This window comes from Lontra canadensis, unplaced genomic scaffold, assembly GCF_010015895.1.
Source record: "Lontra canadensis isolate GAN:19392208 unplaced genomic scaffold, GSC_riverotter_1.0 scaffold14, whole genome shotgun sequence".
NCBI lineage: Eukaryota > Metazoa > Chordata > Mammalia > Carnivora > Mustelidae > Lontra > Lontra canadensis.
Window position 1 is genome coordinate 24,475,363 of NW_022631008.1, and position 72,089 is coordinate 24,547,451.

Genomic DNA, 72,089 nt, shown 5'->3' on the forward strand with positions numbered 1-72,089 from the left:
AGAAAGAGTTTTCCTCCTAAATTTTGGTGTTCTGCCTATTAGAGCCAGAATTGGTGTTACTCCTTTTTTATGAATAAACTAGCCCTTTAGGGACCATCATAAACAGAAAAATGTGACAAAACTGTTTTGGGAAAGAACACCAAGTTAGAAACACAATTTACAAAAATATAACTTTAAAAAATGCTTTTAAAATAAGACAACCACAAAAAAACTGAGATATAATGTGGTTTCATCATACATCTAAAAGTAGAATTACTCATTATCTTCATAATCCCTAAGAGTACCATTTTATAATTTGCCTGATGATTTGATTTTATGTCCTAGTGGCCCCAAAGGTGGTAATAAGTGATTATAAAAGCCTTGACCGGAAAGTGCAGGCTGCTGACTTTTTTCCAGACATTTTCTCAAGAAAACTAAATTGTACCCCAGGTGGGCAGTGTCACTCAATCAATCACTTGTGCTTCCTGGAGGCTTTTATGATCAGAATTTACCTTTTCCTTCTCTTTGCAATACCAATTTTTTTCTTAGCCAATGACTAGAAAATATGCTCTGAAAGAAAACTAAAAATTGTAGAATTTTTCCTTCTTAAACAGTCAAAAGACAGTAGATTACCAATGTATTTATTCTTCATTTCACGCCAAATGTTTTCTCACCTCTCTTGCTTCCTTTTAATAGAAAATTTGTGAATAATATGAGATAAACACAACTAAGAGTGGAACGGGCCTTGTCATGTGTCGTTTAAGAAGTGTTTACCTACTGGGGTGCCTGGGTAGCACAGTGGGTTAGGTGTCCAACTCTTGGTTTCAGCTCAGGGCCCTGATCTTAGGGTGTTGAGACTGAGCCCTGCATCTGGCTCGAAGCTTCCCACTGAGTCCCTTGAAAGTCTCTCTCCTTCTCCCTCTGCCCCTGCCCTCCCTCTAGCAAGCACTCACTCACTCACTCTCTCTCAAATAAATAAATAAATAAATAATCTTTAAAAAGAAGAAGAAGAAGAAGAAGTGTCCACTACCACAGTTTGAAACAAACTTTTGGTTCCTATTGATAAAATATTCATGGATTTTTCAAAAAATAAATGACCACACTAGGCCCAAATAAGAAATAGATGTTAATCCTTGAAAAAGCTTCTTTTTGACCGTCATCTACTTCTACAATCTGACAGGAGCTTCTCCTCCCTCTTGCGTGAAGGAATTCAGCAATGAAGGCTGAGAGTGTGCTAAAGGCTGGTTGGACAGGCCACACTGAGGAAGAGAAGACCCTGGGCCTGCGAGATGAACTTGCCCACACCGCCCAGCAGATTGCCTTCTGTAGGGCTATCCTTGCAAAGCAGCATAAGTGAGTGAGGGGTACTGAGCTCTGAGAGCTACCCTTGATCCTGTGGGACTTGTTCCTAGAATTGCCCAGAGAGGCCATTTTTCATCAAAGTCTGAATGATGGCTGGATTACAGAGCTGTTGTAGCTCAGAGATGGGATGTGCTGGTTATCATTTCTCTGCTTGCCTTCAAGATTCATTGAAAGGCTCCCCCTGGGCATGAGGAGCCAGTCCACCTCATTCTCCATCCTTCCCTGCCCTGCTCCGTGCCCAAGGAGATGGATCCCCTCAGATGAGAGGGTGAAAGGAGAGAGTGATAAGGCCTTATTGTCTGACCTCCCTGCTTAGGAGCCGTGTCTCTGTTGGCAGCCATGAAGTTCCACAACTATGTCTCCCCTCGGATGGCCCATCTCTCGTGCTCTAGCTCTCACCAGGCTCCAATACCATTTTCCTCCCCTTACCCCTCCCACCCTGGGGAAAATAATGGCTTCCTTCGAGTGTCAGACTCAAAATCCCTTATTCATTTCCTCAACCCTGGCTGCACCTCTCAAGGTAGCCCCTTTGTTCTAGTCTCTTCATCAAGCTATCTGGGGGTGAATTCTGTTTCCTGTGGGGAACCTGACTGATAAACCAACTGGCACTCATTTGCACAATGAAGCTGTTAAAAGAGATCTTGAGTTAATAAAACCTATTTTCTTCACAGCTTCAGAGTATTGCTTAGGAGTATGGGTTCCAAAGTCAGGCGGATCCGTTCTTATTGCGTGATTCTATTAATGCTTCCCCTTCCTAAATGTCAGTTTTCTTATCAAGAAAATGGAGATAAAACAGTAGTTAGCACATCAGATTGTTGTTAGATTGACATAATGTTTGTAAAATACTTAGCACAGTGCTTAAAACATCAAAGACTGTCAATAAGTTGGAGTTCTCCTTTTTATCTTTATTAAGTATATTTCCATTTTCAAACTATCTGAGAATGCATCTTTATCTCTCTATTAATTGCTTAGCGTTTCTTATTTATGAGATAAAGAGCCAAACACAATATAGAACACTATTATTATCTTGCCAGTTTGGACGCTGGATTCTCAAGGGATTTGTACCTGTAGATTAAGGACCAATAGCAGAGAAAGAAAGGAGTTCCAAGCCTTGTCCTTGGTTACTTTTAGGAAGTAACATTGCTCCTACCAAGTCCCCCAAAACACATACCTAGTTTTTCACTCTTTTTCACACCAGGCTACCACATATTCACCCCATCCTGGACGAGCAATATAATGCATTATCTTGTCCCTTAGTGCAAAACAGAATTTCTCTTTTCATCTGTTCACTTGAAATATACTGAATCAGTTGGTGTTGGTTTAACTGTGAATGACCCCAAACTCAGAATAATAGTAGTCTAAGCAAGATGAAAGCTTATTCTTCCTTCACATAAAATCTGAGTGGGCAGTCCTGAGGTGGTAGGGGGCCCCATGGTGTCAAGGACTCAGGCTCATTGCTCTGCTCTGCACAGCCCTTGTCCTTTCTTTCAAGATGGCACTCTAGCCATTACAGCCATATTCCAAGCAGCAGGATGGTGGGAAAGGGGAAAGATAAAGGACTTTGTGAAATAATAATAGTAAATATATATATTGGTCTCTGCTTCCCAGTTCCTGGCACAGAGCTCCTAGAACTCTTTTAATTTCCTAAGTAGTAAGAGCACTAGGAGCATCTTTTGTCCTAATGTTTGGCCTTTGACTGTAGTTCGGACACAAAATTGCTTGGAATTTCCTGGGTGTGTCTTTTGTTCTAATGAAGCAATTCTTGGTGGTCCCCAGAATAGCTTCAGGATGGGAGCCAGTCACCAGAAAGATCAAACCATAATTACAAGCTTGGAATTTTCAATCCCACCCCCTCTTCTCTGGGAAGTTTTGGGAAGGGGCTAGAGATTGAGTTAGTAATTGCTCATACCTGCGTGATGAAGCCTTCATAAAAATCTCCCAAGTACAGGGGATTCAGAGAGTTTCTGGGTTGGTAAACACACCAACATGTGGGGAGGGTGATGTACCCCAACCACACAGGCTGCACTTAAGACCCTGTACCTCTCCCATGTATCTCTTTATCTGACTGTTCATCCGTATTCTATATCATATTCTTAATTACATAATAAACTGATAAATATGTGTTTCCCTGAGTGAAGTCATTGTAGCAAATTATCAAACCCGAAAAGAAGGTTGGGAAAACCCCGGTTATATAGTCGGTCAGTCTGAAGTACAGGGAATAACACCAGACTTGTGATTGGCATCTGAAGTGAGAGATGGGGGGCAGTTTTGTGGAACAAAGTCCTTAACCTTTGAGACCTGACACTAACTCCAGGTAGTATGAAATCAAAAAGAAACCAGAAAGCTCTACTATCTCTTATTTTGCCCCACCTCAAGCTCTACTCAGATCACAACTTCCAAACCTGAGCAATCAGTGGATCTTGACTATTGAGATTCCCCGTCAAGAAGACTTTTGAGTCATATGCAAATAAGATCAGAATACAAGAGTATTAACCTGGTAATGTGTTAAGTGGTCAGGAAAGAGAGAGAAAGGAGTTGACACCCAGTGAGCAGATACTGCAGCGCTAATGACAAGTGAAGTATATAGCAGGAATGGGAAGCAGATGACAGGTTAAGATCTACTCCAAAGAACTCGGAAGTAGATTGCTTTCAGGGGACACAGTGGGAAGGGGTTTAAAGTCGGAATCTACCAATTTGTCATTCCAGGTAATTGCCTTCCAATGTTGTCTTTGTAGATACTCGTTCCTCTGCCACTCCATAGGATTTTGGCAAGGCTGCCAAGTTGCAGGACTCTGCCTTTGGAACAGATGAGCAAGGACATGAGTGTGTGCATTAGTGATCAGGGCCACCAAGCGTAGACCCTTAGGTCCAATGATAGTACTTCATTCTCTTAGGTACAGTGATTGGTCCCCAGGGATGGGCAACATGTGACCCAGTCTGGGCCAGTTTGAGCCATTTTCTGAGACTCTTCAATTTGGAGCCGGAGGAGAAGGAGTGTAACTTTTTGGAAGTATGTGAATGAGGACCACCAGCAAGCTGTTTTTTTTTTTTTTAACTTCATGGAGAGCACCTGTCTGTAGTGGGAAAGAATGATGGCAACATAGATAAGTGGACAAAGGGTGCATAGGGCAACCAGTTGAGTTCCTCAGTCCAGTCAAACTGGAAGTGACATCACTTCCTGGACTTTCCTGCTATGGAGTCCAATAAATCTCTTATGTGTAAGCTAATTTGAGTTGGGTTCTGCCACTTGTAATCAAAACGAGTGTGAAGGAAGGAAGGAAAGAAAGGAAAAAAGAAAGGAAGGAAGGAAGAAAGAAGGAAAGAAAGAAAGAAAGAGTATGCTCTTCCTATTAGAAATAGATTTAATAAACACTTAAGAGTTCACAGCAAATTCAATGAAATGAATGCTTAAGCACATTAGTGTCTAAGAAATATTTATTAGCAAACAATGGACAAATCAAAGGTGTTAGGAGAATGTCCAAGAAACCAGTTTTGGTCATTTTTGTTTTTTTCCATTCTGACACTGGTAGTTTTTGCTTTTGAAATTTTAAGAGGAAGAAAAACAGATGTGTCAGTCAAGAGAGAAGGAATTGATTGAGAGGCAGTAAAAGGAGGTATGGGAACAGAGTGATGCAAAAGGAAATGTGGAGAGATGGCACGGTGTAGCCCTGGCTATAGTTTGGGAGTCAGGGGACATGGGTCCCAGCCCTGGCTTTGCCACTATAGTTCCATCTACTTGGGTAAACCACTTTGACTAGTTGTAGTTTCTACATCTGAAAAATAAGGAAGCCTGGAATAAAGGATGATGAAGGCCCCCTGGGTTCTAACAGTTTAACATTCTAGTATAGCCCCTATTTCTGCCAGAAAAATGAAGGAAGCAGGGGAATAGGGTACTTCACTATTGGATTCACACCTGTCCAGAGAATGACCTCAGGTTTCCCAAGAAGTCCAGCTTGAATGTCAGCAACAGTCTCAGATCATCCCATGGGCAATTGAGGCTCTGGCTTTCCCTTGGAGGGGACAAAACATGGTCAACAATTATTGGGCTTGGGGTGGAAGTAGATCCAAGGCAGGGGGCCCTGTTTATAATTCATTAAATAATCCATCTAATTCCTTAGGCAGAGAGGGCAGGACCAACCTAGTCTCCCTCTTCTCTCCCCACCCTCTTCCTACCCACTGAGGAATCCTGACCCACACTAAGTCCTATCCAGAGGAGCAAACCTGGAATCCATCCAACCTAGGAAGTGCAGCCTGCTTGGCAGAGACCTGAGCAAACCAGTTTCACACAGGAAAATTCAATAGCCTGCTATTATCACAGTAAGGGAGGCAGTGGGAGGGGCTGTCCGTCCCATCTATCACAGTGGTTTGAGGGGAGAAGGAGAAATCAGAATGGGCAGAAGAGGTAAATAAGCAAACAGGGAAAGGAAGCATTATAGAAGGTGCTCCTGCCCAAAAAATTGGGGCTGAAGGGTACTCTGTGAGAAGAAAGGAGTTTTCTTCTAATTCTTTTAAACTGTTTTCTCCATCTCCACCAAAATGGTCAGGAAGATGTCTCTCGGTTCTTAGGGTTCTGAAAGGACTTGGTACACAGTAGGCGCTTAATAAATACTTACTGAGTGAAAAAAAAAATCAATGAATAGATGGACAAATCTGTTTGTCTCCATGTTCACTCTCTGCAATATGCTCCATGGAACAGAAGACATGATAAGGACAGGGGACCCTTGAAGGCTCGGTTGGGGCTGGTAGTCCCCACTGTGGATATCCAGGCAGAGTCATAATGGGTCACATCACACAGAGGGCATTTCCTCCAATCAATGAGCAATTGTTAAAAAAAAAAAAAAAATGCCCCTTTGGGCCCAGGCCCACGTAGATGCTAGTCTTGAACTTCTCCTAACCAAAGGGACAGTGTTAGCCTGTATAGAACAATGATAAGAACCATATAAATTGATAAATAGCCTTATGTAGGGAGAACTATAATTGCAATTAAATGTCAAAGAAAAGAGAGATGAGTGGGGGCTGGAACAGCCTAGAAAAACTCTATTGAAGTGGGATTTGACCTTGATGCAGAGAACAGGTGAATGTTCATTGACTTGGGAGGAACTTGGATTAACATTCTGAACTCTGATCCCATCTGAGTCATCACAGTGTTATTTTCCAGATGCACGGCCAAGCCCCCTTCCAATTTGCCTACCATAGTCTGCGTGGCAGGCGAGATTTCCATCACCATTGGAGCAGAGGGGGGCCTCACAAAGAGCAGTGCAATTTGAGTGCTGATGAGGCCAACAGGTTTGATTCTGAAGTTTATTATTGCTGCCAGCCTCTAACCTAGACATATAAATTTGCTGCTTCAAATGTTCCATCAGGAGAATCGGCTGGGGAGCACTAATCCTAAGTGAAACCATCTTGATTACAAAGGAAGAAACGACAACACCGTATCGTTTAACTGCTGAACTTTACAATGAAACACAAAGCGGCATTAAAGTTCTCTGCCTGTAATGCCATGGTTTAAGCAGTTAATCTTATTTTAGCTGAATGGCATGTTCATTACAGCAAATAAGTAGGTAATATGTGGGATTACTGAAAGGAAAGATAAATTAAGCCAGTTATGGGCATCATGTTGATTTTTTTTTAACTGTCTGGTTTAACTTGGTATTTTTCAACAGTCAGATCTAATATATACTCATCTAGCAGAGATTAAATAGATGGGACCCTTGCCCAGAAAAGGTATTATATACAACTTAAGATGCTAGTTTTAAGGGCAGCAATCCATGATACTCAGAACTGCCTCCAGCCTAGAATCTTCAGGGCTTAACCTAGAAGGTTCCTGAATGGTACAATGGCAGTTCTCTCTTCCCATTAAATATGTTTTCACCATTTATGCTTCTCCAGGGCAGCTGAAGGGGTCTCAAATATCTTTCTGGGTAGAACTGCTATGAAGACATCTTCCAACATAACGTATAGTGCAGGAATGCATTTCATCTCATTTACATGTGTTTTCCTCAAGCAAGTATTACTCTTCCCCCAAATGCCATTCACTGAACTAGGAGGACGAGAGGAAAGGGAGATATATAGTCCCGGAACTGGGGAAGATTACAATTGAGTCAGGAGAGGAGGGATAATAGTCACCAATATAAGGCCCCTAGGAAACCATGGCTCCGAGAGGGTGTTCAATTGAGTGCCAGTTGCACAGTGCCATCCATAAGGGGAAAAAACGAGTGCCGACTGAGTGATATGACGTACTGGATATTGGGCATTGGACTGTATTGGTATACTTACTCTCATTTAATTTGCACAATAATCTTGTGAGGGCAGTATTACTACCTCCCATTTTCATAGCCCTCCCAAAGTGAAGGCTCAGAGAAGAAAATTGCTTGCCCAAGTAAGGGGAAAAACAGGAGTTTAAGCCCAGGTCTGATTGATCCTAAAGCCCTTGCTTTTTCTTTCATGGTAAGCTGCTTCCTTAAGAAATATGAAGAGTCAAGAGCAGAAGAAAATCCTAAAAGATGGAATGAAAGGAATGGAATTGGATCCGAGTCAGAATGTGTCTTCAGTCCAACTTAAAAACCACAAAGTTCTTGACCAGTACCTAGTTGACAATCCATTCTACTTCCAGGAATGGCCTAAAGAAATAAACTTTTCAGATAATGCAAAGACCTTAAAACATTTTGACTCCAAAAATAATCCCCTCTTGAATTTTATGCCATTGTTCTGTTTTTATACTATTCATTCTCTCATATAGATTAATGAATATATAGAGAGCATATATAGAGAGACATCCCAAAGAATATTTTTATTGTATGCAGTCATTATTATTTAAATTTATCCATATATTTTACCCTTTACATCAATCTTATCTTCCAATACCTCTGAGTTTCCATCTAGGTTCACTTTATTTCTGTCTGAAGAACTGTTTTTAGTATTTCCTTGAATATGTAGGCCTGCTTGTGAGAATTTTCTGTTCTTATGTCCAGATGTGCCATTATTTTCCCTTTTAATTTTGAAGAACATTTTTGGCTGGGCATATAACTCTCAATTGTTAGTTACTTTCTTTTAGAACTTTGAAAATACTCTATTTGTCTTTCTGGCTTTATTTCTTTTGAGAAACAAGCAATAAGTTTAATTGTTGCTCTTTTAAGGGTAACTTACCTTTTCTCTAGCTTTTTTATAAGATTTTCTCTTTGGTTTTCATTTGCTATGAATGTGACTCGGTTTTTTTGGTTTATTTTAAATTCTGTTCAGGCTTCTTAATTTGTTACATTTTTCACCAGTTTTGAAAATTCTCAGCTATTATCTTTTCAAAAATTGCTTCCATCCCATTTTCTTTCTCCTTTGCTTCAGGGAATCTTAATCACATTTATATTAAATCTTCTTAATGCATCCCTTATACCTCTTATCCACCCCCTACCCAATCTGTATTTCCAAACTTTTCTCTAAGTTTTCTTCTGGAGAAACTCTTCTAACTTACTTTGAATTAACTTTTTAACAATGCCTTATTTGCCATAAAACCTTTCTATTAGGTTAATTTCAGCTACCATATCTTTTTATTTGGGATTTGGTTCCTTTTTATTGCTTTTATAATTGTCAATCTTGTTTTTTGTTTTACCTCTTTAACTTTTGCTTTCTTGAAGACAAAACTATTTCATTAAAAAAAAAAAAAAAGTAGGCTCTGAGAACAGAAGTTTAGTCCATTCAGGACCTCAGTGTCCTAGTGGTAATTCTGTCCTTCTCAATGATGTGGACAATGAATCTCATGCCTGACAGTGCATCCCGATGCACAGCGTTAGCATGGTTTGTGAGATGGTTTCAAACAAGTGTTCTAGATCCATGTCAGGCCCCGAGGGATTCACACATCACATACATTTATTTGGAGCAGGCGCCACTGATCACAATGTTGTCAGCCACCATGGGGCAGCAGATAAGGTCTGGAGAGCAAATGAGGCACTTCAGGTTCTTTAGGTCCAACCCAGTGATGACTGGCTCTGTGTAGTAGGGGCCAATCCATCTCTCATACAAGACATTGGCCACCATGCCCAGGGAGGTATAAGACTTGATCTGCTGACCTTCCTTCAGTTCATACAGGTTTAGCTGGAGCTTGAGGTGCTGGGCAACAGTCTGGACATTGGTGGTGAGCCTAGCCAGGCCTATGTACAGCCAATCACCTATGGGAAAGATCTTCTGGAAGTCCATGGTCACCACCTGTGATTAGATGCCAAAGCACCTTTCGGCAGCAATGACCACACAGTTCTTCCCTTTCATTGTCATGATGTCCCCTCCATTATAGGACATACTAGACATGATTGCAGTGTACTTGGACCTCCCATCGCCACAATTCCAGTCAACTGGCTAAGGCCCTCACTGCCTGTTTTACCTCTTTGGATGTATTAAACTACTGAGCAATTTGCTGTCCAGTAAAATCTTAGAGTTGACAACAAAGAAGCAATCAATGAGTTCTAGCCCTACTTATGATACAGAAAGCCTTAAGCACTGCTCCTACAAACTGTTTTGCTTTGTGCAGAGTACAGGAAGAAGAGAAGCAGCCCAAAAAAGTAAGAAGGAAAAAACTGATATGTTAACAAAAGCTTAAAGCTTAAAGACCAAGTGTGAGTTAGCATGACAACTTGGAATCTCCAGGGGCCATGGATACAAGGGAGTTTGCCCCATTTGCCAGCACTTTCCATAGTCCTCCCTGGGTGTTTGTAAGAAAGACTGGGGGGCAGATCAAAAGGATTGAAAGAGCCTTCCTTTGGTGAGATGAGCAGATGACAACCAGATATCACTAGGAGAGAGGCATACAAAGAAATTCTCCCATACAAAGAAAAAGCCATTTGCCACTAGAGGAGTGTACAAAACCTTCCTGTCCCCTGGTGCCAAGAAAAGTTTGGCTGTGGTGGAGGAGGAGTTAAAGAAAAAGCCATCAGGTGCTGAAGGAAGGCAGGAAACCCACCTGTCCCCAGGATTCTTCACTGATACAGAGCAGAGGTCTGGTGCCAGTGAGACAGGGACAGAAAACTCATTCCCATTTAAGACCTCACCCCATTACAATGCAGAGTCTAATTGCCATGGAGAGAGAGAGAGGCTCACCCTAAAACTCAAGACCCCAGGACCTGCATGAGACTGCCTGCCCCAACCATAAGCCTTGCACAAAGAAACCAGCAACAGAATTCTACAGCTGAGAGAGGGACATGACCATGGAGAGAGATCCCATTTGTTGCACATGTATGCAGTCTGCTGAAAGCTGAAGGTGAAGTAGGAACACCAAGAAAAACTCTCTGGCATTCCAGGCCACACACCAAACACAAAGTAGCAGCAGTCTACCACTGGAGGAATTTGAAGCCTATCATATACTGAAGGTAATGATATTAACCTATAAAACCTAAATCCAAATCAACTACTGGTAGGAGACATTCAGTTCACTCCATACTGAAAGTCTGATAGAAAGGTTTGCCTATGTGCAGGTATGAATACTTTTTATCTCAGTTTCTTTTTTTTTTTTAATTTTTAAAGATTTTATTTATTTGTCAGAGATAGAGGACACAAGAAGGGAGAGCTCTAAGCAGAGGGAGAAGCAGGCTCCCTACTCAGCAAGGAGACCAATATGGGACTCAATCCCAGGACCCTGGGATTATGACCTGAGCCAAAGGCAGACACTTAACTGACTGAGCCACATAGGTGTTCCTTTGTCTTAATTTTTACTGTTCTTTTCCATGCAATGTCTGGCATTTCACCAAAAATTATAAGACAAATTAAAAATCAAGAAGAAAATGACAATAATATTGTCAAGGGATAAAGTAGTCAACAGAACTAGATCCAGAGATGGCCCAGATATTGACACTATCCAACAGGAACTTTAAAATACTAAACAATCTGGGGCACCTTGGTGGCTCAGTCAGTTGAGCAGCCAGCTCTTGGTTTCAGCTCAGGTCATGATGTTAGGGTCCTGGGATCAATCCCTGCATGGGGCTCCCTGTTCAGTGGGGAGTCTGCTTGAGGATTCTCTCTCCATCTGCCCCTCCCCCCACTTGTGCTTGTGCTCTGTCTCTCAAATAAATACATCTTTAAAAACAAATAAAATACTGGGGTGCCTGTGTGCCAAATTGTCTTGGTGTCAGTTGAGCAACTGCCTCTTGACTTCAGCTCAGGTCATGATCTCAGAATCATGAAACTGAGCCCCATGTCAGGCTTCATGCTCAGCAGGGATTCTGCTTGAGATTCTTTCCCTCTCCCTCTCCTTCTGCCACTCCCCCTGTTCACTTTCTCTCTCTCTCAAATAAATAAAATCTTTAAAAAAAAAAAAAAAAGGAATGATCTAAACTGAAACGCAAAGCGAAAGTCAGAGTGAATTAACAGAAGAGTGCATCCAATAAAGCTGCGAGACAATATCACATCACCTAACAAATCTAATTGGAATCCCAGAAGGCAATGAGAGAGAGAAGAGGGCAGAAGTGTATTTGATAGTAGAATGGCTGAGAATTTTCCAAAATTAATGAAAGACAATGAAAAGATCTAAGAGGCTCAGATAATGCCAAGGAGAATACAGAGGAAAATATACCTAGACATATCATAGTAAAACTGCTAAAAATCAAAAATTAAGAGGAAATCTTGAAGGTAGCCAGAAAACAGTAAAAATATTATACATAGAAGAATAAATGTAAGAATTATAGCAGACCTCTCACTAGAAACTTTGCAGTCCTGAAGGCAGAGGACTGATTTCTTTAAAGTACTGGCAAACTTACACTTCACCACACTCCTATCAGGTCACTTGAATTTTTGCTGTTGGTGAAACTAATTGGGGCAAATAAAACTGGTGGCACTATGGAAACAAGAGTCGTTGATAGGGCTTAGATCCAAGGAGCTGGGTGGCCTTGAGAGCTAGAAGTGATACGGATATGCCTCATGAAATCAGGCCATCAATAAGCAAGGGTCCCACCCCCAAAAAGGGTTTTCCAGAGCCTGGCCAGGTCAGAGATTACATTCTCTAAATCACTTCCAGCATGGTGGGGTTGGTTACAAGAGAAATTTCTGTACCCATCCAAGCACCTATCCCTGGTGTTTCAACGACACAGAATGAGTGGTGCAGATTTGGCGACAATAGCCAACCTACAAAGGATAGTTCCTGTGACGCCATTACTGGGTATTAGGAGACAGGGGAAAAAAGGAACAGAGAATCTCCAGATGAAGAGAACATAAACCTGGGAGTAACAGCCAAAGAAGCCAAACAACCATTTCATGCTGCTGCTGAGATGTGAGTTGATGCAAGAAGTCCTCAGAGGATGGTGAACTAAGTGTGCCAAGCAGTGTAATTTCAAGCAGTTTCAGCCCTCTGTGGATATGGATATCTATCCATCCTTCATGGATATGAATGGGATACCTATTCCCACCTACTACTACCCACTGAATTTGCCATGCACATACAGTTTCAAGACAAGGGACTCCCAGTGCTCCTTTTCCATACAGCTTTCCATCCCTAGGTCCCTCCTGTATAAACATTTGAGAATCACAGGGTGAAGGTGCAAGGGGAGAGATTAAATCTGGAGAGTCTACTTGCTCACTCACACTCTTTACATCCTGTGCTGTTTGCCCACACCACAGTTATCAATTCTCCAAACCCATAGGAGAAAAGCAATGAGAGAAAGCATGTGTATATGTGTCAGGGTGGGGCAGGGAGGGTAAGGTGGGAAACGCTGGATTTGGGCTGGTAAGAGTTCCTGAGTTGTACAAAAAACACTGCCTTATTTAGTGAAGAACAGTCAAGATACGAAGAGGATTTGGATTTTAAAAGGTCAAGGTCAAGCCGTTTATATGTCAGCTCCTATTACATTACTGGCAACAGCACTTCAAATGAATGTAGAAAATGAGGTACTAATAGGAGAGAGAAAAGGGAAGCTGTAACTTCCCCTCTGGAAACAGGGATCACCGTTGTGAGTGCCTGCCTCTGAAAATAACACATTCCGGTGACCAGAAAACCTCCAAACTTCTTCTGATTACTCTTCTGCCTCAGAAGTCAAAACAGGATAAGCTAATAATTTTCAATCCTATCTACATTCTAGTTGTCTACAATTATTCCAGATAGTTGCTGAATTGTTTTTCACTTCCAACGCATTGGGCAAATCTTTTGGATACCAATTCTGGCACTTAGGTAAGACACTGGAGGATTTGCTAAAATAACTAGCTAAAATGGGCGTATCATTCCTTTTAAAGGTTTGAAATATTTTTATTGCATTTGGGTACTGGGATTTTTTTTTAATGCATTTGTTTATCACAGGAAAAGGCGATTTTAAAAATTATTATTGAAAACCTCCCTACTTTAAGCACAAGTCAGGTCATATTATCTTTTAAAAGCTCTCTTTAGTTTCAAGGAGACAAAGAAAATTTCTGGTTATTAAGTTTGTTACATGTATGACTAATATTTATTATGCCCAATGTAATAGTTTAAAACAAGCAAATTTTAGTGGAGTTGTAACTTTTATGTGCTAGATGTATAATTCAGCATAGGCTTAAGTCCTTTTTATAATCAATACAATCATTTTGGGGAATTTTTACAAGATAAGCCGAGTAGAAAAACATTTGATTAGGTATTTCAAATCTCAATTTTAAAACTATCAAACAATGGCTCAGTCATAAATAAGGAGCTCTATGATGTTCTGCTTCCTTAGTTAAGAGAGAGGAAATAAATGATACACTTTTTAGAGGGAATCCATGCAGAGGGCAGATTAGATCAAGTGATCTTTAGGGATCCATTTGGCTCTAGGAGTCTATGACCAGATGACCTCTAAGGTTTCTTCTAGCTCGGAAAACAATGTACTTGGAACGTAATTTTTTTCTATCTGCAACTGTTACAAAGGTTACTAGTGTAATTTTGCTTTCTTAATTCATTGCTGCTGATGTCTATTATTTATACAATGTCAAGTCTCTGGTCAGGAAAGCAACCCCAACTGTATATAATGTTCTGGGAAAACATTTCACTTTATAAGGAGTACGCTGCAGTAGAATTAGAGCCCATCCATGAAACATCAGAAAATGCCGTCCCATTAGAAGTAACATTTACCAACTAATCTCTGGTGTTACTGATTTAGAGTTACTTTAGGATAGCTGATGCTAGTTCAACCTCTCAAATCCAACAAAAAAATAAATAATCCACAAGCACATTTTTTATTTACAACAAAATTATTAGATGGTACTTTTAAGATTTTATTTATTTATTTGACAGACAGAGATCACAAGTAGGCAGAGAAGCAGGCAGAGGGGGAAGCAGGCTCCCTGGTGAGCAGAGAGCCTGATGCAGGGCTCGATCCCAGGACTGTGGGATCATGACCTGAGCCGAAGGCAGAGGCTTTAACCCACTGAGCCACCCACGCGCCCCTAGATGGTACTTTTAAAGTAGGCAGTTAAACTCAATGCCTGAAAAACTGAAATGTGATGTTCAGTTACATCTGAAGTTTTAAAAATGCATTTAAAAATCAAATATGGCTTGGGACGCCTGGGTGGGTCAATCAGTTAAGCATCTGAATCTTGATTTTTTGGCTCAGATCACGATCACGGGGTTGTGAGATCATGCCTTGCACTGGGTTCCATGCTGAGTGTGGAGCCTGCTTAGGATTCTCTCCCTCTTCCCTTCCCTTCCCCTCCCAACCCCCTTGCTCTCTTTCTCTCTCAAACAAAACAAAACAAAACAAAAAAACATAAAAAAAAACAAATATGGCACTGCAATTTCCTTAAATTACTTCCTTTATTTCAAAGTGTCAAAAAGCTAAAGATGATCTTATGCACACACATAAGCAATGTGTCTCAGAATTTGAAACTATGCAAAGAATTTTTCAGTATCACCTAAAAATGAAGTATCTACACACTTTAGTGTAATGCTTAATACTTACTTTTGAAATCTATTGCTGATGCTACTTCTAAAGACCAACGACTCAACCAGAAAAATAGTAAAAGTTGTTTTTTCTTTTCTAAAGTGCTTATTAGCAACCATATCCAAAAGCAATGGTTTTTAGAAACACATAACATTGAAAGGTGATCAAAGAGTCACTACTTACAGATTCAAATATGCCAGTTTGTAACTCTGCATATGTAAACTGGTTTTATCTGCATTAATGACAGATTGCTTTCAATGGCCCTCAACTCTATGCTTCAAATCAAGACAGTGCTATTAGTATCAGCAGCATGAACAGTGACAGTGGAATAAACCCCAGCACATTTTAAGTGGATCACAGCAGACTAGAAAACCTGTAACAGCTTCTGGATATGTTATATATCCAAAGATGAGCCTTCTTGCTCACTCTGCATATACAGTAAACATGAAAAAAAATTCAAAACTTTCTTACCTCATTATAGAGCAGTTATAGTATACAAAGGGATTAAAATTCTACTATTTAACCTAACTCTTACTTCTATATAGAGCAGACTTCATTCTCTCAACATTTAAAACAAAGCCTATTTTCACCAAGCAAGCAAGCAAGCAAGCAGGAATTAACAAATGAAATACCTAGCACTAAAAACCTGAGGAAAAAAGTTATGCCCAATTCTGAAATGAAGCTTAAAGAAAGCTTGATTTAAACATTCCAAAATAGAATTTGCTTTCTGACAGTGAAACATCTGACTTCATTTCCATCATGTCACATTTATCTGTTTAAATAACTTAGAAAAAAAATAAACATCTTATCCTAAATGCTTTCTGTATCAGACTCTCATCTTAACTCATGCCCTCAACATGAACCATTCAACAGTTTTATGGTGAGCGTCCCCTTAGGTCCTTCCCTATCTATTTTCTGAGCCTTAAGGTTTTTTTACCCCACCTTTCTTTCCCCTCCAAAAATCTTCATATAACCCAAGAGAAACTTAATTTAAAAAAAAAAATCACAACTTAAATATATTGTGATAATGCTACGTTTGATTTAAAGTAGTAATAAATTATAAATTGCCAAATAGCTTCATGTAATTCACAATGCAAATCCCTAGTAGAAAAAGAATCCATCTTGCCCTGAATATAATACAGCAGTCCAGTGATTTCAAATTACTTATGAAATAAAGACAAAAATAAGGCGCAAAATACTATTTATAGTAAGAACCCAGTTACCATATATCTTTTTACAAAGATAAATGTAATGTGCCTTCCTGCTTCTAAAAATTGCTAGGGAGGTTTATAATTAGTGGTTTCAAAAGTGACTTTAAGGAAACTAGAGATTGAGTCACATATTATTTATAATATATATGATATTAAATATATATGTAACAATAATACTGCAATGGTGAATTTAATCTTTGGACCGGCTACTTTTGGCAAATATATTTCTTTTTCCAAAGTCTTTGCTATAACTGATTAATTTTTAAATGTTAGTTTTCAAAAACTCTGCTACTTAAGTACTACATTTATAAGGAGATACCAGAAGTCTCAAAGAGTAATAATATGCCTACAAAATAAAATGAAGATTGTTCTTGCACCTTATGTTATTATAACAAATACACTTTAAAATAAATGACATTGCTAGGCCTGGATATTCAAAAGACCCAAACCCTTAAAAAGGGGATGGAAAAGGAAAGAAAAATGGAAAATTCTTATTTAAAAATAAATCTGAAGTTCTTGCATTTCTTAGGAACTTGACTTGTCAAAATCAGTTTATCTTCTTTCGGACCAAGCTCTATCTTCCACCATTCATCTACGGAACATGATGTTAATTCTCCGTTTTGTAGATTTCAGTTTGAATTTTCTTGAATGTTTGCAAAGCTGGTACTGGACTTGAGACGTTTGGCTAGATAAATCAGAAGTATTATATTTTAAGCATAAGTTATCCAAACATAATTATTTATTATTTTTGTGTACACTAGAGTATTCACTTATTAACTCTATGTTTGATTCAAAATAGATGATTTTCAATAGAAAATGGAATCAATTTTCTAAGAATCAAAGCCTAAGCCTATTTTCTTCTACCAACCTCAAAAAAGATAACTTTGCTTGAAGCCATATATGCCTTTGTTAGAAGCAGTATCAAATAAAACAGACATAATTTATATCGTCCTGAATATTATAATCTCAAATACATAATGCAGCTAAGAGTACTCTACTTAAAAAACTGGAAGTGCTATAAGGTACAATAATATAATGATATATTTAAAAGTCTAAGTTAGAAATTCAAGTCTAGATTTCTCTTAAAATAATTCTATAATATCAAAAAAACTGTCCAAGTAGAAAAAAATTTAAATGGCTTACGAAGAAAAGTGAGTTGTATTACACACACAGACACAGACACACAATTATATATGGCTGTTAATAAAATATATACAATCAATTTTGATTACAATGCCAATGGGACTGAGTCATTAGGGTTAGTAAAGAAAATCATGCTATTTCACTTGGTAATACTCATGCTGATAGTTAAACATCAATGTTTCTCATGTTCCAGAAATGAAAAACAACCGTGCTGGAGTAAAAGTATCTTACATTGCATAAGGAGGAATCTCTCCACTTTAGAGGTTTTTCAACATGAGAGTAGAGGTTGTGAGTTAGAAGGTCTGCAATGGGACCCAGGCACCTACTTTTTTGTTCTGCTTTAAAGCTCTGCAGACAATTCTGATATGCGCTCAAGGGTGAAAACCAGTGTTTTAGTTTCTATCACAGCCTCTGCTGGTTTTCACTCTGAGCGCAAGATGACAACATAACGTTCCGGACCAATGTATTGCTTCAGGCTAAACTAAAGGGCAACTGAACCTAAAAAACAGCCTAAGCTAGGAGTCTACTCTTAAGCGTTCTGTGGATTTGGAAGGCAAACTAAATTAAGAGGGCTTTATTTTTATTATTATTATGCTGTTTAAAACCACTAGAAGTAATCTAGCTTCCTATTAGGTACCAAATTTATTAAACGAACCAGGTGGCAATATCAATGAGTGCATAGATCTCCAACTTCCTTGTTTCCTTATTCTCTGATAAATCCCTACATCCTTCAAAATTCTATCCCAGGGGATACTAAAAACAAAACAAAACAAACAAACAAACAAACAAAAAACCAGTTCTACCCAAGAGATCGTCATCTAATGATAAGTTCCAACATCCCAAATGCAGAGTTAGTCTTATTCTCCTAGTCTTATTCCAACCACACTGCACGCCTCTGCTACATTTGTTGTAGTAACTGGATTACAGCAGTGTGTTCTTTGAGGGTATATATTGTGCCTTGTTCCTTTTTTTAATCTCTAATTTCTACCATAGGACTTGACAAATGGGGGCATAAAAAATTGTGGCATAAAGAAAAGTAAGTAACAAAGTCCATCAGGTAACAGCATAAGAACTGTTTGCTTACACTAGCATTTTCTTAAATTCATAAATCAATTCATAAACAATGCTTCCAGGAAACATTAATAGGTGTTATGCAAAAGTTCTACTGTCAAGTTTGGGGAATGTAATCTTAGAGCCTTTAATTTATATTCAGGTACATTATAAAGATCATAAAAAGGAATTTCACAGGATTAGCATTTTAAGGAACACACTCTAGGAAATGCTATCATTAAATACAATGTTCTTTTATTCGATGAATTTTTTTTAAGATTTTATTTATTTATTTGACAGAGATCACAAGTAGGCAGAGAGGCAGGCAGAGAGAAAGGAGGAAGCAGGCTCCCTGCTGAGCAGAGAGCCCGACAAGGGGCTCGATCCTAGGACACTGGGATCATGACCTGAGCTGAAGGCAGAGGCTTTAACCCACTGAGCCACCCAGGCGGCCCGCGATGAATATTTTTGGGCACCTACTATAGGCCGGGTACTTTCTAGATGCTGGTGATACAGTGATGAACAAGATAAACAAAATCCTCATTCTGATGGAGCTTACAATTGAGTCAACTGTAAGACATAAACTAAGTAGAAAATAAATGAACAAACAAATAAGGTAGAAAATAAATGAACAAGTTCATTTAAAAAGTGATTAAGTATCATTAAAGAAAGATTATAGATATAGGAGAATTAAAAGAAGGTTGTATTCTTATGAAGGTCGTAAAAGGTAACTTGAAGTAAGTAATCGCGGACCTAAGACCTGGATGTCAAGGAGTCAGTCAAGGGAAGTAGGGAGCGGCAGTACAAAAGCTTTGGGAAGCAGGCAGTGTGAATGAGTCCGGTGTTTGAGAGGAGCAGAAAGAAGGCCAAGCTACCTACACAGAGCATCATGAGCAAAGAGAGAAGTGGATACAGTGAGTTTAGAAAGTTAGATGGGAGACCAGGTCACACATAGCTTAGAAGTTAAATTTCAATTTTATTCTAGATGCAACAGAAACACATGAAGGGTTTTAAGTGGGAGAAAAGCATAGTATGATTTGTGTTTAAAAAATTACTCTAGCCACTATACGAAGAATGGATTGTAGTAGGTCAAAAAAATGGAAGCAGGGATACCAGTTAGGGGACTCCCGCATGGGTGGTTAAGAGATGGGATGACTTGGGGTAGGGTATTATCATGGAGGTACAGGAAAGATAATTTAAGAAACATTTTTGGAAGTAGGGCTATTGGTACTTGTTGATGGTAGTGAAAAGGTGTGGGAAAGAGAATATGGGAATAGGGAAATAAAAAAAGAAAAGAATTAAGAAGTTAAAGATAACAAGGCTTGTGGCTTGTACAAACAGATGGATGATAGTGCTTTAGAAAACAAACATACAAAAACCCTGATCAGAAGCAGTAAATATCTTCCACAGAGTTAAATTATTTGCAAAATAGATAAGATGCTAAACTTTAAAAGTACACCAAGTCCCCCAAAATAAAGTTTTTCAACAGTGAGTTCCCTGCAACCTTTGCTATTATTCTAAATAAGTGCTTTTAGGACTGAGTTATTACTTATTTTAGAGACTGCTAGCAATCTTTGAAAAGCTTTACTAAATACCCTCATATTAAAGACTCTTCCCTCTATTAGCTAGCTTCTCAAGAAAACAAAACATTACAAATTCAGTTAAAACTGATCTGTAAGTAACCTTTTTTTAGTTAGATATATTAGAAGTGAGGGTAAATAAACTATGAAGAACTAAGAAAGGCTAGAAAGAAATTTATTGGGGGGGGGGTGCCTGGGTGGCTCAGTCAGTTAGGGATCCCAACTCTTGATTCCAGCTAAGGCTATGATCTCATGATCTCCATGCTCAGTGCAGTCTGCTTGAGGTTCTCTCTCCCTCTGCCCCTCCCCCTGCTCGTGCCCTCTCTCTAAAACAGGTAAAGCTGGAAGGAAGGGAGGAAGAAAGAAAGGAAGGAAGGAAAGAAAGAGTAAGAGAGAAAGAGAAAGAAAGAAAGAAAAAAAAGAAAAATTTATAAAGGAAAGAATTTTTATTTCATAGGTTCCTAGACTAGAATAATTTTTAAGAGAAAAAAAGCCTAACTTTTTTCTACAAAACGCATTCTCTATTTAAAAAGTTAAAATTACTGGGGCGCCTTGGTGGCTCAGGTCATGATCTCAGGGTCCTGGGATAGAGCCCCACATCGGGCTCTCTGTTCAGCGGGGAGCCTGCTTCCCTTCCTCTCTCTCTGCCTGCCTCTCTGCCTGCTTGTGATCTCTAATAAATAAATAAATAACCTTTTAAAAAATAAATAAATAAAAACTAAGATTAAAATTACTAAGGGATAAGCCCATATCTTCATCCTGGTAATAAATAAGAAACCATGACAGTGGCTTCTAAGTGGCTTCAGCTGGATGGGATTTTCTAGTTAGTGCTTTTTCTGCTCTGCCCTATTTGATGGGGAGTATGTGTTGAGCACATGCTGTATGTCAAGTAATGATCTTGCAACTAGGATTCTAATTTGTTCATAAATCATCTGTGTTTTCACCATAGTTTCTACGTGCCTTTTTAGATGGCTTTCTAGGTGGCTCTGCCATGGCTTCAATGCGCCTAACAGCTGTCTATCTCCCTACTATGGCCATTTCAAGTCTGCAAAACCTTTGTTGCTATTCTTCTGTTGCTGCCAGCTTTATTCCATGCTTTCTCAAGTAAAACATCCGAAAGATCGTGTACTGTTGACTTTGGTTATCTGTAATTATAAACTTCTTACATATCTCTTCTATTAGTAAGTGTAACTAAAATTTGAAGTAAAAAGCTTTTTTAGCTTAATACAGTTTGAGTTTGCAGAGCATATACATCATTTCTAAAACAGGCCTAAGTGTTTAAAATACAGGTGTTAGCTAAATAAATAAACAGTTGTAAAAAGGAACTTACGTAGAATGAGTTTGCGTTTCTTTTGCTCCGAATGAAGAAAGCTACTGAGGTAAAAGACAACAGGTAGAAAGAGAATAAACACAGAAACAGCGATGACAGGCACTGTGTCACTGCAAGGGACTGAACAATTGAAAGTTCGACTCCAAAGTTTTCGGGTAATATTCATCTGGAACAGTAACAAATAAAATTATTTTATTTTACATTTGTCTTCAATTCATATAATTGTTTTATTAATCACATAACAGGCATCCAGAATTTAAATATATATCCCTAAAAAATCTACTGATAGTTGAAGACAATTTCTTCTCCCAGGGAAGTTCACAGTCATTATGTAAGTTTATATCCATATAGAAATTTCATATTCTAAATTCACAGCACCATCCAAAGAATGCCAACCTTCACAGATCGCAAACAGAGAATCTGTAACAATACGAATATGGTTAGACCATGCTTCATTCATTAAAAAAGACTGGAAAGGGTAATTATGTGAGGTGATAGGTGTGTTAATTAACTCAACTGTGCAAACCCTTTCACAATGTGCGTATATCAAATTATCACACTGTACACATTAAATATATTACAATTTTATTTGTCAATTTTACCTCAATAAAACTAGGGGGGAAGGCTTACAAAAAACAAAAAACTTTTTTCTTATGTTACATATAATCTCACTGAGCTTGCCGCATTATTTTTAGACGGAAGTAAAAATATCAACTAAATATAGCTGCTCTTCAAGAGATGATATCTATGAAATGTTTAGCATATTACCCAAGATATTATGAAAGATTCATATGGCAAGCAATTTAAGTACATAATATCTAATGAGTCATGGAAACTGTATTAGATAATATCTTATTTAGCCGCATACAGTAAAAACCGACATTTAGGGTCAGCAATACCTCATTTTCACTGAGCCCACGGTTTCTGTCAAACATGCTAAGTGATATATGGAAACTCTCAAATTTAATGTTGAAAATAAATTTAATAATGTTCTTGCCTGAATTTTGTCTGAGATTCGATTTGCAATTGGTGCTTTGTATGTTTACTGCTAGGTTTTGCTTATTATGAGAAGGATGTTCTAAAACAGGGGGTCATGTTGATGTCCTGTGTAAACCAACTTATGTCAGAGGATCGATATTCATTTTTCTTTATTTTAAAAATTATGAAATAGACTATTATTCTTAAAACATACATTTAGTGTTTATAGAGAGCCTATTGGAAGCCAGGTACTAATCCAGACATTAGAGCAGTAAAAAACCAAAAATCCCCCATGATGCACCCATTTTAAGTTTGACATTAAGTGCTTTTTACCATCTCGAATATTATTGATGGGCTATAGTTCACTCTGAGCTGTTGTTATTCACATTCATCATTCTCAACCATTAAGTTTATCAATTTGGACCTTAAGCTCTCTTTGAGCCAGTAATTTCTCTTTCCTTGGATGCCTCAAAACTCAGGCACCATAGTCCCATAAAAAGGCAGGAACGCCATCTAGTGGTGCCCCATGTGAAGGCAGCCTATACCATGGAGGAAAAGGCTCTTCTTGCCAAACAATACACATTACTAATAGGCCCACTACATGCTAGGCACTGGGCGAAATACTGAATAGCAAACAAAAAAGGACATGAGGTCCTTGTCCTCATGTGGCTAATTTTTTAGTGAGGGGTGACAGGCTATCAATAAGAAAACAAATTAAAATTTTCCGATGATAATGAAAAATAAAAGCAGTGGGATATAAATGGTTGCAGAAACACAATGATAGCAAACCAAAGACTTCTTTAATCAGCAACAAGCGCACAAGAAACTGAAATGTAAACTTATAACACCAATGCCTCTGGCAAATGAAACATATCGTCAAACTTGAAAGACCAAACAAACAAACAAACAAACACCCTTGAAAGACCAAATATACCAAATTCTCAACTCATTTATGAAGTACTTGATTAGTGTCCATTTTAGTTTGACAGATCAGGATATTCTAAAATTTTACTACTTATAACCAGTAATTCCTAGCTGAAGACCGCATATACAGATTCCAGCCTACCTCTAAAGGGGAAAATGATACGAAAGGCACAATCAACAATACCGCAAAATACACATCGTATCAGAAGTGAATTACTTACTGCGTCTTCCACATCAATGCATAAATGTGTTCCAGATTCAGCCTTATTCTCAAGTTCATTCATCTTCTGCATTTCGTTGTACAAACCACTCAGAGTTTTGTATGCTTCACGACAGTTTTTGCAAACTTCTGAATAATTCCTTAACTGCTGAAGACCGTGAATGCTCCCCTAAGACATCAAAGGCACATATAATATACATTACATCTCTTTACCACAAGCTATTTGGCCTCCTAGAGTGTAAGTACAGGAAAAATATAGCACATTGAGGTCCAGAGCTGTGATGCTAGACAGATTAGTAAATCACTGTTGAGCCTCAGTTTTACCATCTATAATATATTGCTACCACCACCTGTATTCTAGATCTCAAGGACTAGAGGGACCTGGTATGAAAGGCAAGCATAGAGCAAAAACAGGGGCGCCTGGGTGGCACAGTCAGTTAAGCATCGGACTCTTGGCTTTGACTCAGGTCATGATCGCAGGGTCCTGGGATCAAGCCCTGCCGTGGGCTCCGCACTCAGTGTGGGGTCTGCTTGAGATTTTCTCTCTCCCTCTTGGCCCTCCCACTCATGTTGTCTTTCTTTCTCTCTAAAATAAATAAAATCTAAAAGAAGGAAGGAAGGAAGGAAAGAAGGAAGTCCTTCTTATGTCAGAGGACTTATGTCCAACTTATGTCAGAGGATCGATAGTCCTTCTTATGTCAGAGGATCGAAAGAAGTCCTTCCTTCTTTCCTTCCTTCCTTCCTTCTTTTAGATTTTAGATTCTAAAAGAAGGAAGGAAGAAAACCACTGTACTAGCCACTGGTAACAGAGAACAACAGCTCAGATGCCAAATTACTAATGCCTAAATACCAAAAATTTCCTAAATCATCTGGTCATTATCTAGCTTACTCTCACAGAATAAATAAAATATGTCCTTGCCTGAGCTGACTTAACACTGAAGTCTGCCTTACTGAAACAGAGGGGACTTTATTAATGGGGAAGGAAAAGGCACCAAAACTACATCCCCACTCCACTCTCATATCCCAAGGCTTGTAATCCAGTCCTCTCTAGTCAACAAAAAGGGACTAATGCCAAAGAATTATATAACCTAACGCGAAGGTAGTGGATATAACATACAAGATATTATATTACTGAATCTCAACCTTTTCTACTTCCCGAACCGACATTTGTCTTTTCAAGAACAAGTTTGTTTAACCAGTCAGTTCACATTCCTGCTTTCTCTTCCCCTTATTCTTTACCTTAGAGCGTAAAGGAAAATGCTGGAATGAAAGAGAAGAAGAAAAATTAAAGGAATTAAACTGATGTAGCCCCCACAATGCTACCCTCACCATCTATCTGACAGAGAAACAGTCTCCTTAGTTTTGCCACAAGAAAAAGCACATGACCGGTTTTTCACAGAACCCTGGTGCATTTAGCTAAATGTGTTAGGTCAAACATAGAGCACAGAACCTTGAAGGGGGAATGTAATTTAGCCACTGATATGAAAATGTAAAACGCACATACCTTTTAACAGAATAATTTCCCTTCTAGGAATCTACCAGACAGTTAAAGTCAGAGAAATACTCCAAGTTATATGGGAAAAAAAGACATGTTTGTAATCGTAAAATACTGAACCAGATAAAAATCTCCATCAACATGGGGACTGACTGAATAAACGATGGCAGAGCCTAACGATAAAAAGCTTTGCAGTGCTTGAAAGGAATGAGGAAGTAGCGTTCTGGGAAGAGGATGACAGAGCCCAGTGCCTTGTGTCCTAACTTCCTTACTGAAGAGATTCAAGAAAAGAAAGGTATATCCAGGCACTTGAGTAACACCTAAAATAGAAAGAGGTGACATGCAATTCTCCTCACAGGAAGGTTATACTGTAAGACAAGCTACAATTCCTGCCCCAGAGGGACTCACCAGAACCAGTCCCTTGTGAACCTTGATCCTCTGTGCCCACCCACTGTCCTCTAGCGATGCAACAGGCGAGCACAGTAGCCCTAACTTGCCAGCAAATCCATCCACAAAAAACAGTCTTTCCACAGCCACCAAGACAGTACAGGTTTCCAGAGAAGCCATCTACAAACACTTAACTACCCCAGATGGATCTGGTTTGGAATTTAAACCCACATCCCAGCCCAGTCACCGAGCTTGGAGCTACTGCCACAGCCCACATCACCAGTTTCATTGCTACCCTTGAAAGAGGACTTCGTTACTTCCCTTTTGACTCAAACTTTTTAGTAGGGTTTTTCTTTCCCATTGGTCTCTTGACTCAAGTGGGAGACCCTGAGGGCAGAGCAACCCCTAATGGGAGCCAACAGTACCCCCCTGAAGCTGCAAGAACTGCCCTAGCCTGTAAGACCCCACCCGGAATGATTCCATGACAATGATCCCTTTGACCTTCAAAGACTACCTGCAGGTATCCGCCCACCTTTGCCCCACATTTTCCTTATATAAACCTGGAAGGAGTTTTGGCAGGCACTTTGGTGACAGTCTTTCAGAGGCTAGCTCAGCCCCCATCCCCCACCCCCGCCCCACTTCCCAGTGTAGGCCTCACGGAAATTCCTTTCTGGTTTCAACACCATCACCATTCATTTCTCTGCCTTTGGATTTAGTCAGCAATGAGCGGCCAAACCTGGTGTGCTGGGGACCCCCGGAGCCAGGTGCTCTTGCACCGCCTCGTCCCAGTGCACCACTCTTTAGCTGGTTCCCTTACACACACAAACACACACACACACACATACACACACACACACTACCTTTAATATCCCCAGAACTCAGTCTTTGGGGCTTCTTTATATCATATAGCTTCACTCACTCACATCCAGTCTCACGGCTTTAAATGTCATCTGTACCTGATTTGACAATTCTCAAATCTCCATCTCCAGCTCACCCATCTCCCCTGCACTCCAATTTCATTTATAACACTATTCGATATTTCAACTTAGATACTTAATAGCTATTTCATCTTAACTTGTTCAAGACAGAATCCCAATCCCTTAAAACCAGTCTTTCCTGAGGCTCCATCATCCTCTCAGCTACTCAGAGCCAAAAACCTAGGAGAACCCTGGTTCTTCTTCCTTTTCCATCAGCCTCCACCATTCTCAGGAATTACCCAATCTACCAGCAAGTCCTCTTAGATACGCTTCCAAAATATATCCTAAACTGATCTACGTTTCTCCAACACTGCAGCCAGTACCCCAGTCCACACCATCTCTCTCCTGTGACAGCCTCTTAATTAGGTTTCTTCTTTCCATTCTTGCCTAGGTTCAACTGAGTTTCTCCACAGGGCAGCCAGAATGCTGTATTAACATGCAATTCATATCATGTCACATTCCTGATTTAAATGGCTTCCCATTGTGCTTAAAATTCAATCCATATTTCTTCCTTTGTTCTGCACAGTTCTACATGATTTGGCCTCTGCCTATCTCCCCATATCACATTCACATATGCCCACTGTGCTCCAGACAAATGGGCCTTCTTCCTATTCCTGGCACATACCAAGCTTATTCTCTTTCCCAAGGCCTTTATCCTTGCTTCTAAGGAAAACATTGTTCCTGTGGCTGACTCTATCTTAAACTTTAGATCATCTCAAAATTCACCTGCTTGGAGAGGTACTCCCTGCCCATCTAATGTAGTACACTACACTCCTTTTCTGGGACTCATTACTCTTAATTACCTCATTTCTTTGTTATTAATCTTACCCCTACTAGGACATAGTTTATAAAAACAGAAATCTTACCTGTCTTGGTTACTGCTCTATCCTCAGTGCCCAAAACACTGCCTCCTGGCACATAATCAGTGCCCAATAAATATTTGTTCAAGTGAGTGCATAGAGCCTGCTTGAGGGAACTTTTGAAAGCCAAGCTACAGAAACCAAACTCTACATGGAGAGAGAGAGAGAGATTTCTTCCAGCCCTCCCAATCTGGTACAACCATCCTATTACATTACCACATAAGCACATAAGAAAGTAAGATGAGCCTAACAATGGATAGAAAAAGAAAACAAAATAAATTAAAAAAAAACAAGCAAATAAAATTATTCAAAGGGAAAATAGATTACTATGCAAGAGAGCCAATGCCTCAATGAAAAAGAATTCATTCAACAAATAGGAGGGAACTTTTATTTATTTATTTTTTTAAAGATTTTATTTATTTATTTGACACAGAGAAAAAGAAAGCGAGCACAAGCAAGGGGAACAGCAGGCAGAGGAAGAAGGAGAGGCAGGCTCCCTGCTCAGCAGGGAGCCCCACTTGGGACTTGATCCCAGGACCCTGGGATCATGACCTGAGACGGAGGCAGCCACTTAACTGACCGAAGCCACCCATGCGCCTCAGGAGAAAAACTTTTAAAAATTAATTACAACCCAATGTATGAAATAAATGTTCCTGAGCCCATATTGATATAAATAAATAAATGTGGAAGAAGTGGCAAATCCTCCTTACAGAAAGATTGCTAAATAATTTAGGTAAATGCTCCCCCCTCCAAGACTTAAAGCTTAATTTCCCCACCCCCATTCCTATTACTTCATAACTTGGTTCCAAAGAATAGAATATGGAAAGAGGAAGAAAAAGGTAACTTTCCACTGAAGAGACCTGCAAGCACTACCCTGTGCAGGTGATGAGGATAACACCGTCAGGGGTAAACCAGGTCATTTTTGTGTATCTCTGACAGGATGTGGCGAGAAGGACACTTCACTTCTGCAGTGCTCTTCCCCAAAACCCACAGTCCCAGTGTAACCAGGGGAAAAACATTAGACAAACTCAAATTGAGGGACATTCTATAAAATATTTGACCAGTATTCCTCAAAATTATCAGTCACGAGAAACAGGAAAGACTGAAAAATTGTCACAGATCCCAGGAGGCTTAAGTGTGGTAATAATGGGAAATAGAGATTTGGTCTTTGTCCTGGTTCCTGGCACACAGCTCCTAAAAACCTTTGGAGTATGCAGATAAAAAGAGTGCCTCTCGCCTGGGTGGCTCAGTGGGTTAAGCCTCTGCCTTCGGCTCAGGTGGTGATCTCAGGGTCCTGGGATCGAGCCCCGCATCGGGCTCTCTGCTCAGCGGGGAGCCTGCTTCCCCCTCTCTCTCTACTTGTGATCTCTCTCTCTCTCTCTCTGTCAAATACATAAATAAAATCTTAAAAAAAAAAAAAAGAGTGCCTCTGTATGCTAATCAGATGGCTGGTGGCTGGGAGTCCCCTTCAGCTTCGGGATGCAGGCTGTTCACCAGAAAGCATGAATGGAGGCTGGAACTTTCAGCCCTACCTCTGACCTCTAAGGAGGGAAGAGGAGCTGGAGACAGAGTTAATCACCAGTTAACCAATCATGCTTACGTAATGAAACCTTCAGGGATGCCTGGGCAGCTTAGTTGGTTAAGCATCCAGCTCCTGGTCTCGGCTCAGGTCCTGATCTCAGCTCAGGTCCTGATCGCAGGGCACTGGGATCAAGCCCCATATCAGGCTCTGCCCTCAGTGCGGAGTCTCCTTGAGATTCTCTCTCCCTCTCCCTCTGCCCCTCCTGCTTGTGCTCTCTAAAATAAATAAATCTTTTTAAAATTTTTTTAAAACATTTTTAATAATTATTAAGTCACAAAGATATCTCAATAAATTCCAAAATATAGATAGGCTACATTTACTGGTCACAATTTCAATAAAACTTGAGATGTACTAATGCAAATAAAAGAAATCATGTCACTCCTATTAAAAAACGATCTTCCAAAGAATTCTTAAGTCAAAGAACAAATCAAAATTAAAATTAGAAATTTAGAAATAAATGCAATGTAATCCCTTTATATCAGAATCTATTTTCAGAAAGGCCAAAGTTATAAACTTTACAACCTGAAAATTATTTTATTGTTGAGCAAGAAAAGCTGGAACGAAATTAACCAGTCAACTCAACAAACTAGAAAAAAGACAAAATTAGGGGTGCCTGGCTGGTTCAGTGGGTTAAAGCCTCTGCCTTTGGCTCAGGTCATGATCCCAGGGTCCTGGGATAGAGCCCTGCATCGTGCTCTCTGCTCAGCAGGGAGCCTGCTTCCCCCTCTCTCTCTGCCTGCCTCTCTGCCTACTTGTGATCTCTGCCTGTCAAATAAATAAATAAAATCTTAAAAAAAAAAAAAAAAACAAAATTAACCGAAAGATTCTAGGAGGAATAAATGCAAAAGAATAAACACATTAAGGGGAAAAAATAAACCACTCAGGACATAATAAATAAAACCAAACACAAGTTTTTGGAAAGATCAATAAAAACGAACGTACCCTTAAACCTAAAGAAAACTCAAGGGAAGAAAGAACTCACAAAAAAATAGCATTTGGAATAAGAAAGGGAATGTAGCTACATATACGATAGAAATTTTAAGGCGTGACCAGTTACTTGTTATCCTGGAATGGATCCTTAAACAGCAAAAGGACATTAGTGGGAAAAGTGGTAAAATCAGAATAAAGTCTAGCATTTAGTTAACAGCTCTGTACCAATGTTGATTTCTTAGTTTTGACAAATACACCATGGTACCACAGGCTGACATCTGGGGAAACTGGGTCAGCAATATACAGGAATTCTCTGCGTTACCTATGCAACTTTTCTGTAAATCTAAAATTATTTCAAAATAAAACATTTTAAAAGAAAGTAACCAGTGAAAATCCGTGGCGGGGGAAGAAAAGATGTCATTCACAATGGCACCAAAAGCAATAGAATACCTTGGAATAAGCATTGGAAATGTATAAAACCTACATGAAACTAAATAAATCAGTAAGATTGTGTTAGAGGACATTTAAAAAATAGAGAAAAATGGTGGTTGCTGGGAGCTAGAGGAGGAGGACATGCAGAATCACTGCTTAATGGATACAGAGCCTGAGTTTGAAAAATTTCTGGAGAGAGATGCTGGTGATAGTTGCACAATGACATGAATATACTTAATGCCACTGAACTGTCTTATATTCTATTTTACAGCAATAAAAAGATAATATACCATATTCCTAAACAGGAAAGCTCAGTATCATAAACATGTCAATTATTTCCAAATGATGGATCTAAATGTAATGTAAATTGTAATAAAATCTTAAAATGATTGAATTTTTTTTAACTTGGTTCTACGATTCATTTCATCAGGAAAAAAGGCTTGGAGCTATGCCTCACATCGTACGCCAAAATATATTTCAGATAGAGAAAAGATATTTAAATGCAGAAAATGAAACCATTAAATTACTAAAAGAAATCAAAAGAGAGGGTGCCTCTTGGGACCTGCTTATCTAACAGTTCTTCTTATTCTCAGGGAAATTCGTAATCCCGTGTCATCACATTGATTAAAGCTGAAATCATATATATCTTATACTAAACATTTTTACATCTATTTGCAGGGATTACTTACTTGTTAAGCAAATTCCAAATCTAGGATTTTATCAGAGTTCCAGTCTCACCCCTCAAAACCACCAGGAAAGTTCCAAGACCATTCAAGGGTCAGAGGTGGAGAAAACAAAAACCAGAAAGAGGTTTCTTTTTTTTTTTTTTTTTTTTAAGATTCTATTTTTTTAACTAATTTCTACAACCAACATGGGGCTTGAATTCACATTCCCGAGATCAAGAATCACATGCTCTACAGACCCAGCCAGGCACCCCAAGGGTAGGTTTCTTTCTTTTTTTTTTTTTAAGATTTTATTTATTTATTTGACAGATAGAGATCACAAGTAGGCAGAGAGGCAGGCAGACAGAGAGAGGAGGAGGCAGGCTCCCTGCTGAGCAGAGAGCCCGATACGGGGCTCGATCCCAGGACACTGGGACCATGACCTGAGCAGAAGGCAGAGGCCTTAACCCACTGAGCCACCCAGGTGCCCCCCAAGGGTAGGCTTCTTAAAGGCTACCTTTTATATTATAATTCAGCTACGTTACTAAGCAGTGCCTTTTAAAGCAGGTAAAATACAATCAAGCAAATACTAAGGCGAAGAATTAGCTGCCTGTAGACAGAATCATATACTGCATTACATAATACCTTATTGCATGAACAAAGCCAAGGTAAATTACTGTCAGAACAACATTGTGTTTTTAATTAAACAATCATATGCCTAAGTTACTGTGTTCATACTCAGTATCTCATCGGATCCTCGCTACAAAATACTTGAAGGTAGGCAGGATAGATTTTACTGTTCCCACCTTACAAATAAGAAAACTAAAGTTTTGATGATTTTCCTAAAGGCCAGTAATATTAAGAACTTAGCAAAAATCCAGGTCCACTTATTCTTCTACATTGTATGTATAACTATTGATAAATATCAACAGTTAATGCTAAAAAAAAAATTGTTGAATTATTCATTAAGCATTTGTACAAGGCAGCGTTTTAATTTCAAGTATCATACAAAAAATACCTGGAGGTTATGCTCAAAGCAGGTCAAGGTTTGATTAAATAGACTGAGGAAGTATTGTGTGCTATTTGATAATTCTTCACTTTTGTTCGTTAAACAATCTGTCAAAAAAACAGAAACGTATGTTAATGTATCTCCAGCAAAAATTATAAAATGTCATTTATCTCACAAGCAATCATCTTCTGTTTCAAACTATAGTAATTCTTTATTCAAACAAGCATTGTGTGTTGCACATAAGAGAATTTTTCAGGGTGCCTGGGTGGCTCAGTTGCTTAAGCAACTGCCTTCAGCTCAGGTCATGATCCCGGAGTCCCAGGATCTGGTCCCACATTGGGCTTCCAGCTCCATGGGGAGTGTGCTTCTCCCTCTGACATTCTCCTCTCTCATGCTCTCTCTCACTGTCTCTCTCTCAAATAAATAAATAAATAAATCATTTTTTTTAAAGGGGAGAATTTTTCAAATACATGAAGCTTAATTACCCCTTTTAGTTTCTAAAAGGTTTCTTTTTAATATCATAACCATTTTCACAAAAACCTTAAAATAATCGCATACTCTCTTTATGAAAACAATACACCAACTAAAATTTAAATTGATTTTTCATATGCGGTAGTCTTTTTTTTTTTTTAAGATTTTATTTTTATTTATTTGACAGAGAGGGAGATCACAAGTAGGCAGAGAGCCTGATGCAGGGCTCGATCCCAGGACCCTGAGATCACAACCTAAGCCGAAGGCAGTGGCCCAACCCACTGAGCCACCCACGTGCCCGTCATATGCTGTAGTCTTAATCATGAACATCAGCTATCAAATGGTGACTTAATAAAGGTACTCTTAGTGCTGTTTGGGCATCAGACTATTTATCCTACACTAATTTAACCTAAATTCATATGTTTTTTTATCCTTTTTTGTGTCAAATTTAGTAGTTGTGTGTGTCCCTTCCATCTTCACTTCTGTTGCATCTACCTTCTTCAATTTGCTCTTTTAAATCTATTGAGTTGTGAGACCAGAGAAACAAACTGGTAAGAATCTGGCCTAAAATACTGATAAAGGGGCTTTAAGTAAAGTCTGGAAATAAAACAGAATTATTTTACATGTTTTTTTAGAATTTGAAATAAATGCTATTCCTCTGCAACTTGATACTCTTGCTTAACATTAGCTCAAGTTCAGTCCTCTTGCTTTCTATTTATCTAGGATGTAGGTGCAAGTGCCTGGCTTCATATCCTGAAACTTGGGGTCAGCCATTTCAGTCTCACTCTTCTGGAGTCCTTGCCCTCCTTACATTCCACATACTCAGAAACATCTCTAATCCTGGACAACCTCCGAGTACTTTCTCTACTCCCAATTCTGTTTGCAGCACACTATTAGAGAAAATTCTAAGGTTATAATTAAGGGACTCAATTCCAATGCTAATCTCAGGGTCACAAAACAATCCTTGTAGACACCCTACCAATTATTCCACAAGGAAGTTCCAAATATTTTCTATGCCTTAGTACTTACTCCACTCTACTCTTTTTTTTTTTTTAAGAGTTTATTTATTTGACAGACAGAGATCACAAGTAGGCAGCAAAGCAGGCAGAGAGAGAGGAAGGGAAGCAGGCTCTCTGTTGAGCAGAGAGCCCGATGAGGGGCTTGATCCCAGGACCCTGGAGTCATGACCTGGGCCGAAGGCAGATGCTTTAACCCACTGAGCCACCGAGGTGCCCCTACTCCACTCTACTCTTGTCCTTAATTTCAACTGATGGCTGTGTATTATACCCACTCAGGGCTGTCTAATATGATCTCTCCCAACTGGGAGTGGAGAGGCAGGATAGGAAGCTCTTACAATTATCTGGGAGAAAGGTGGCAGTGCAAACAGAAAGAATTCAATGGGTAAGGGACAGACAGAGTAGGTAGTGAAAGGTACTAGAATATGGCCCCCTCAAAATATGCATATAGACTATCTGAGAGAGAGGGAGCAAGTGTGGGGATGAGGGGAGGGGACAGATGTAGAGGAGAGAGTCTCAAGAAGACTCCACGCTGGACTCAGGACCAGTCTCATGACCCTGACATCATGACCTGGAACAAAATCAAGAGTCGGCTGCTTAAGCGAATGAGCCACCCAGGTGCCCTGGCGTATCAACCACTGGGAACCAGCAGAAGCAGGAAAAAAGCTCTAAATCAGGGAACACCATTATGTTTCCTAAGATAAATTTACATTTTTTTAAAGATTTTATTTATTTATTTGACAGAGAGAGATCACAAGTAGGCAGAGAGGCAGGCAGAGGGGGTGGGGGGGGGTGGACGCAGGCTTCCTGCTGAGCAGAGAGCCCGATGCAGGGCTCGATCCCAGGACCCCAAGATCATGACCCGAGCAGAAGGCAAAGAGGCTTACCTCACTGAGCCACCCAGAAGCCCCCAAATTTTACATTTATAAAGGAAATTTCCATTTGTAAAGATGTCTCCTCTCATGGTGAAAGGAAGTGGACTCTAACAGCTCTAACCAACGGAAAGGCTCTAACTTAAACCTGCATAACTGACCTGACGAAACAACCCTGGTTTATCCTACTTTTCCTGGGTCACCTTCCCATAACTTGCCTCCTCCACCCAGAAGTCCCAAACCCCTTTTCTTTTGATTGGCCTAAGATGATGGGTAAGCCCAAATTCTAGCCATTCCTTTGGATTACGCCCGTCTGTCACTCCCATCACTGGGACATGTTAATAAACTTGTTTGTTTCTCTCAATCTGTTTTTGGCCAGTCTAATTTAGAGTTCCAGCCAGAGAACCTAAAACGGGTAGAGAAAAGAGGTTTTCTTTTTCCCTCCCCTACAGGAGACACTAGGCTATGACACACTGTGACATATGCACATGTTCTCATAATATTAAGAGGCAGGCATGATCATTATCCCCATTCTCTAAATAAGGAACAGAGGCTTAGAGCATTAAGGAAGTTGCCTATGGTCACAAAGCTGTTCAGTGAAAAACCTGGAATTCCTATTCTGTCTGATTCCTGAGCCTGCATTTCCAAACACTGTGAAATTAATAAAATATTCACATTTATATTCTTTTTTTTTTAAAGATTTTATTTTTAAGCAATCCCTACAACCAAAGTGGGGCTCAAACTCACCACCCCGAGATCAAGAGTTGCAGGCTCTTCCAGCTGAGCCAGCCAGGCGCCCCTCACATCTATATTCTAAACCATTAAAGTTCCATCCTGGGAATCAATAACTATATGCCACTTCTCCTCCCTCCACTACCTATAGATATCTTACCCGACACAGGGATTCAAACAGTCACTACTAACTGATCAGTATTGGCAACTGACATGAGCCTTAAACTTGGTGAGCAGGAGGGCAGCAAGCAGCACATTAAAACTCCTTTGTGCAAATTAGAAAAAGACACCCTCTCTGGGCAGAGTAATCACAAAAAGGCACTCTGCCTCCAGAAGCTGAGCTGGAATTCATTCCTATTCACCCCCTTATGCCCCAGCACAGGGCTCGGTGTGTGCCAGGTATGCATGGGGACCCCTGATGAACCTATTCCTAGAGTCTTTCCCTCCCTGAACTCTTAGACTCTGCATTCTGCACATCTTTATCTTCTCAGGAATGTGAGTCCCATTCAGAGCAATGAAGTAATACACTGAAGATCATACATCAAGTTAGCAAGGCACTGAAATACCAAAACATACTTTCAGTTAAATAGTCTCTTCCTTACACCACCTTTTCTTTACTATTGGAAAATGTTACTCCATCTGTCAGCTTTCGAAGAGTTCACACACTAAATTCTTTTTTAAAAAAAAGATAACATAAACCCCTCTTAATCCTGGTTTAATGTCACCACAAAGTAGCCTTGAATCCTTTCACGCAAGGGGCAGTACATAATATATAAAAACAAACACAACTACAAATATGCAGAATATTACTATATTGCCCGAAATGATTAAACAGGTTTTCTGGTTTTGTAGCTGACATTTTGCAGGGAGTAGTTGGAATACAATTTCATCCATAGCAATTGCACATCCATGTTAATGAGCCATGTCATGGCAACTGACACACAGTATGTGGACAGAGGAGTGGGTCCCTGTGCTCTTACAACCAGTCAGTATAAAGAACATGAATGTGAGAGAGCAGTGGCAATTTCTTCTCTACACGGTATGTAATTGAAATAATTTCTTTATAAAAAAGTAATTTATAGGATAATTATGGAAAATAAAAACAAATGAAAAAAATCATTTATAAAGGAAGCTTCCTCTGAACAAAAGAACTTAATCTCTTCTCCTTTACTGACAACCATTCCTTTTTATTTAAATTAATTTGGAAATTAATCCAAAAGCTAATATAGACTGGTCATCTTGTTAAGTACCACATTAATGCAGTACCATCAAAATTTTTTCAATGATCATTAAGAGTGGTATTATAAAGCACAAAGGAGGTCATTTATACAATAGGATTTTAAATGTCTTCATTATTAAAGAGCCCTAACTTTCTGATTTAAAATAAAGTAACTCTAGTAAAATTCCTCTTTTACACTTTTGTAGGAATTGGGAGCATAATGTTATAAGCAGTGAGAAGCTATATATTTTAGAAATTAGTAAGTTAAGGAATATTAGTAATAATAAAGCTTCCTATAAGCACTAAGTGAAGTGGTTATTATGAATTTTCCACATCTTAGATAATCAATGCAGCCTCATCAAGGACAGATTAGCATAGCTTCTTTCTCAGTGAGGGCTCAAGCATCAACTCAAGAGGCATTCTTAAAGGTGTGGAGGATTCAAGTTAAGATACATAGACCTAAATTATCATGACGGAAATTATTAGCATCTTTAGATAAAGTATTTGGCATCCATTAGGAGTTTGTATAAAGATCTCTGCTGTTTTGTAAAACTAGTTTTATAGAAAACAACAGAGACAATCACCAATTTTTGAAAAATAGTGCAAGCTTCAGAAAATATAGTATAAACTCTGAGAACTTTGTACCTGAAGAACATAATTAGGTTTAATGAGTATGAAAACAGAGACTTCTTAAATTAGAAGATACAAATAAGTGAGTCTAATGCTTAGTAAATTACCATGTAGATAAAATGAGAAAGAGGGGTTCTGCTTAACTGAACTTTTGGTTAACCATGTAGTTTTATTATTCACCTTTTTTTTTTTAAGATTTCATGTATTTATTTGAGAGAATGTAAGAGAGAGAGAGAGAGAGAGAAAGAGAGAATGAGCAGGAGGGGCAGAGGGAGAAGCAGACTCCCTGCTGATGGGGGAGCCCGATGGGGGCTCAATCCCGAGACTTTGGGATCATGACCTGAGCTGGCTTAACCAACTGAGCCACTTAATATTGACTTTTAAAGAAGACAGACACAGTAAGTGCTAAAAATATGCCCCTTTCCTTAAAGATTATTTTGAGCTAAAGTCACTTGAAAAACAGTAAATGCAGAAAGCTTTCTGTGAATTGCCCTTATCTACCTAAAAACAAATCTTCCAAAAGAAACTCAATTATCATAAATCCCTTTCCTGGCAATTCCATCAACTAGGTAAGACTGACTCTTATCACAGGAAAGGAGACCAATGGAATAGAACTGAGAGTCCAGGAATAAACCCCAGCTGAATTCATAGAAAGAGAAGGATGGTGATTGCCATGGGGCTCAAGAAAATGGGGAGATGTTGGTCAAAGGATACAAACCTCCAGTTTAAAGATCAGTCAGTCCCAGGAATCTAATGTACAGCATGGTGATTATAGTTAGTAATACTGTCTTATATACTTCTATATTTGAATGTTGCTAAGAGAGTAAATCTTAAACTTTCTCACCACAAAAAAGAAATGGTAATTATGTGACACATTACACCTCACTCCATGATGGTAATCATTTTGCAATATAGATCAAATCAATACACTGTATACCTTTTTAAACTCATATTATATGTCTATTATATTTCAATATAGTTCAAAAAAGAAAAAACAGAGAACCAAAACACTTTACCATAAAACAATCCATGGTCTCATGAAAGCTTGTGAGCCTGCTAATTATTCAACTGTCAAATGCACAGGATAACTAAGAAGTATGTCAACAAGAAGACTATCCCTATGTCAACAATACACTTTTGATAACAGCTTTAAAATTCTGTACAGGAGAAATATTAATATATTTTCTTTACTACTTAGCAGTCTCCACAAGAACTAGTTTGTGTGTTATTTATAACATGAATTGGAAGAGCTGAGCTATTAACATTTTTTTTAAGTCTCCATCAATTTCCAGAAGCTTCTTTCCTACCAAGACTAGTATCATTCAAAGACACAGGAATTCTAAAGATAAAAGAGATAGGAGTGGTACATGGATCACACTCTCCGTTCTATTGGGTTTCTAGCCTTCATTTCATCAACTAATAACTGCAGAGACAAGATGTCAACCCACAGCTAGATCAAGTAGAAAGGAAAGGTGGTTTATGGCAGTGTATTTTAATAATATCCTTTTAAACAGTATTTTAGCTTTTATATTTTTACATTTTTAATAATCCTTTTTAAGCTTTTATTTATTTATTTATTTTTAAAAGAGGGGGCAGAGGGGGACAGAGAGGGACAAATAGACTCCACACTGAGACTGGTTTCAATCTTACAACCCTGAGATCATGACCCGAGCCAAAACCAAGAGTCGGGAGCTCAACCAAATGAACCACCCAGGTGTCCTTTTAATAATCTTTTAAATTTTTTTGTATTTTTATATTTTAAGTAATATTCTTTTTAAAAAATAGTCTCAGGGTGCCTGGGTGGCTCAGTGGGTTAAAGCCTCTGCCTTCGGCTAGGGTCATGGTCTCAGGGTCCTGGGATCGAGCCCCGCATGGGGCTCTCTGCTCAGCGGGGAGCCTGCTTCCCCCTCTCTCTCTGCCTGCCTCTCTGCCTGCTTGTGATCTCTGTCAAATAAATAAGTGAAATGTTTAAAAAAAAAAAAAAAGTTCTTAAAAAAAATAAATAAATAAAATCTTTTTTAAAAATGGTCTCTTAAATTCACTTAAAAATATTTTTACCAGTATAATTATAGTTCTGCATTTGCTAGCAGAGAGGATGAAAAAAATAATCATTTTATATCAAAAGATACATTCTTACAAAATGGATACCATATTGGTTTAACTAAAAAATTAAAAATAATTTTTTAGGGGTGCCTGGGTGGCTCAGTGGGTTAAAGCCTCCACCTTCAGCTCAGGTCATGATCTTAGGATTCTGGGATGGTGCCCCACATCAGGCTCTCTGCTCAGTGGGGAGCCTGCTTACCCCTCACCCACCTAACTCTCTGTCTACTTGTGATCTCTGTCTGTCAAATAAAAACAAGTTTTCATGAAAACAAAAAAAAACACAAAAACAAAAACAAAAAACAACAACAAAAACCCAATTTTTTAAACATATCAATAGTTTTTGTTCATACTTTGTCATTTTTTCCCTTCCTATTTTATCTTTTAGGTGCTAAAATGAATGGATTCCATATTATTCATCATTAAAGATCCTTATTGTTGGCCTCACCCATCGGGGTGTATTTGCAAATTTAATTAACTAGATCATCACAAAAAGGTAATGGAGGCAAATGGGTCAGTGGCTTGAGTTTAATAATTTCACACAAATTCTGAGAAAAATGTTTTTCTTTGTATTTATATAAAAAGGCAAATAATCCAGAAAATTTTAAATTTATATCGTGATTTTCGTGTATATATTGTAAAGGAAAAATAATTTTCCCTCTAGGGGCGCCTGGGTGGCTCAGTGGTTAAAGCCTCTGCCTTCGGCTCAGGTCGTGGTCCCAGGGTCCTGGGATTGAGCCCCGCATCGGGCTCTCTGCTCAGCGGAGAGCCTGCTTCCACCTCTCTCTCTCTGCCTGCCTCTCTGCCTACTTGTGATCTCTGTCTGTCAAATAAATAAATAAAATCTTTAAAATAATAATAATAATAATAATAATTTTCCCTCTATTTTTCTAAGTTCTCAACTAGGGCTCCTGTGATAAGACAGGTAACAAGAGAAAGACAAACAGAAGTTTGTTAACTTGTATCTCGCATATATACGTGGCAGACGCACAAGAAAAATGAGTAACTCAAAGAGATGGCTTAGAATTCAGGCTTAAATGTCACCTTCAGCTAAAAACAAAGAAAGAGTATGAGGGAGGCTGGTTATGAAGAACTAACCAGGAGAAACATGGTAAACAAATGTAAGGTTAGTTATGTAGACGTATGTCCCTGCCTTTTCCATTTTTAAGATTCATTTGTGATTTAGAGTCATCTGTTTCTTGGTAACAGAGAAGGAAATACTCTTACAAATGGAGATTTTCTTTATAAATACAAATTTCCCTTATAAAATGGTTACTTCTACTCTGTCTTCACAGCTTCTCCTGTGTCTGATGTTTATCAAAGTAATCAGCTCAAAATTATCCTCATAACAAAGAGGAATTTTTTGGGGTGGCATATTCTGGTGTTCTATAGTCATATTTTGGAGTAGTAGTTACTAGTTTCCTATAGTACAAATATCTTCTACATATTTCAATGATTTAAAAAACAATGAATAGGTAGGAAATAGATTTTCTTCTAAGTGCACAAGTAAATGGAAACCTTTATCATCATTCATTAAGAAAATTAAAGTCAGGGCACCTGGGTGGCTCAGTTGGTTAAGCATCCAACTCTTGGTTTCTACTCAGTTTGTAATCTCAGGGTCCTGAGTTCAAGCCCTGCATCTGGCTCTGTACTCAGCATGGAGAGAATTAAGATTCTCTCTCCCTCTCCTTTTGCCCCACCTCATCTCAAATAAATAAATCTTTTAAAAAAGAAAAAAAGAGTAAGAATCCCATATAAAATTAGTGTTTAATAGATCTGGTTGCTAGAGATGCAATTTAATGAGAACCTGATGCCAGATCACTGCTGAGCATTTACATTTTCCTAGAAAATGCACAACTCTATTAAAAATTTTTTTCACATTTAGTTTTATGTACTATTAATTGCTCTTTAGAAAAAGAGAGTATTTTACATTTATATTTTTAGTAAAGATTAGGCTTTCCATAATATCAAGCATGTAAATAGCATAAATGCACCTGGCTTCTTTCACCTGACCACATGTCTTGACCAAGTTAATTTTAATTAGAAGTAAGCATTTCATTTGATCTTCAAAAGAAGTTCAATCAAGGAATATTTTCAAGATAGGATGGCTCACAGAAAAACAAAGTTAACCTGAGAATTCATTCTAAAGAGTTTTATAACTATCATATTAAGTAAATATGCAGCAAAATGTTTTCTTTCTTTTTGAACTAACTTGAAAAGAAAGCTACTTTGAATTAGTGAAGTCTTTGTCACAAAACATCTTTTAAAGAAAAGATGTTTTACCTCTCAAATATAAAAATTAAATCACACAAGTCAAAAGAAGTGAACCCCAATATATATCCATTTATCCTAATTTTAAATTGTTTATAATTAACATATTTTTCTATATTAATGGAAATAAGGGTTTAAGAATACTTAAAAATAGCTCTCCCATACAGGTTAAGTAACTGTTCCATCGTATTTTACTAGAAACTTTCTTTTTAAATATTTTATTTGACAGACAGAGATCACAAGTAGGCAGAGAGGCAGGCAGAGAGAGAGGGGGAGAAGCAGACTCCCCACTGAGCAGAGAGCCTGATGTGGGGCTCAATCCCAGGACTCCGAGACCATGGCCGAGCCGAAGGCAGAGGCTTAACCCACTGAGCCACCCAGGCGCCCCTACTAGAAACTTTTACACCAAAGGAGTAAAACTTTTGCTCTTACAAAAAAAAAAAAAAAAAAAAAGTAACTGTCAGCCAAAACTCTGTTCAAATTACCAGAAAATCTCAATTAATAGAGACAAAACTAAAAAGAGTCAATAACTGATATACCGCAACGTACTACAAAGAAAAGAAACTTAGCAGGGTTCTTTTTGCCATTTAGTTTTTCTCATATGAACTAAACAAAAAGACAAGTCCTTAGAAAAGTTAAACTCATTAACGACTTACAGGCACACAGATTTTTTTAATCCAGTCGATTTCTCCTGCCCATGCCTTACTTTGTTTTCTTTGCATCTTGCCTAAACTATTTTGTAATAACTTCCTCACTGGTCTCTCTCTTCCTCTTCCAATGGGATTCCATAAAAAGAAAAAATACAGGGTCTTCATAGCAAAAAAGAAAAAAAAAAAAGAGGTACAGATGGTGACTATAGTTACTGTGGTAAGCACTGAGTAATGTATAGAATTGTTGAATTGCTAAACTGCACCCCCGAAACTAATGTAACACTGTAGGTCAACTATACTTCGATTATTTTTTAATGAAATACATTTTTAAAAAAGCTTGGAAAGTGCTAGCTTAAATGTTGAAAAAGATTTTTTTAACCTGTAGTACTTCTTACTGCCTTTAACATTCCATGTGTTTTGTAAATGTCCAAAATACTATTGTGATAAACTACTGTATCAGTCAAGGTCCTACTTTCCTTTTCCAACTTTACCTCCCACTGGGCTTCCAGACCCTAGAACACCTAGTACTCTTTTACACCTCTGTGCCTCTCTCCATGATACCTAGCTCTCAGCAGTGTCCTTCCTCTCATCTCTACTTCCCCCCAGGATTCTCTGACTTTATTAAAGCATTTGTTTGTCTGCCTTAGGTTATCCTATAAACATAAATTTCTCCCCAACTAAATTATAAGGCATGGAAAATAAGACCTGCTTAGTACACAGCTGGTAGTCAAAACACAAATTGAAATAGTGGTTTTAATTTTTCCAAAGAGTGCCTGAAAATAGATCTCATTCTGTTACACAAATACATATAAAATTTGTAAAACTGGTAGAACAGATGTTACCACCTTCCATCACCATTTGACAGATTATAAACATCATAATTATTATTAAACAGTTCTTCAACATTATGTGCCAGCTACTCAGAGAAGTTCTTTACACACTATTTTTCATTTAATACTAAAAACAATCTTATAAGGTAAGTTCCATTATTATCTCCAATTCATCCCCAAATCAGATGAGGAAACTGAAGGTCCAAGAGGAGAATTTACAAGCCCAAGGTTTGACTGCTAGTGAGTCAGGGTTAAGAAGTGGCAGAGCTTAGAATCAAGGCCAGATCTGTCTAACTGCAAAGTTCATTCTGTTAACTACTATACTTTTCTGCCTTTCAATATTTGCCCAAGTAATTCCCACTAATAAACCATGATGCTAATCGTAGTTCATTTAAACTGAGTAATAAAAAGTATTATCTAGCTTCAAAGATCTCAAAATTCACTAAAATAAAAGAATTACTTACTTGCACAATTTGCCTTCTGCCAGGTGGAATTAAAAAACTCAGACAGAATCACAACTATCTGCATTCTATCTGCCATTAAGAGACTTTTGGCACAACTATGACTCTCTGAGGTATTCTGTAACAAAAAGACAGAAAAATACAATCTGAGTATTTTTAGACTTCCCAAACAACGGCTTTAGGCAAAAAAACAAACAATAATGACAAAAAAAAATAAAAGCAACTTATCAAAATAACTAAAGTATTTATTAAAAGCATTTTTTAACATTTTGTTTGATAAAATCAAATAATTATGTCTTTAATAACCACAATAAAACAAAAACAACTAAATATTTATTGATACCAGGTTCACCATCAAAGGAAGAAAATCTTTGCTTCTTAAATAAATACTTGCTTCTGTTGAACAATGTCAACCACTTAGGCCAAATTGCGTGCATCATATTTCTTACTTTTTATACATAGGAAAAATTCTGGAAAGCTTTCATCAAAATGTAGCACTGGTTATCTCTGAATACTGGAAATATGGTCATTTTCATTTTCATTTTCTTTTTTGCCTCTTTTATAGTAAATTCTTCTACAATGAACATATACTACTTACATAATTTATCTGGTGAGTAAATGATTACAAAATATTTAAGTGTCATCTTCTGGGAAATTTTTGGTTCAAAACCTTATAAATCACAAGAAAATGGGACACACCAATTTTGCACCCAAATAGTTCATATCCACACAGAATATGCTTTCCACAGATCATTTTAATGAAAACTCACACTGTGCAAAAAAGTAAATCCAAGTTCCTAAATTATTTGATCCTTATTGATTTCTTTTCCCTTTTGCCCCAAGCAAGGAATTAGGTCGTGCTGACACTTCATTCTTTCGAAGTTATTTAACTCATACTACTTACTTACCAGACACTCTAAGAATCCTGGGTTTTGAGGATACAGAAAGTATAAGGAATGGCATAAACACTGGGATTTCAAGAACCCTCCCTGAGGTTAACTACCAAATCTTGTCAATTCTACCTCCTAAATATCTCTGAAATCTGTCCATTCCTCCCTCCCATCAAAATGGTCCCCATGTAGCCTAGCCACCATTTCTCACATTCCTGCAAGAGTCTCTTAATTTACCTCCCACACCTACTCTTCCCTTCCATCCCTATCTTCTGTTCCCTCCACTTTCCCTCAAGTAACTAGAATCTGGTCATGTCATTCTACAGAATTAAACATCTCAATAACATCTCACTGCTTCAACATGAAAGTCTAAAACCCGAGAAGGCCCACATGACCTGGTACCTGCCTACTTCTTCAGGCTCAGATCACTAGTCTCTTCCTGGCTCATAATACTTTGAGCTCTTTCTACTGCTCAAACACACCAGACTCAGTCTTTACACCTGCTACTTTTTACATGTATTCCTTCTCACCCTTGCCCCATACCCTCTCAGATTTTAAAAATCAGCTTTAACCACTGACCACTCTACCTACTACTAGCCCTAGTCAAGATCAGCTCCCTTATTATATGCTTTGGAAGCATCTGGCATTTTTTACTCTGCAATACTTATCATACCTGGATTAAATAATTACTTGTATTATTACATGCTTAATATCTGTTTTCCCTACCAGACTACAAGTTCTGCTTATTCACAGCTATATCCTTAGTAACTACTAGCCTGCACATACTAGGTTCCCAATAATCTTGAATTAAATGCATAAGAAGCATTATTTTCTGATCACTAATGAAAGATTACTATATTATTCTATGTTCTGAGTTTCTCCATATATTTCTAAGACTTTATCAGTCTATAGCCAAAAAAAGTATGCTGAATGGTTGTAGGTACATACCCCCTAATCACTAGCACCTTCATAAATACATATACATATCTTTATATATCTATACCTACCTATATAAATTTTAAACAAATGAAGTAGAATGAGAGAGAGCTAAGCAATTCAGAGTTTGGGGGTCAAAGCATCCTGGCAACTTCTCTGAGGATGCTGAACAGCTCAGTGAAATCTCTATCAATTCATACTAAAAGAAGAAAGCATGACTCCAAGGAAGAGGAAATCAGTCACTCATACCACTCAAGTTTCAGTGTATTCTTTACAGTATTCTTTACCTTTAGATAATAAAACTATACGTGGTCCTTGTCTCAGTAATTCCAAGAGGAAGTGACAAGAAAGAATTCTCACCAGACAATTCTGTTAGATTAAATGAATGAGCTTGCTGTAACAGAGAAATAGCTTGCAAATTTCTACCTTTGATTCTTTTTCTCCTTGTTATACTTCCCTCCTCTCTCAATCAATCCATGGACATGGATTCACCCTGAAGAGATGATAAAGGATACCTTATTCAAAATTCAGCTTATAGGATTTCTTTTGATTAATTTGATTAATTCAGCATCTCCCTTAACCTTTTTGCTGTAAATTGCTATTGTTCAAAATATAACATTCACATTGATGATTTTTTCCTTTTTTCTTCTTTTCAAAATAGGTTTATTTCCCCCAACTATGTTGATAGTTTGAAGCTTGGGCCTTATCCTTCTTTTCCTACTGTATCGTTTTACTAGCCCAATATTTAAGAATAACATGTGCTGGGGCACCTGCGTGGCTCAGTGGGTTAAGCCTCTGCCTTCAGCTCAGGTCATGGTCTCAGGGTCCTGGGATCGAACCCCTGAATCAGGCTCTCTGCTTGGCGGGGAGCCTGCCTCCCCCTCTCTCTCTGCCTGCCTCTCTGCCTACTTGTGATCTCTCTGTCAAATAAATAAATAAAATCTTTAAAAAAATAATAATAACATGTGCTTAATGATTAAACTGATTTAAGGGAAAGATTGAGTCTATGTAGGACTAGAAATAACCTCCCCCTCGCCACACACAAAGAACAACTGATACCTTCAAGTTCACTTCTAAGAAACTCAGAACACTTTTTTTCCATAAGTTCATTATTACACATTATGATTCAATTCCCAAACCAATCCAAGAAAGCCTATTAAATCCATGAAGAACCTCAGAACCTTGGAAATAATGCTTTTGAGCTAGCAAAGCACATCCACCTCTACTGAAGAAAGGAAGGGAAAGATGTCAAGGTCTAAGATGAATTGGAGAGGAAATCCAGATTGAGTAAAGGGTTTTTCTTTTTCTTTTCTTTCTTTTTTTTTTTTTTTTTTAAACTCTTGACTCTTCTTTCCATACAAGGGTAAAGTGAGCCTGATGCTCAGATCACTGGGAGAATTTAAGAGACATAAATGAGAGGAAGGAAGAAAGTTTCTGCACCCCTTCCCCAGGCCCTCACCATGCCTCTCTTGGGCAATGAGGAATTCATGTGGAAATTCAAACACAGATCGGGTGATGACCATAATACTGCACCACTAGAGTCTGGGATAGTTTTTTATTTTATTTTTTGGGGGGTAGTTTTTTAACCCCTTCTTAATTCCACAGTATCTACACAAATGAGGAAAGCATTTGCTCCCTCAAAAGATCCACACTGTATCATTATTTAATCATCTTGGCCACAAAACAACTCACAAAATTGCTCAAAACAGAACATGATGTCATATCATACCTTGCTATATACTGACAGGGACAAGTCTTGGGTACTTTATTTTTAACTCATCGGAAGACAGATATATAGGGATATATGTTATATCTAATAGAAGTATGCCTGGAAAATATTGCAGGTAACCCTAAATTTATTTAAACTATGTTAAAATCAAATACAAATGGAGACCAGACTTGAACATTCCCTGATCAGACAAAACCAGTTTAGTCATACAAACAAAAGCTTAATTTAGCTTATCTTGCAAGGCAAGTGAGGTTAACCCGACCTGGGCCACTTCTTCTCTCTTTGGAAAATCATAAACCAGACTTATACTGTTCCCCAAAATTGATATGAAGTAATTGCTAAGCCATTCTCTTTTAAGAAAATTCCTATGAAAAAGAAAGTTCCTATATTGTAACCAACTCTGTGAAGAACTAATGCACTGTTCCATACTATGTACATTGCTTTATAACAATGCATCTCTAAGCCTCATTCCAGGTTTTGGTTTGAGGTCTCCCAGGTTACAAACTGTCTTTTTTAGTGTGTGCACAATGAACTTTTACTAACTGCTCTTTCAGTGATTCATTGGTTTTACTTGTTTTTTCCAAACTTGAAAACTAGCTCTTTACAGAGAGATTGACTATATAACTTATTTAATGCAAGTAAATTTCCTATTTATGTAAAAAAAAAATTTTTTTTAACCTAGATCTGTTAAGTAATATCAGGCTCACTTAAAGCAGGATACAACTCTATGCAAGGTCATATTTTGTCACACCAACTATGATTTATGCAATAATTCCAATCACATTTTTGTGAGACTACTTGTCCTCTCAATACAAGAGGAACTTTCCCTCTCCACAATCCCAATGTCATTCTTCATGTTTTTCCTTTACAAGGCATATCCAGCCCACACCTCATGACTCCTACCAGGCCTGACACTCTTACCCTTTAGGACTCTAGACCCTGTAAGTTTCTTATTACCAGGAACATGCATTTTCCTCCTTTCTCCCTCTCTTTTTCATTAAAACCCTCACAGGACCTACCACATGACCAGAAAAGGGCTAAGAGTACCAAAAATGGAGGACAGATATACCACTTCCCAAAATTTTAGCTCCCATTAACTGAGAACTACTACTATGTGCTTGTTTTCTAAGAGCTCTTTTTATCTTAATAAGAAAACAGACATAGAGAATGTAAGTCACTTGTCCAGAATATGCCTGCTAATTCGAACTGGATTCCTGGCTGACTGGCTACAGACTGTCTTAATCACTAAAATAAGCTCTCATATGTTATCTCGTTTAATCTTTGTAACAGTCACATCAGACAGCTGTTTTTCTCCATTTTGCAGAGGAGTAAACTAAGACTATAAGATAACTAATCCAGGACCAAGCTGCTATAAAGTGGCGGATCTGATATTATCTGGCTACAAAGCTCAAGCCTCCTAACCACACTACAGTTGCCCCACTCGGAGTTTCAGGAAAAGGTCCTTCCTGGGAACAACAGGTAGACATGGGAAGAAGCTGTGTCAGAGTGGGCTGAAGAGAGTAAAGGAGGGGAGGGAAAGGAAAGGTAGGGTTAAGGTTGCAGGACCCCCACGCAAAACAGCCATACCTATCCGCAAACATGTATCAAGAAGATGCCCAAAAGCAGCCATAGAGGCAAAACTCCAAACTCCAAGACCTATAATACCACCCACTCTTCTGATGCCCCAAACTACAATCCCTTTTCCTTACAGAGAAACTGAGCCACCCCCGCCCCCCGCCCCGAGTAAACCATCATCACATCCTCCTTTCCCAACCCTCCACGCCGGAGGTCCCGGGTGTGCTCCTCTACCCACCCCCACGGCTCGACTGATGTTGTCCATCCTGTTGGCGACCTGTTGGAAGAGGGGGTAGCAGGTCTGACAGAGGCGCACCGGCCGGGCGCTGCGCACTAGGCACCCGGTCAGCTCTGCGCTGCTGTTGGCGAAGTCCAGTAACAGCTCCCGACACTCGGGATCCAGATCCGGCAGGTCCGGCGGTAATGACAGCGGTCCCAGCCTTCCGCCTTGCAGCAGCGCCAGGGACAAGTCCTCCACCTCCAGCAACTGCTGCTCCGACAGGAGGTCGTGAAGGACCCTGTAGGGTCTGCTGACCACGGCGAGAGCGCCCAGAGCCAGCCCCGACCACAGCAGCGGCACCAGCAGCAGCCGCGGCAGAAGCAACGACCTCCGCCGCGCGACTGTCGCGCCCAGACCCATTGCGGGGTTCACAAACCCCAAGGGACTCCCTGCCGCCTCTCCAACCCCAGCCGGTGCTGCTGACCGCCGCCGCTTCCGGCTTCCTCGGGCGCAGGCCGCGAGCGGGGTCACGAGGCGCGCGCGTCACGGCCCCGCCTCCGGCGCGCGGCGCCCCGCCCCATTGGCTGCCGTGAGCCTCTCGCGGCCTTCGGGCCGGCGCGCGTGCAGAAGCGCGCACACACAGGCGGGCTCGCGCTCCCCGCCAGCTCCAAGCACCTGGGTGAGAGGATGCGAGACCGAGAGCGGCGTCAACCGAGTCGAGGCTCGCCCACTCTGTGACTACACACGTCCACCACGTCGAACAATTGAATCTTGGGGATCTCGGCCCTCGGTCGCCCACCGCTTTGGGAGTTCCCTGCGTTCTAGAAGTCTGGGGAGTTAACTCCACACCGCAGAAAGCCGGACGGCCTGCGCCGTGGGAGTTACGAGTGAGTTCCTTGAGAAAGCCTGCTGGCAGGTGCCTGTGCAGGTTTTTGCTTGGTGGTTTCTTAGCATAATTTCCTCCCTCGTCCTATCTGGAAAAAGTAATAACATCTGTTTATTTGGGGTAGGGAAGCCTAGTGGCTTCCGAGCTTTTTTTTTTTTTTTTTTCCTTTTAACTTGAAACTGTTAACGTCCACGTTGTCTAATAGTCGTTGTGCAATCATGGAAGAATTCTAGATCTGCATTTTCGAACACGGTAGCCACTAGCCACTTGTAGCTGTAGAGCGGTAGTAACTTAGCTACTGCGACCGAGGAACTTATGTTTAATTGTTCTTGATTAAATTGTAAGCAGCCCCATCTGGCTCGCGGTGCTGTGTTGGACAGCGCAGGTTCTCTCACTGTGTCGCCCTGGTCCTCGGGTGGCTCATGTCCAGGTTTGCTTGGGACTGAAGTGGTTCTCGGGGTGCAGCACAAACCTGCATCCAGGGCAAAACCCAGGAAAGACCTGGGCAAACCGCCTAACTGCAAACTCCCAATTGCTTACAGGCCCAAGCACTGTCAGCAACTGCTAACAACGCTGACTGTTGGAGGGGACACGCTAACCAGTGCTGGATACCATTGCTGGGCTGTAAGATGTAAGCTAATGACCTGCAAAACGGTTTTCTGACAAGTATCTGTCGAACAAATTCGGTAGAAAAAATACTCCCTGGCTGTTTTGTGTGCTCCTGTCTTCATTTTTCCCTGTAAATTGCAGAGTTACTGTACTAACTCCCATTTAGCTTATGGTACTAATTTATGTTTCTGAGGGTTCTTAAAGTTACTTCTTACCCAATCTGTTTGGTTATTGTTTTGTGTTTCTAAATTTGCTTGCGATGGCTAAATTTTGTTTCGTTTTCTTTACCAAGAAACTGAACTAGTGGGAAACTTGATTTAGGGGTGCCTGTGTGGCTCAGTGGTTGGGCGTCTGCCTTCGGCTCAGGTCATGATCCCAGAGTCCTAGGACTGATTCCTGCATTGGGCTCCTTGTTCAGTGGGGAGTCTGCTTCTCCCTCTCCCTCTGCCTGCAGCTCTGCCTGCTTGTGCTCTCTTGTCAAGTAAATACATTAAAAAAAAAAAAAAGAAACTTGATTTATATAACAATAAATGTATTTCCAGAGAAGAGAAAATAAGTTGTCTTAATTTTTCTCAAATGTTATCCTGTAACTTTAAGGTCTTTCCTATGCATTAGAATTACCATTCTTAAGAGTTATTTCAGGCATCATCAGTAAATTGTTTAAACTCTGAAAAGTAATGTGGCACAGGCAACAACATTACAAATGCCCATACTCTCTGACCCAGCAAGTCCACTTCTAGGAATTTACTTTAAACATATACTAACCTTGTATAGACATGATTATTAATTGCAGTATTGTTTGTAAGAGTAAAAGAATGGGTGAAAAGAGAATGTTAAAGAAATCATGGGCCCTTTTCCCCCTCCCTTCCCTTCCTGGAACAAAGGGTGTCAGAGCACAGGTAAGAAGACAACGACACTGGAAGGTGAGGAGAAAGCATCAGCCTGATGCAGAGTACTGGATGGTGGGTAGAGTGAAAAAGAGTTTCTATGCAGGGAAGGAGGCAGCACTGAGTGGGAGTTTGCTTACATTCAGAAGGATTGATCAAATAAGAAAATATATTAAGGATAATGGGAGTCCAGTTTCTCACTGTCAGAGAAGGGAATTCCAAATATGAAAACAGAAAAGTCTGGCTGGCTCAGTTAAGCATCTGACTCTTGATTTCAGCTCAGGTCATGATCTCAAGGTTATGCGATTGAGCCCCACCTTGGGCTTCTCCCCGGGTGTGGAACCTGCTTAAGATTCTCTCTTTCTCTCTCTCCCCTTACTCCCTTTCCCTCTCCCTCTCTGCCTCCTCCTACCCTAAAAAAGAAAGAAAGAAAGAAAAACAGAGAAAAGTAGAATGAACTCTGTAGTGTTGGATTAGAATGAGCAATATCAGTGACTGGAAATATGTATAAATATAGATGTTAAATGTATATGTCTGTATATTTATATATATATATGTGCATGCACGCACTCTGTGTGTGTGTTTTCCCTGGCTTTATCCACTGAGAAGGCCAAGTAGCAGAGGTACCCTATTAATAATAATGAGTATATATAGGTACCAGATGGTGGCTTCTAAATATTTTTCTCCACTAAAGGGAACCAAGAATCCTTGGAGAAATAACTGATTCTACCACTAGGGCTGGGAAATCTTAAGTTTAGCCTGGATCATCTTTTTGTGGCAGAAAGTAAGAAAGTGCTCAAAGAATTAATGGGGCATGTCAAGAACATACAGAAGCCAGCTTGAATAGGCTCCCACTGGCCAAATGTGGGACAGTTTGAGCATCAAAATAATTATGTTAACATGTCATAATCCATTGAATAAAATGGGAAATCATGAGCCTATATTGATATATTTAAATAAATTAATAAATTGAATGTTTCATGAGAAATAAGATATTTACATATTTTCAAAGTTACCCCCCCTCAAAATACTTACTAATTACAAATGGAAAAAAACGAGTAAATTTACAGTGGAGAAATCTAACAGACTCCATGTTAATCAAATGGTCAACATGAATATCATCACAATGGGATAAATAGAAATTGTATGCCAGTTAGAAGGTCACAGCATCACTTTCTTTACATTCCTGCCAAAGATGCATAATATGATGCTAATACAAGAAAGCATCAGACAAAGCAAATTAAGGTTCATTCTGAAAAATAGCTAGCTTGGGCCTCCTAGGTGGCTCAATCAGTTGAGTGTCTGCCTTCCACTCTGGTCATGGTCCCAGGGTCCTGGGATCAATCCCGCATCTGGCTCTCTGCTCAGAAGGAGCCTGCTTCTCCCTCTCCCTGACACTCCCCCTTCTTGTACTCTATCAAATAAATTAATAAAATTTTTTTAAAACTTTAAAAAATAGCTAGCCTGTAATCTTCAAAAGTGTTACAGCTATAAAAATCAGAAAGATTGAGGAACTGCACCTGACGTGAAGGACATTATTGGGATAACTAGTGAAATCTGAACAGGGTCTGAGAATTAGATGGTAGTAATGCATAATGTTAATTTCCTGATTTTGATAATTATATTGTGGTCAATGTGAACGAATATTTTTATTTGTAGAAAATATAGGGGCGCCTGGGTGGCTCAGCAGGTTAAAGCCTCTGCCTTCAGCTCAGGTCATGATCCCAGGGTCCTGGGATCAAGCCCCGCATCGGGCTCTCTGCTGGGCGGGGAGCCTGCTTCCCCCTCTCGCTCTGCCTGTCTCTCTGCCTACTTGTGATCTCTGTCTGTCAAATAAATAAATAAAATCTTTAAAAAAAAATATATATATATATATATATATATACAAAAGCATTCAAGGGTGATAAGATATCAAGTTAACAACTTACTCTCACATGGTTCTGGGAAAAATTATTTGTACTATACTTACAACTTTTTTATAAGCTTGAAATATATTGTAAAAGCAATTAGGATACAGCAATGCAGTAGAATTCCATGCATTTGAAATCTTATATATTGATGTGAGAGAATTGCCAAAATAAATGCAAAAAAAGTGCCAGAAGAAAAGAATTTTTAATGCTTGTGCCTGTGTATGCACAGACTGTCTCCAGAAGGTTACACAAAAACTGGTCACTTTGATAAAAGATGAATTGAGGTGAGGAGTGTGGGAACAGGGCTAGGAGAGAGACCATTGATTGTAAACTTTAGTACTTAAAATTTTTGTTCCATAAGAGTATACTTTTTACTGAAATAAATTAATAAAAAATAAAAGAGTTCAATTTGTCAACCATCAGTGGGCTCAGGGCATTTCTGAATCCCACAAAACTTGTTTGTAGAATTTTGTATGTAGGTATATTTTTCTTAGAAGAAAGTCATAGCTTTAATCATAGGGGTCTATAATCCAAAAAGTTAACAACCCTTGATTTAAAATAAACCTCAATAAACCTAGATGTGCATCAACAGATGAACGGATAAAGAAGATGTGGTATATATATATAGGAATACTATGCAGCCATCAAAAAAAAATCTTGCCATTCACAACAACATGGATGGAACTGGAGCATATTAAGTGAAATAAGACAATCAGAGAATGACGGTTATCATATGATCTCTCTGATTTGAGGAATTTGAGAGTCAGTGTGGGGAGGTCATGGGGGGAAGAGAGGGAAAAATGAAACAAGATGGGACCGGGGAGGGAGACAAACTGTAAGACTCTTAATATCAGGAAACAGACTGAGGGCTGCTGGGGGAGTGGGAGGAGAAGGGATAGGGTGCCTGGGTTATGGACATTGGAGAGGGTGTATGCTATGGTGAGTGCTGTGAATTGTGTAAGACTGATGATGCACAGACCTGTACCTCTGAAACAAATAATACATATTATATTAATAAAAATTTTTTAAAAACTCAATAAATTTTCTTTCTTCAAGTTTGAATTACATTAAGTTTGCCTTTTATCTCAGCTATCTTCGAATATGTGACACAAACAACGAAGAGAAACAAAAAGCAGTAATTCATTATGGTAGGTACTACAGTAAACAAAGATAATTAGAATACAATTGTGCTCTCAAAGAATAAGACATAAATTCAAATGTGTACAATAAAATATTAAAGGAGATAATGTGTAAGTGTTTTAGAAACATTAAAGATGGAACCAGTTCCATCTAGGAGTTTGGAGAAGAGTCAGAAATGTCTCCAAAGGGAAACTGATTTTTGAGTGGTATTGTATAGAGTGAGTAGGAATTCACCCAGTAGCTGCTTCAAAATGTCTCTGTAGGGAGGAGTGAGTGGCAGCAGTCTAGATAGAAGCAAGGACAGGAGAATTTGTCTTAAATCTTCATCAGTAGGGCAAACACACAGTATTGTGGAGGGTTTTTAATGTATTTTAGAGACAGGGAGAAAGCATGGGGAGGGGCAGAATGAGAGGGAGAGAGAGAATCTCAAGCAGACTCCCCACTAGGCTGAGTGCAGAGCTGGGCAGCTGGATCTTAGGACCCTGAGATCGTTGCCCAAGCTGAAATAGACACTCAACCAACTGAGTGACCCAGGAGCCCCACACTATTTTGTCTTCTTGGGGTTACTGGTGGAAATTATGGGGATGGTGATCAAGCCAATCTGACCACTTACTTTCTGTGCTAAAAAAAAAACAAAAAACACCTTAATTTTTGTCCTGTAAGAAATGGGGATTCATTTGAAGATTTAAGTAGGACAATAATAGAATCATATGGGCATTTTAGGAATGGAACTCTCACAACAGTGTGGGGAAGTTTTTTGTGGTACTGAGACTAATGCATAATAAAGGAAAAGATGATAAAGGCCTAAAGGAGGCTGAGGTGGGAGTGGCAGAGAAAAGGGATTAGATTGAAGAGATATTTATGATACAGAAGGAACAAGAATTGATTATTATGTAGTTCTGGAATGTGAACTAGTGATGGCTCCAAGGTTACAAATTTGGGCAACTGGGTGAATGGTAGTGCCATGGATAGAAATAGAGAATACGGGAAGAGTGGATACATTTGGACTGTTATAGAAACAGTGAATTTAACTGGAATTTTTAGCTTAGGATGGTTTTGATAGAGACACCCAGGGAGCATTTTAAATTACACATCTGGTAAATGGGAGAGTGGCCCAGGCTAGAGACTTAAAGTTGGGAGTCACTAAGGTTGATATGGTAGTTGAGCCCTTGAAGGTAAAGGAGTCACCCAGAGACTGAGACACTAGGATTAATTAATGCTTGTTTAAGAAGATTACATTAATGGAAGATATACACAGTAGCCCCCAAATTTAAGAATCAGATAAAGTACCTAAATTCAGGTCCCTTGCAAGTTTTGCCTACATTATTGAAATAGCATAGGACAGAGATCAAAGGAAAATGTAAGAAACCCAGAGAAGAGGAAGAGAAATTGACCTGTAGTGCCACCCCAAATTCCTCAAGTTAACTAAAAACATGAATCAATTTTCATGGAAAATTATTAAGAAAATTTACTCATGTCAGGGCGTCTGGGTAGCTCAGTCATTAAGCAGTTGCCGTTGGCTCAGGTCATGATTCCATGATCCCAGGTGCTGGGATCAAGCCCCACATCGCATCAGGCTCCCCGCTCAGTGGGGACCCTGCTTCTCTCTCTCCCACTCTCCCTGCTTGTGTTCCCTCTCTGTCTCTTTCTCTGTCAAATAACATAAAATCTTAAAAAAAATTTTTTTAAAGAAAAGAAAATTTACCCATGTCAAATCACTGTTGAACACCTGAAACTAATGTAACATATGTCAACTATACTTCAATAAAAAAAGAAGAAAAAGCAAAAATATATGCCGATTTTTAAAAACGTCTCTTAATTTACCCAAAATTTGGAAGTAAAACAAAAGAAAGTCAGTATGCTAGAACATTGTTCAACAGGTTCAAGCAAGGATTATTTAATTTTCAAGTCTAGGAGAATAAATGTATGTGGCTCTTTACTATCTAATTAGAGCTCAAACACTATGAAGTTATGTGTTAATGTGTAGATTTCTCTCTGCTAGGAAAGATAACCCTGCAGGTTATGGATTGATTACCCTGAGGATCATTAACAAGTCTTGTATCTAACATGGCAATCTGATCCTAATATTCTTTCCTTTTTTCAATGTCTATATCCAGTTTGAGAGACATTAATGAATTCATAAATATTTGACAATTTTTATGTTGTATTTGTATGAGTCATGTTTTTAAGTTTTTGAAAATGATACTTTTTTTTTAAGATTTTATTTATTTGACAGACAGAGATCACAAGTAGGCAGAGAGACAGGCAGAGAGAGAGAGAGGAGGAAGCAGGCTCCCCGCTGAGCAGAGAGGCCGATGCGGGGCTCAATCCCAGGACCCTGGGATCATGTCCTGAGCCAAAGACAGAGGCTTTAACCCACTGAGCCACCCAGGCGCCCCTGAAAATGATACTTTAATAGTTACTTCCTTTAGAGCATGTGGAATTGGGAAGTAAGGATGTAAGCCAAGAAGATAATCAAAGATGATCAGACAAGGCCCAGAGACCCAGGCCAATAACCAGTCTACCTGCTAACACCTTTTCTCCCCTATGGTCTATATTCTCACCATTACAGACAAAGTGATCCTTTCAAAACCTAAGTTGAATCATATCACTCTTTATGCTCTGACTCTACCCGTGGCTACACATCTCACTCAAAGTTAAAAGCAAAGTCTTTACTATGTCCTAGAAGGATCTACATGATCTGCTACTCCCACCAGCCTTCCCTTTCCCCCTAACCTGCTATATTTTTCTCCTTGGCACTTAATACCATATTTAATCCTATACTGTTATTTATTTCCTGTCTCCTCCCACTGAAATTTAAGCTCCTTAAGAGCAAAGACTGACAGTTTTGTCCACTGCTCTATCTATAGTATATAGAGATCTATATCTATAGTACTACATAGTACTATAGTATATACTATATCTATAGTACTTAGAACAATGTTTGGCACTTAATAGATGTTCCATAAATATTTATTGAAAGATGATTTCATTTAGAGAGGTGTGGAGTATAAAAAGTTTGAGACTTGAAAAGAAGGTGAAATAATTGTTTTGGATAGTGAAACAGTGAATGTAATAGTGCAATAAGTTTGCCAGACATTATTGAATACCTATTTGAGATTTGTGGCCGTAATTTTAAGGTCTGCCCAGTCAGCCTAATGATGTGTTCTCTTCAGCAACGATCAGTTGTTCAAGTAAAAGCATAGAACAGGATAAAAGTTGAGCTTAAAATTGTTGGGACATTGCCTAGGCCAGTATGATGAAAGGAGAGAGCACAATACCACTTTGTATGTTTCCTCACCTGACCCAGTTTCCCATGCCCTTCCACCTTCTCACGTTATTCCATTGGATCCTTTGGAACTCACGATCTATCATCTATAATCTCCCATTTCCTCAACATCTCCAAACTGTACCTTAACCCTGTTTGCCCTAACAAAACCTGGCTATCCTCTGATGACCTCACTTCATCTCTGCTTTGTGACCTGTAGGTATTTCATAAAACTTCCTCAAAAGCAACCCTAAGCTGAGGGTAAGTGGAGATCAGACAACTTTCCAATTGCCAAGCAGAGTGGTTTACTTTGATCAGTTTTACACATGGGTATTGCATGTGAGATTTTTTTAAAAATTCCACTAGGGGAAGAATAATTTGTACATTTTTTGCAGTGGGCCACTGTCTGCTATGTATCTGCAATCATCCCATTTCTGAAATTATCCTGATTCTGTCCCACCATCATATTTTGGTTTCTGAGGAGAGATAATGTGGCTTTTTAGTTAGATTTGGACCAAGATGAGCTACATTTGAATCTGTTGTAGAGACTACAATATATCACTCAAAGATTCTAGACATTGAGCTCTGTGCTATAATAAAATGGGACTTTTAGGCTGTCTCACTTAGAAGGGGTTGGGGGATAAATGTATTTTGTCCACCGGAAGGATAGTCAATCACATATTAGGTGAGCTATAGTAGTCATTAATCATTCATTAACCATTTCCAGTTTTTCTCCTTCTAGCACTTAGTGGGATAACACTTTGTTAGGCCCTTAGGTTAGCCATTTGACTTAATTTGGCCAGTGAAATGTGAGCAAAAATGGCAGGTTGAAGCTTTAGAAATCAGTGTATGGTTCACCAGGTTTCCCCTCCTCCCCAGTTCCTCTCACCTTTCTAGATGAGGGAAGTTCCATCAACCTGTGTGAGAAAATATGGAACAAAACCTCCCAGCCGATCTGTGACAGACATGCAACTTGAGAAAGAAATAAGCCTTTGTTGGTTTTTTTAGCGTTTTGTTTTTTAGATTTATTTATTTATTTTAGAGAGAGAGTGTACGCAGGGGAAGTAAGCAGAGGGGGAGGGAAAGAGAGAACCTGAAGCAGACTCCATGCTGAGCACAGAGCCCAGCGTGGGGCTCAATCCCACAACCCTGAGATCATGACTGAGCCAAAATCAAGAATCATTTAGGAGTCCTTAACTGACTGAGCCACCCAGGTGCCCCAAACCTTTGTTTTTATAAGCTATTAAGATTTAGGGGTTGTCCCTGGGGATAAAAATATATGTTTAAAAAAAAATAAAATTTATTAAAAAAAAAAAAAGATTTAGGGGTTGTTTGTTACCACAGCAAAACTTAGTCACATGTTTCTTTGTGGATTCTCTCCCCACTATTTTCTCTGGTTCTCTCTTCGGATCTCCTTTTATATGTTAGACCTTATAGTGAAGATAGTGTTCCACTTCCTCCAATATCCATCCTCTCCTTCCTTTTTTTTTTTTTAATCCTCTCCTTCCTTTTAATAATAGAACTCTTGTGTTTTAGCAGAACTTATGACCGCATGGGCAAGACTACATTCCCCAGTCTTCCTTGCAGCTAGATGTGAACAGAAGTTTTATATATACCTTATGAGTCATTACGTTTGTGGTTCTTACTGACCTCCCTCCTGCTAGTTAGAAAATGTTAACTGAAACAGCAGCCCTGACTTCAGGGACGGATATGGAGCAAAATGTTTACCAAGACAGTGCCAAGTGGTCATAATGCAGAGCCCTCTATCCTATGCCCCAGAGAAATAAACTTCTTTGCTATTTAAATCACTGTATTTTGGAGTCTTTTTGTTACATCAACTTAAGCTTTTTCCTCATACAGTCCTCCTAGACTATTACTTCACTTTTCTTATCTCTGTGTCCTCTCCTATTTTTCCATCTCTTTGTCTTTCTACCTTACTTCCTGGAGATTTCATTAACTTTGTTCTCCAGAGCCTCTATTAAGTTTTTCATTTCTATCATATTCTTAGTGTCTAAGAGCTCTTGTTTCATAGATACTGTACCTTTTTAAAAAATCTTCTTTTTCATAACCTGTTTCCTTCAAGTTTTTTTCTCATTTTTTCTTGAATCTTCCTCAGTTTCCTTGAACTTTGGCTCTGTGCTCACAAGAGAGAGGCACTGAAAAACTAAATGGAAGTTCATAGATAGAAGTATTTGACGATAGGCATCACTGTAGACCAGTGGTTCTCCACTGAGAGCAATCTACTCCCCTTCCCCAGGGACACTGACAATGTCTGGAGACATTTTTTGTTGTCAGAACTGGGGGAGCAGTGCTACTGATATCTATCTACTGGATAGAGATCAGGAATGCTGCTAAAAATCTTATAATGCACAGAATGGTCACCCAAAACAAAGAATTGAAAGTAGAAAAAGACTGGCAGAGTCTGCATTCAGTTAGTAAATGTTTATTTAATTCCCCTATTCTCAGTAAAATGCCCCTGCCCTCAAATGTATTTATGCCTCTTGGTCCAGACAGTCTCTGCTTTACTCTCCAGAGATTAGAAAACTTTGGGAGTATTCTGCTGGGTGGGACAGAGTTGTAGGGAGCTTATTGTAAAGAGACTTTCAGACTTTTACCTCCTCCTTACCTACATTTTCAAAAGTACCTCAGGTCCTGTATTTTCCAGGTTACTCGAGAAGTCTATAATGTAATTCACTTGCTTTTTTCCACTGTAGGCTTAGGATTCAATTTTTCTGGTTCCACTAAGTCCGTTGTCACTAGCGCATATGCTTTCCAGATCCCAGTATTCTTATTTTGTTTTCTCATCTGTTCTCTTTCTTTGTGTGTCTTTTAAAAAATCGTTTTAGGGGTGCCTGGATGGCTTAGTCAGTTAGGCGCCTGCCTTCAGCTCAGGTCATGATCTCAGGGTCCTGGGATTGAGCCCCTCATCAGGCTCCCTGCTTGGCCTGTTCTACTTCTCCCTCTGCCTGCCGCTCTGCCTGCTTGTGCGCTCTCGCTCTCGCTCTCTCTCTCTCATGTGTGTGTCAAATAAATAAATCTTTAAAAAATAAAAAATAAAATATCCTTTTACTGTCATCTTGGTGGGATTTCAGGAAGAACCAGATCTAATCCTGCATTCAACTTGCTATCTTAAATAAAAATTTCTTCTGTTTTATTTCACTCTTCATTAACTAGAATGTGTCTCTTAGCTCCCAACCCCCACCCATTCAATGATAACCTCATGGAGAATGTGAACTGTGCCCTGTTTATATTTGTATACTCAAGAACTTGGCCTTAGTAGGTACTCAATACATTTGTTACACTGAGTTTATGTAATACAAATGTACATCTGCTTAAAATGCTTTTTCCATTGATAGATCAGTAGAACTTACACATTTTATTTTCCAAATTCTCTCTGATGCAAAAAAAACCCACAATAAATTAAAAAAAGACACACACACACACACACACACAGTAAGTTAACTCCTAATGCCCATGAAGTTTGCACGCCTGACTAGAATGACCTGAGTACATGGAACATATAAATCATATTGTTCTTTCATTACACTTTGAAAAACATCTCATGTATTCACTCTGGTGGCCAATCTCATTTCCAAATCTTCCACCATAAAATAGAGTATTTTATGGTATCTGCATTAGAGGATATTTTTAAAACAAATTTAATCACATTTCTATGACATTATCTGATTATAAATATATACTTACATGAATTTTATTAGAACTTCAAGTTTGTATCAGTATATTTTTAAATAAACATTTCCTCAAAAAAAGAATAGAAATTCACATGAATGTGTGTGCTCCAGCATTTGTATATTAGCAGCCACCAAATTCTAATCAATCACTGAACCCATTTCCTAACATAACAGGAAAATCTGGTGTTTAATTAGATACCTAATATATGGTGGTATTTTTCCCATAGCCAGAAGTCAAGGGTCCAGGAATCAAGGGGTAGAAATGGGAGTGGTAGCACTCACTAGTACCCCTAGTAATCCACTAGCAAAATTTTTGCTTTCTGTTCCCATGGCCTTATGTTCTGCTGGCCTAGAGATCTTTGCTCCAAAGGGAAGAATTATTTCTACCAGACCATATAGCAATGATTCCATTGAACTAAAAGTTAGGACCGCTGCCTGGCCAGTTTGGGCTCCTCATGAGTCTGAGTCAATAGGCAAAGAAAGGAGTTACTGTGCTGGCTGGGAAATTGAACTACTCATCCACTGTAGAGGGAAAGAAGAATATGTCTGAAATATAGGGGATCCCTCAATATTACCATGCCCTGTGATTAAGGCCAGTGGAAAACTACAACAACCCAATCCAGACAGAACTTCTAATGGCTCACACATCTTCAAGAATGAAGATTTGGGTCACCCCACCAGACAAAGAATCATGGCCAGTTGAGGTGCTTGCTGAAGACAAAGGGAATGCAGAATAGATAGTGGAAGAAGGTAGTTATAAATACTAGTGATGACCATGTGACTAGTTATAGAAATGAAGACTATAATTGTCATGAGTACTTCTCCTTATTTTGTTATGCATGTATGTATGTGTGCGTATATCACAAATATCTTTGTTTTCTTCCCTCTTATTTCCTTATCATATAATGTAAGATATACTGAATTTATGTCATAATATTTAAGTATTATTAATTTTACATTATAGAGTTTGGATTATGGAATATCAAGAAGAGTGACCATCACTCAATGATATTACCTCCTGGGAAAAGGGTTAGTATATATTTTTTTTTAAGATTTTATTTATTTATTTGACAGACAGAGATCACAAGTAGGCAGAGAAGCAGGTGGGGGCGGGGGGGGAGGCAGACTCCCTGCTGAGCAGACAGCCCGATGTAGGGCTCGATCCTAGGACCCCGGGACCATGACCTGAGCTAAAGGCAGAGGCTTTAACCCACTGAGCCACCCAGGCGCCACATGGGTTCATAGATTTTTTGTTGTATGTAGGATAACTATCCTACATCATGTTAGGTAGAATTATGACCTTGTTATTGTCATTATTTAGATATTAAATTTGGTTTAAGGAGTTGCATATATGGGGTCCAAGTTGACAAGGGGTGGACTTCTGATGGCTGATTTTATATATGAATTTGACTGGGCCATGGAGTGCCCAACATTTGGTCAAACATTATTCTGGGTTTGTCTCTAAGGGTGTTTCTGGATAAACTAATATTTGTATAAATACACTGAATAAAGCAAGTTGCCTTCCCTAATATGGGCAAGCTTCATTCAATCAATTGAACACCTACATGGAACAAAAAGACTGAGTAAGAGGAAGGTCCTCCAGCCTGACCGCTTTGAGCTGGAACATTTTTTTTTTTTTTCCCTGCCTTCAGACTTGAACTGATGTATCTGTTCTTCTTGGGTCTTGAGTCTGCCAGCTTTGGACTAGCACTTAAATTGTTGGCTCTCCAGGTTCTCACCCTTCAGACTTTGAATATAACTACACATCAGCTCTCCTAGCTCTCCAGCTTGCTAACTGCAGATCTTGGGTCTTCTCAGCCTCCATAATCTTGTTAGGCAATTCCTTGTAATTACTCGATCTCTCCCTCTATCTAGTCAGCTAGCTAGCTACTGTTCCCTCTCTCTCTTCCTCACTCTCTTTTCTCTCTCTCCCTCTCATTCCATATATATATCCTATTCGTTCTATTCTCTGTAGAACTCCAACCAACACACATATCTTAATTATAAATAGAAAAATGATTGTACTGTTTAAAAAATCTTAATTTTTCAGTGCTTATTAATAACCATATATGAATTTTATGTATCTCTTGATAGTTTCAGAGTATGTTTTGTTATTTATTGTTTGTTTTCCATTTAGTTTGTTGGGATATATAGATTGCTAAAAGAAATGCACACGATGCTACAGAAATAGTATGCTTTTTTAAATGTCAAATTTTAAGTATTGTTTATAAGTAAGTCATATTCACTGTATATATAACAACAGAAGCAGAAGGAAGAAAATGTTACAAATAAGGTAAAATGTATGAATGTCCATGTCTCAGGAAGTACATGTTCTCCAGTTCGCCTATGGCAACATTTGGAGCAAGAACTACTTGTTATCATCCTTCTATTATACTTCTTGAAGACCTGGGCAATGTCAAATTGTTTGCTTTGTTTCTTTTGTAACCTATTTTATTTTTCTTCCAATTTTAATTCAGCCCAACTGTTCCATTTAAGTCAAGTCATTTTATCTCTCCTGTTCTGATTGAAATTTTATTTATCCAGTTTTAACCATCTGTGTCCACCCCAGTATTTTATGAAGAATGGAAAACTATCCTTTCTGTACTTGAATAATGAAACTATGGAGAGCGTAATTTTTCCCCCCAAAATTAAGAAAGAAATTACCCATGAAACGAGACTAACCTGCAGCTCTGAGTACTGTGGGGGGAGAGAGTTGCCTATCCCTTTTATTAGTCTCTTTATATTTTAAAGACGGCAACAGCTATTTAAACTATTACCTAAGGGGTACCTGGCTGGCTCATTTGGCTATAATCTTGGGGTTATGAATTCAAGCCCCACACTGGGTGTAGAGATTACTAAAGAAAAAATTATGTGATGGTAAAATAGTTAAAAAAAATAATTACTTGATTTTATAGTAAAGAAAAATATGTATGTATATATATACATTTATTTGCGCATATAAATCTCAAACTTATCGGATCTTATTTTGACTCTTCTGGGGTACCTTGATTATATTCCTAGATCTTTAGAGACTGGATTCTTTGTGCATTTGACAATAACTACTGGTTGATGTGACAGAAGCAATAATGTGACTGTAAGACTAACCAATAAGTTGCAATCAAGACAATCTATCTCTTGGATCACTTTTGGCTTCAAGAATCAGAAACCAATTCAAGTTAACTAAGCAAAAAGTGGAAACATAAGGAGGAAACCCAGGCCATTTCTCAAGGTTGGACTGTAATTATGCATGAGACACTTTCTTTGTTCCACTCTATGTATCTCTTTAACAACCTTCATGGTAGTCTTCATGGTAGAAAATATGGCTGCACACACCATTTTTTTTAATCTCCTGCACTGAAAATTGCAATTTAAACACAGACGAGATCTCTTACTCCCAATTCCAGATTTTCCAAGGCTGAGTCTCTGCCAGCCCAAACTGTATTTAACATGAAAGTTAGGGGACATAATTTATAACCATGGCTGCTTGAAGGCTATCCCATGACCATGTAAATAAAGGAGAAAGCGAAGAATTTGCAGAGAGGGGAGGCTGGATGTCAAACTTAATAGGCGTTCTTTGCAAGACCCTTCACTTCCCTCCTAATGAAAAATTGATATTAAACAGTAGCTTATTGGTGGGGCACCAGGGTAGCTCAGTCAGTTAAGTGTCTTCCTTTGGCTCAGGTCATGATCCTGAGGTCCTGGGATTGAGTCCAGGATCAGGCTCCCAGCTCAGCAGGAGAGCCTACTTCTCCCTCTTCCTCTGCCATCCCCCTGCTTGTGCTCTCTCTTTCGAATAAATAAATAAAATCTTAAAAACAAACAAACAGCCAAATAAAAAAACAGAAAACAGTAGCTTACTGGAGTCCATGCTGGAGAAAATGAAGTGGATGGTATTAAAGGTGGATTGGGTTAAAGGAGAAATTTTGAGGCAACTGGGTTTTTAGTGACTCCCTTCAATTCATGCCGTAAGTATTGTTTCTTAAAATACAGCTCATTGGGTTATGGACACTGGGGAGGGTATGTGATATGGTGAGTGCTGTGAAGTGTGTAAGCCTCATAATTCACAGACCTGTACCCCTGGGGCAAATAACACATTATATGTTAATAAAAATAATTAATAAAATAAATACAGCTCATTCTCACACAAAGCCAGTCTCACACAAAGAGCTTTAATTGACTACGGCAAATCTATTGCTAAATTTTGAGCCATCTTCAAATTTAAATATATATTAATTATCCAGATCAGCTTTGCAAGAGATTCAGTTATCACAGTGCCTGAAATGACCAGAATGGACAAATAGTCACAGTTGTTTCTATCCTATAAACCAGTGGGTTCCAGCCTGAGATCTCTAGACAGCTAAGAGTACATAAGAAAGAATTAAAGATCCATAAGCTATTTCCAATATTTCATAAAGTCTAAAAGAAATCAAACTTAACCGACACTTCAAAAACTTGACACCTAAAAAGCATCAAAATTTTCTGTTTTAGAATGTAATTGTATCAAGGCAGACAGTAAATCTATCATCACATGCTAATTTTAAGCTCTGGATGGATACACACACACACAATGGTTCATTAAATAGATTCTGGATAAATGACATCCTGAGAGAAATGTGACTTTAATAAATTTATGTGTGGCCACTATTATTCTGTTTATATTCTAAAGACTATAGAAAGAAAAACAAAATTCAAGATTACCAAAGTCAACTCTCCTAGAAATCTATAAACTTGAGATAACTAGGCATCTCTAAAATAATATCTAAAATAATGACCTCTGGAAAATCCTTCTGCTTTCCTCTTAAAATATATTAAAATATCATCCAGCCCATTATTAGAAGTTATATTAATTAGGATAATATAATGCCTTAATGACAGAGATCTGTGGGTGATAAGTTGTTTCCAGAAATGTTCTGCCTTTAGAGCATAAATTTTGGATCCTGTGAATGTCAAGACCTTGGATGTTTAGGATTTTCTGCAAGTCCTCACCTCCATAATGATAACAAGCCTTTGGTTATTTCTCTGCTTCATTCCGTGATTAGGCCCTCTGGACCCAGATGGAAAGAACAAGATGGATAGGAAAGGTTTCTAAGATACTTATTCTCTACTTGTAGTCCAAATTGTTAGAAATCTTTGATGCCCTAAGCAGCTGTACACATAATTGCCTGAAATCCACTTTGCAGCAAAGCCACTCGTCTTCCTATCACGATATGTCAGTGGGTCGTTTTAAACAGCTTAAACACTTTTCTCAACTCGCCAAGGCTCAAACCTCTGCACCAAGTTGCTGTTCCATTATTCCATTCTGCCTTTCAGAAAAATATTTACAGTAGATCCTTGAACATCTTGGGTTTAAACTGTACAGGTCCAATTATACATGGATTTTTTTCAATAAAGACAATACAATTGTGTAAATGTATTTCTTCTTACGACTGTCTTAATAACATTTCTTTTTCTTTCTCTTTATTGCAACAATTTTCTTTAGCTTTATTGCAATTATTCAATAATAATATTGCAAAAAATAATATTTTGTATAATATACAAAATATGTATTAACCAACTGTTTATATTATTGGTAAGGTTTCCAGTTAATAGTAGGCTATTAGTCATTAAACTCCGGGGGAGTCAAAAGTTATACACAGATTTTCCACTGCACAAGGGTCGGACCTTGCTGTGTATAACTCCCACATTGTTCGAGTTCAAATCCAAGTTCAAATAAGAAAGCCCACAACTGCAATTTCATCTTTAAATGTACCCTCTAGAGACAAACCATAAGCGACTCTTAATCATAGGAAACAAACTGAGCGTTGCTGGAGGGGAGAGGGTGGGATTGGGGAGGCTGGGTGATGGATGTTAAGGAGGGCACAGGATGTAATGAGCACTAGGTGTTAATATAAGACTGACAAGTCACTCACTGAACTCTACCTCTGAAACTAATAATACATTGTATGTTAATTAATTGAATTTAAATTTGAAAAACAGAAAAATAAATGTACCCTCTACTTCAGTCTTGGAAATGATATATCTAAGTTTGAAAAAAAAGAAGTTAAATTTAGAAGTAATAATGAAGTCACAAATTCTAATAGGAAGTATTAGTTTTTTAAATCATTGTTTTAAATATAAAGCTACACAGAAACAAACCCATAACTACAGAGAACAAACTGATGATTATGGGGGGATGGGCAAAATAGATGAAGGGGAGTGGGAGATACAGGCTTCCAGTTATGGAATGAATAAGTCACAGGGTTAAAAGGTAACAGCATGGGGAATAAAGTCATTGATATTGTAATAGCATTTTATGGTGACAGATGGTAGCTACACTTGCGGTGAGCATAGCATAAGGTATAGACTTACTGAATCATGATGTACATCTGAAACTAAAGTAATGTATATGAACTATTTCTATAATAAATTATAAAGCTACATATTCAGAATTTATTCATATTTTGTGATGGACTAATCACTTCTCAAATGTGCTTCTTTGTAAGGCTATGAAAAGGGAAGAGTAAGTAGGACATGCATTAATGACTCAGATTTTCTAACCCTTAAATACTTGGACAGCATGTTCTTTGTAAAGGAAATGTGAAAACTCCCATTTTCTTTCTTAAAGCTTCTGTGAGTTTTTCTTCTTTAGATAAAATGAGCTTTTTGGAACACATGACAAGGGAGGAAATTCAATGTAACAGGCAATCATGGTTTTTTTAAAGATTTTATTTATTTACTTATTTGTCAGATTGAGAGAGAGAACTAGCACAAGCAGGGGGACCAGCAGACAGAGAGAGAAGCAGGATCCCTGCTGAGCAAGGACACTGATGCAGGACTGGGATTACTACCTGAGCTGAAGGCAGATGGTTTAACCAACTGAGCCACCCAAGCATCCCAGCAATCAGGCTATTTTAAAGAGCTCCATCTCTCCTTCTCTAAGTTTACAGGAGGCAGCTTTTTATTTTTTTAAATATTTTATTTATTTATTTGAGAGAGAGAGAGACCATGAGAGGGGAAAGGTCAGGGGAAAGGTCAGAGGGAGAAGCAGACTCCCCGCCGAGCAGGGAGCCCCTTGTGGGACTCAATCCTGGGACTCCAGGATCATGACCTGAGCCGAAGGCAACTCCTCAACCAACTGAGCCACCCAGGTGCCCCTGGGAGGCTGCTTTTTAGAGAGTTAGGTTGCACCTGAGCTACCTGAGCAATTAAAAGTGTAACATTTCATTTACAGGTTCAGAGTAACTTTCAGTACCCTGTGTGTGTGTATGTGTACTTCCTTCCCCCGCCCAGGGATTTATTTTTATATATTTTAGGGAGGGGGAGGGGCAAAGGAAGACGGAGAGAGAATTTTAAGCAGACACCACCACCACCCCCCACCCCCGCCCATGAGCATGGAGCCTGACACAGGGCATCGATCCAACCACCCAACCACGCTGATATCATGACCTGACAGGAGTCCACACTCAACTGACTGCGCCACCTGGGGGCCCCTCCTAGTGTGCTTCTAATTAAATCTTAATTGTACCATTCATTATGAAATGAAAGAAACACTGATATACTGGATTTTATGTAAGAGGAGGTCAAGATGGCCTTCATAAAATGGCTGGCTAATCCAAAGAAAAGGAATAAAATGTGGAAATGAACCTTAAAAATAAAGTCTAACATTTGAGGTTTCATAATCATTAAATTATAAGTGATATTTTTGATAGATCCAAATGATTTAAATGTATATGGTTAGTTATAGTAGGTCATCAGAATGTATTCTGGTGAATTCTAAATTCAAAAGCACCAGATTTTAGGAATGATGACTCTATGGACAGGAAGAATTAAAAATGGAAGAGGAACTAATTTGTTTTCAAAAATTATATCATGTTAAGTTGAAAATATAAATTACCCCAGCGCATACCAAAAAGGAGTAATGAGAAGTGTGACAATTATCCCCTAATTCAGCAAAAGTCCTGAAAGTACCATTGGGCTACTTACATTTTTTGGTCCTTCCTTCTTTTGACTTTACGATAAAATCAACTTCAAAAATGTTTATTTCAGGGGCGCCTGGGTGGCTCAGTTGGTTAAGCACCTGCCTTCAGCTCAGGTCATGATCCTGGAGTCATGGGATCGAGTCCCACATCAGGCTCCCTGCTTGGAGGGGAGTCTGCTTCTCCCTCTGATCTCTCCCCTCTCATGCTCTCTCTCTCTCTCTAAAGTAAATAATGAAAATCTTTAATAAAAAAGCAAACAAACAAGTAAAATGTATATTTCAGGATATATTTTAAAATTGGCATATGATAAAGTAGCAACTTAAATTATTGGATATATCATTTTTATTACATTTGCTACCTACTCACTACTCCTCATATATTTGGTTAAAATTCACTTTTAGGGGCGCCTGGGTGGCTCAGTGGGTTAAAGCCTCTGCCTTCGGCTTAGGTCATGATCCCAGGATCCTGGGATCGAGCCCCGCATCGGGCTCTCTGCTCAGCAGGGAGCCTGCTTCCCTTCCTCTCTCTCTCTGCCTGCCTCTCTGCCTACTTGTGATATCTGTCAAATAAATAAATAAAATCTTTAAAAAAAAAATAAAATTCGCTTTTAACTAGTTCTACAGAGAACAAATGAAATCATAACTTGAAGAGTATACCAAGAAAGTCTCCAACTACATGAAACTGAAAACAAAACATGTATTTCTCATATCTAGAGGGCTAGAAGATAAGATCTCAGTCCTAGGTTTTTCTCATAGTCTGGAATTGGGAATTTATTCTCTCTTTTTGAAAAATAAAGAAAATATGGAAAAGCATATATGATAACATACCAAATAAATACCCATGTTCCCAGAACCCAGATTTTAACAATTATTAACATTTTGTCATGTTTTTTGAAAGTCATTTTTTTAAATTCACATATAATGTATTATTTGCCCCAGGGGTACAGGTCTGTGAATCATCAGGCTTACACATTTCACAGCACTCACCGTAGCACATAGCCTCCCCAGTGTCCATAAGCCAACCACCCTATCCCTACTCCCTCACTCCCCAGCAACCCTCAGGTTTTTTTTGTGAGATTAAGAGTCTCTTCTGGTTTGTCTCCCTCCCGATCCCTCATTAGTAATCCCAAAACAAACAAAAAAGGAAACAAATGTCCATTAATAGGAAAATGAATGAAAAGAATTTTAGGTAAATATGGTAATCCATAGATTGAGTACTGAATAGTGGTTAAAAGGTACTAAATAGACTCTAAACAGAACAACATGAATTAATGTCAAAAATACAATATTGAAGGGCGCCTGGGTGGCTCACTCGTTAAGTGTCTGCCTTCGGCTCAGGTCATGATCCCAGAGTCCTGGGATGGAGCCCTGCATCAGGCTTCCTGCTCAGTGGGAAGCCTGCTTCTCCCTCTCCCTCTGCTGCTCCCCCTGCTTGTGCTCTCTCTCTCTTTCTCTGTCAAATAAATAAAATCTTTAAAAAAAAAAAGTTTAAAAAAATGAAGTGATAATCAACAACTTTGCACATGTCTCTTTGAGTACATATACAGGAGTTTCTATAAGCCTAGAAGTTATTTAAATATTATAACATACTTCCAGACTGTTTTCGTGAGAGATTATAACCTGCTTACACTTATGCCAGTAGTTTAAGAGATTTACCTTTCCCCAACTTGCTTGCCAACCCTTAATTGGTAATACACCATATCTTGTCATTGTTTTACTTGTTTTTTTTCCTAATTACCTGGAAGGTTGAACATCTTTTCACATGTTGATAAATCATTTGGGTTTCCTAATCTTCCTTCAATTTCTGTTTACATTCTGCAGCCATCTTTTTATTGAGTTGTTTGTTCTTTTCATTGCATTGATTATATGTTTTCATTACTTCGGTTATATGTTTTTTGTCATACAAAAAAACTTACGTAGTCAAATACCAGTTCTTTGCCATTATGATTTGTACTTTTTGTGCAAAAAGTACAAGGCGCCTGAGTGACTCGGTTAAACATCCGACTCTTGATTTCGGTTCAGGTCATGATCTCAGGGTTTTGAGATCGAGACTTGGCTCCAGGCTCCAGGCCCTGGGCTCTGAGAGGAGCATGGAGCCTGCCTAAGATTCTTTCCCTCTCCCTCTGCCCCTCCTCACTCTCCCTCTTTCTTAAAAAACAAACAAACAAAACAAAACAACTTTTTTTTATCCTAAAGATATTCCCTGTATTTTCTTCAAATTGTTTTAAAGTTTTGTTTTTTTAATGGGGTGCCTGGTTGGCTCAGTCAGTTAAACATCTACCTTTGAGGGCGCCTGGGTGGTTCAGTGAGTTAAGCCTCTGCCTTCAACTCAGGTCATGGTCTCAGGCTCCTGGAATCGAGCCCCGCATCGGGCTCTCCGCTCCTCGGGGAGCCCGCTTCTCCCTCTCACTCTGCCTGCCTCTTTACCTACTTGTGATCTCTCTGTCAAATAAAAAAATAATAAGAATAATAATAAAATCTTTTTTAAAGATAAATAAAATAGTAAATAATTACTTAAAAAAAAAATCTGGGTGCCTGGGTGGCTCAGTTGGGTAAACGACTGCCTTCAGCTCAGGTCATGATCCCGGAGCCCCGGAATCGAGTGCTGCATCAGGCTCCCAGCTCCATGGGGAGTCTGCTTCTCCCTCTTACCTTCTCTCCTCTCCTGCTCTCTCTCTCTCACTCTCTCTCAAATAAGTAAATAAATAAATAATCTTAAAAATAAAATCTACCTTTGGCTCAGGTCATGATCCTGGGATCCAGCCCCACATTGGTCTTCCTGCTCAGCAGGGAGTCTGCTTCTCTCTCTCTCCTTTGGCTCTTCCCCCTGCTTGTGCTCCCTCGCGCTCTCGCACTCTCGTGTGCGCTCTGTGTGTGTGTGTGTCAAATAAATAAAATCTTTTTTTTAAGATTTTATTAATTTATTTGACAGACATCACAAGTAGGCAGAGAAGCAGGCAGAGAGAGAGAGGAGGAAGCAGGCTCCCCGCTGAGCAGAGAGCCCGACGCAGGGCTCGATCCAAAGACACTGGGATCATGACCTGAGCTGAAGGCGGAGGCTTTAACCCACTGAGCCACCCAGGCACCCCTAAATGAATAAAATCTTAAAAAAAAAGTTTTGGGGTTTTTTACCCTTCAAGCTTTAATCTATCTGAAATTTGCCTTTGTGTTGTC

The 72,089-nt window shown here is 38.8% G+C and overlaps 1 protein-coding gene and 1 pseudogene across 1 annotated transcript; both read right to left on the bottom strand.

Moving 5' to 3' along the window:
* Positions 1-9,021: 9,021 nt before the first annotated feature.
* On the bottom strand, positions 9,022-9,636 carry LOC116868148 (annotated as a pseudogene).
* Positions 9,637-16,395: 6,759 nt separating this feature from the next.
* Positions 16,396-49,069, bottom strand: OSTM1 (osteoclastogenesis associated transmembrane protein 1). Its single transcript, XM_032858259.1, has 6 exons — positions 48,585-49,069; positions 43,220-43,334; positions 31,974-32,071; positions 23,632-23,799; positions 21,509-21,674; positions 16,396-17,090 (listed from the first exon to the last, which is right to left on the bottom strand). The coding sequence occupies exons 1-6, from the start codon at positions 48,984-48,986 to the stop codon at positions 17,035-17,037; spliced, it is 1,005 nt and encodes a 334-aa protein (XP_032714150.1). The 5' UTR covers positions 48,987-49,069; the 3' UTR covers positions 16,396-17,034.
* Between the last annotated feature and the right edge of the window lie 23,020 nt (positions 49,070-72,089).

Bases quoted from the DNA above. Each gene is read 5' to 3' on its own strand.
- OSTM1 (XM_032858259.1), bottom strand. From the start codon at position 48,986: ATGGGTCTGGGCGCGACAGTCGCGCGGCGGAGGTCGTTGCTTCTGCCG. The intron at 32,072-43,219 runs GTAAGTAATTCT...TTTTTTTGACAG, and splicing joins GCAGAAGGCAAATTGTGCAA to ATTGTTTAACGAACAAAAGT. The intron at 21,675-23,631 runs GTAAGTAATTCA...TTACTGTTCCAG, and splicing joins GCATTGATGTGGAAGACGCA to ATGAATATTACCCGAAAACT.